Source organism: Lolium perenne, chromosome 5, assembly GCF_019359855.2.
Source record: "Lolium perenne isolate Kyuss_39 chromosome 5, Kyuss_2.0, whole genome shotgun sequence".
Lineage (NCBI taxonomy): Eukaryota > Viridiplantae > Streptophyta > Magnoliopsida > Poales > Poaceae > Lolium > Lolium perenne.
In genome coordinates this window covers 203,022,863-203,094,244 of record NC_067248.2, presented here as the reverse complement: position 1 = coordinate 203,094,244, position 71,382 = coordinate 203,022,863, and the positions used below count along the sequence as shown (strand labels likewise).

Sequence of the window (71,382 nt, the reverse complement as noted above, 5' to 3'; positions counted from 1 at the left end):
ATATCATTTTCCAATTCCAACCATATAATAATTTAACGAAGAAGAAACTTCGCCATGAATACTATGAGTAGAGCCTAAGGACATACTTGTCCATATGCTACAGCGGAGCGTGTCTCTCTCCCATAAAGTGAATGCTAGGATCCATTTTATTCAAACAAAACAAAAAACAAAAACAAACCGACGCTCCAAGAAAAGCACATAAGATGTGATGGAATAAAAATATAGTTTCAGGGGAGGAACCTGATAATGTTGTTGATGAAGAAGGGGATGCCTTGGGCATCCCCAAGCTTAGACGCTTGAGTCTTCTTAGAATATGCAGGGGTGAACCACCGGGGCATCCCCAAGCTTAGAGCTTTCACTCTCCTTGATCATGTTGCATCATACTCCTCTCTTGATCCTTGAAAACTTCCTCCACACCAAACTTAGAACAACTCATTAGAGGGTTAGTGGACAATAAAAATTAACATGTTCAGAGGTGACATAATCATTCTTAACACTTCTGGACATTGCATAAAGCTACTGGACATTCATGGATCAAAGAAATTCATCCAAAATAGCAAAAGAGGCAATGCGAAATAAAAGGCAGAATCTGTCAAAACAGAACAGTTCGTATTGAAGAATTTTATCGAGGCACCAGACTTGCTCAAATGAAAATGCTCAAATTGAATGAAAGTTGCGTACATATCTGAGGATCACTCACGTAAATTTGCATAATTTTCTGAGTTACCTACAGAGAAAACATCCCAGATTCGTGACAGCAAAGAAATCTGTTTCTGCACAGTAATCCAAATCTAGTATGAACTTTTCTATCAACGACTTTACTTGGCACAACAAAACACTAAACTAAGATAAGGAGAGGTTGCTACAGTAGTAAACAACTTCCAAGACACAAAATAAAAACAAAGTACTGTAGGTAAAAACCATGGGTTGTCTCCCATAAGCGCTTTTCTTTAACGCCTTTCAGCTAGGCGCAGAAAGTGTGTATCAAGTGTTATCAAGGGACGAAGCATCAACATCATAATTTCCCCCATCTGTAGTGGTACTAAGGGCTTTGTCAATTTTAGACCTATAATAATTTTTCTTTGGTTTAGGCACTTTAGAGACATACATAAACTTTTGCTCCTTACCCACATAAGTTTTTTCTCCAAACTTTATAGATGAAAAGGTCGAACCCAAGGTTGCCATAGCTTTTTCAAGCTCACCAATCCTATTGATTTGATCATCATGGACAACACAAGTTCCTAGGACACTAATTATTTCATCAATTCCTCCTAAGGATTTATCAAGTTCATCAGTTTTATCAAGTAACATCTCCAATTTAGTTTCTACACTCGGAAATTTTTTCTCTATGGTTTCCAATTTTTTCATAACGTCCTCAAGAGAGATTTCAGTTTTAGTTTCATTAACAGGTGGTGTTCCAAATAAACTCTCAATAATGCAACTAGCTTCTAAAGCGGGAGCGCCTAGGAAGTTACCTCCCGCGAGACAATCAAGAACATATCTATTCCAGCTAGAGATACCAACATAAAAATTCCTGAGCAGGATAGTGGTGGAGTGTTTCTTAGTGCACCTACTATGAGCATCGCTAATTCTATACCAAGCATCTTTTAAACATTCTCCCCCTTGTTGCTTAAACGAACGAACTTCAACTTCAGGATTACTCATTTTAGCAGTAGTAAATAAAGCAAACTAGATAAAGTAAATGCAAGTAACTAATTTTTTGTGTTTTTGATATAGCAAACAAGATAGCAAATAAAGTAAAACTAGCAACTAATTTTTTTGTATTTTGATTTAGTGCAGCAAACAAAGTAGTAAATAAAATAAAGCAAGACAAAAACAAAGTAAAGAGATTGGGAAGTGGAGACTCCCCTTGCAGCGTGTCTTTATCTCCCCGGCAACGGCGCTAGAAAAAGAGCTGCTGGCGTGTAGTTGACGTGGGAGTTAGAGACCTTTGTGGTGTAACTTTTCTTCAGATCCCCGGCAACGGCGCCAGAAAAAGAGCTTGATACGCGTACAACACGCGTCCGTTGGGAACCCCAAGAGGAAGGTGTGATGCGTACATCGGCAAGTTTTCCCTCAGTATGAAACCAAGGTTTATCGAACCAGTAGGAGCCAAGAAGCACGTTGAAGGTTGATGGCGGCGGGATGTAGTGCGGCGCAACACCAGAGATTCCGGCGCCAACGTGGAACCTGCACAACACAACCAAAGTACTTTGCCCCAACGAAACAGTGAGGTTGTCAATCTCACCGGCTTGCTGTAACAAAGGATTAACCGTATTGTGTGGATGATGATTGTTTGCAGAAAACAGTAGAACAGTATTGCAGTAGATTGTATTTCAGTATAGAGAATTGGACCGGGGTCCACAGTTCACTAGAGGTGTCTCTCCCATAAGATAACAACATATTGGGTGAACAAATTACAGTTGGGCAATTGACAAATAAAGAGGGCATGACCATGCACATACATATTATGATGAGTATAGTGAGATTTAATTGGGCATTACGACAAAGTACATAGACCGCTATCCAGCATGCATCTATGCCTAAAAAGTTCACCTTCAGGTTATCATCCGAACCCCCTCCAGTATTAAGTTGCTAACAACAGACAATTGCATTAAGTATTGCGCGTAATGTAATCAGTGACTACATCCTTGAACATAGCACCAATGTTTTATCCCTAGTGGCAACAGCACATCCATAACCTTAGAGGTTCTTGTCACCCCTCCAGATTCACGGAGACATGAACCCACTATCGAGCATAAATACTCCCTCTTGGAGTTACTAGCATCAACTTGGCCAGAGCATCTACTAATAACGGAGAGCATGCAAGATCATAAACAACACATAGACATAACTTTGATAATCAACATAACAAGTATTCTCTATTCATCGGATCCCAACAAACGCAACATATAGAATTACAGATAGATGATCTTGATCATGTTAGGCAGCTCACAAGATCCGACAATTAAGCACAATGGGGAGAAGACAACCATCTAGCTACTGCTATGGACCCATAGTCCAGGGGTAGACTACTCACACATCACTCCGGAGGCGACCATGGCGGCGTAGAGTCCTCCGGGAGATGATTCCCCTCTCCGGCAGGGTGCCGGAGGCGATCTCCTGAATCCCCCGAGATGGGATTGGCGGCGGCGGCGTCTCAGTAAGGTTTTCCGTATCGTGGCTCTCGGTACTGGGGGTTTCGCGACGGAGGCTTTAAGTAGGCGGAAGGGCAGGTCAGGATGGGGCACGAGGGGCCCACACCCTAGGTCGGCGCGGCCAGGGCTTGGGCCGCGCCGCCCTATGGTGTCGCCACCTCGTGGCCCCACTTCATCTCCTCTTCGGTCTTCTGGAAGCTTCGTGGCAAAATAGGACCCTGGGCGTTGATTTCGTCCAATTCCGAGAATATTTCATTACTAGGATTTCTGAAACCAAAAACAGCAGAAAACAAAGAATCGGCACTTCGGCATCTTGTTAATAGGTTAGTTCCAGAAAATGCACGAATATGACATAAAGTGTGCATAAAACATGTAGATAACATCAATAATGTGGCATGGAACACAAGAAATTATCGATACGTCGGAGACGTATCATGCACCTATTAGGTGTGTTGGGGACACAAGAGACTTCTTGCTTTGTGGTTGCAGGGTTGCATGAGAGGGATATCTTTGACCTCTTCCTCCCTGAGTTCGATAAACCTTGGGTGATCCACTTAAGGGAAACTTGCTGCTGTTCTACAAACCTCTGCTCTTGGAGGCCCAACACTGTCTACAAGAATAGAAGCACCCGTAGACATCAAGCACTTTTCTGGCGCCGTTGCCGGGGAGGAAAGGTAAACGGCACACACACACCGGATCCCGGCAACGAAGCACTTTTCTGGCGCCGTTGCCGGGGAGGAAAGGTAAAAGGCTCTCATACTCCGGTCCCAGGTACTAAGTACTTTTCTGTTGCCGTTGTGTGTGTGCTCGAAGCTATTTCCTTTAGATCCTGCAATTGCATCTTTTTGTTTCTTGTTTACACTAGTTAGGCATAATGGACAACAATGAGCTTCTTATTCTATTTCCTGATTTAAGACATGGATGGTTTGATGCGAAAATTAAAAAACCTATGGAACATATTAGTATGAACGCTTTGAACACCATTGTTGCTAATGATATGGAAAATTCTAAGCTTGGGGAAGCTGGCTTTGATGAGCATGATATTTTTAGTCTCCCAAGCATTGAGGAGTAAATTTACTTTGATGATACTTTGCCTCCTATTTATGATGATTATAATGATATTGGTCTTTTAGTACCGCCTGTTATGGAGGATAAATTTGATTATGATTACAATATGCCTCCTATATTTGATAATGAGAATAATAATGATAGCTACTTTGTTGAATTTGCTCCCACTACAACTAATAAAATTGATTATGCTTATGTGGAGAGTAGTAATACTTTTATGCATGTGAATAAGAATGCTTTATGTGATACTTATATTGTTGAGTTTGTTCATGATGCCTCTGAAAATTATTATGAGAGAGGAAAATATGGTTGTAGAAATTTTCATGTTACTAAAACACCTCTCTATATGCTGAAATTTTTGAAGTTACTCTGGTTTTATCTTCCTATGCTTGTTACTTTGCTCTTCATGAACTTGTTTATTTACAAGATTCCTATGCATAGGAAGCATGTTAGACTTAAATGTGCTTTGAATTTGCTTCTTGATGCTCTCTTTTGCTTCAACTCTTATTTCTTGGGAGTGCATTATTGAAATTACTGAGCCCATCTTAATGGCTATAAAGAAAGAACTTCTTGGGAGATAACCCATGTGTTTATTTTAGTACAGTAATTTTGTTTTATATTTGAGTCTTGGAAGTTGTTTACTACTGTAGCAACCTCTCCTTATCTTATTTTATTGCATCGTTGTGCCAAGTAAAGTCTTTGATAGTAGGGTTGATACTAGATTTGGATTACTGCGCAGAAACATATTTCTGTCTGTCACGAATCTGGGACTAATTCTCTGTAGGTAACTCAGAAAAATCTGCCAATTTACGTGCGTGATCCTCAGATATGTACGCAACTTTCATTAAATTTGGGCATTTTCATCTGAGCAAGTCTGGTGCCACTTTAAAATTCGTCTTTACGGACTGTTCTCTTTTGACAGATTCTGCCTTTTATTTCGCATTGCCTCTTTTGCTGTGTTGGATGGATTTCTTTGTTCCATTGACTTCCAGTAGCTTTGGGCAATGTCCAGAAGTGTTAGCAATGATTGTGTCACCTCTGAACATGTGAATTTTTGATTGTGCACTAACCCTCTAATGAGTTTGCTTAAAGTTTGGTGTGGAGGAAGTTTTCAAGGGTCAAGAGAGGAGGATGATATACTATGATCAAGAAGAGTGAAGAGTCTAAGCTTGGGGATGCCCCCGTGGTTCATCCCTGCATATTTCAAGAAGACTCAAGCATCTAAGCTTGGGGATGCCCAAGGCATCCCCTTCTTCATCAACAACATTATCAGGTTTCTTCTCTTGAAACTATATTTTTATTCGGTCACATCTTATGTACTTTACTTGGAGCGTCTGTTTGTTTTTGTTTTGTTTGAATAAGATCATCCTTGTGTGGGAGAGAGACACGCTCCGCTGGTTCATATGAACACATGTGTTCTTAGCTTTACTTTTAATGTTCATGGCGAAGGTTGAAAACTGCTTCGTTCATTGTTATATGGTTGGAAACGGGAAATGCTACATGTAGTAATTGATAAAATGTCTTGGATAATTTAATACTTGGCAATTGTTGTGCTCATGTTTAAGCTCTTGCATCATATACTTTGCACCTATTAATGAAGAAATACATAGATCTTGCTAAATTTTGGTTTGCATAATTGGTCTCTCTAAAGTCTAGATAATTTCTAGTATTGAGTTTTGAACAACAAGGAAGACAGTGTAGAGTCTTATAATGTTTACAATATGTCTTTTATGTGAGTTTTGCTGCACCGGTTCATCCTTGTGTTTGTTTCAAATAACTTTGCTAGCCTAAACCTTGTATCGAGAGGGAATACTTCTCATGCATCCAAAATCCTTGAGCCAACCACTATGCCATTTGTGTCCACCATATCTACCTACTACATGGTATTTCTCCGCCATTCCAAAGTAAATTGCTTGAGTGCTATCTTTAAACTATTCAAAAGTTATTACCTCTTATTTGTGTCAATGTTTTATAGCTCATGAGGAAGTATGTGGTGTTTATCTTTCAATCTTGTTGGGCAACTTTCACCAATGGACTAGTGGCTTCATCCGCTTATCCAATAATTTTGGAAAAAGAGCTGGCAATGGGATTCCCAGTCCCAAATTAATTAACCTAAATAGACACTCCTCCATGGTATGTGATTGTTGGACGGCACCCGAAGGATTCGGTTAGCCATGGCTTGAGAAAGCAAAGGTGGGGAGGAGTGTCATCATAATAAAACTAAAATAAAAAGGCACTCCTTCATGGTATGAGATTGTTGGCAGGCACCCGAGGATTCGGTTAGCCATGGTTTGTGAAAGAAAGGTTGGAAGGAGTGCCACCCAAAAATAAAAAAATAATTCATGGGAGCCGCTCTTTGAAAGTCTGTCTGGCAAGGGGGTTAGAGTGCCCACTACCATTCGTTGACAACAACAAACACCGCTCAAAACTTTAATTTTTATGCTCTCTTTATGTTTTCAAAATAAAAGCGCTAGCACAAATATAGCAATCAATGCTTCCCTCTGCGAAGGGCCCTTCTTTTACTTTTATGTTGAGTCAGTTCACCTATCTCTCTCCACCTCAAGAAGCAAACACTTGTGTGAACTGTGCATTGATTCCTACATACTTGCATATTGCACTTGTTATATTACTCTATGTTGACAATATCCATGAGATATACATGTTATAAGTTGAAAGCAACCGCTGAAACTTAATCTTCCTTTGTGTTGCTTCAATACCTTTACTTTGATTTATTGCTTTATGAGTTAACTCTTATGCAAGACTTATTGATGCTTGTCTTGAAGCACTATTCATGAAAAGTCTTTGCTTTATGATTCATTTGTTTACTCATGTCATTACCATTGTTTTGATCGCTGGATTCATTACATATGCTTACAATAGTATGATCAAGGTTATGATGGCATGTCACTCCAGAAATTATCTTTGTTATCGTTTACCTGCTCGGGACGAGCAGGAACTAAGCTTGGGGATGCTGATACGTCTCCGACGTATCGATAATTTCTTATGTTCCATGCCACATTATTGATGATATCTACATGTTTTATACACATTATATGTCATATTTATGCGTTTTCCGGAACTAACCTATTGACGAGATGCCGAAGAGCCAGTTGCTGTTTTCTGCTGTTTTTGGTTTCAGAAATCCTAGTAAGGAAATATTCTCGGAATTGGACGAAATCAACGCCCAGGGTCCTATTTTCACACGAAGCTTCCAGAAGACCGAAGAGGATAAGAAGTGGGGCCATGAGGCGGCCACACACTAAGGCGGCGTGGCCTGGGCCTTGGCCGCGCCGGCCTGTTGTGTGGGGCCCTCGTGTGGCCCCCTGACCTGCCCTTCCGCCTACTTAAAGTCTCCGTCGCGAAAACACTAGCACGTTCGACAAAACCAGAGAAAACCTTCCAGAGCCGCCGCCATCGCGAAGCCAAGATCTGGGGGGACAGGAGTCTCTGTTCCGGCACGCCGCCGGGACGGGGAAGTGCCCCCGGAAGGCTTCTCCATCGACACCACCGCCATCTTCATCAACGCTGCTGTCTCCCATGAGGAGAGAGTAGTTCTCCATCGAGGCTCGGGGCTGTACCGGTAGCTATGTGGTTCATCTCTCTCCTATGTACTTCAATACAATAATCTCATGAGCTGCCTTACATGATTGAGATTCATATGATGATGCTTGTAATCTAGATGTCATTATGCTAGTCAAGTGGATTTTACTTATGTGATCTCCGGAGACTCCTTGTCCCACGTGTGTAAAGGTGACAGTGTGTGCATCGTGTGGATCTCTTAGGCTATATTTCACAGAATACTTATTCACTGTTATGAATGGCATAGTGAAGTGCTTATTTATATCTCTTTATGATTGCAATGTGTTTTGTATCACAATATATCTGTGTGCTACTCTAGTGATGTTATTAAAGTAGTTTATTCCTCCTGCACGGTGTAATGGTGATAGTGTGTGCATCGTGTAGTACTTGGCGTAGGCTATGATTGTGATCTCTTGTAGATTATGAAGTTAACTATTGCTATGATAGTATTGATGTGATCTATTCCTCCTTTCGTAGTGTGAAGGTGACAGTGTGCATGCTATGTTAGTACTTGGTTTGGTTATGTTGATCTGTCATGCACTCTAAGGTTATTTAAATATGAACATTGAATATTGTGGAGCTTGTTAACTCCGGCATTGAGGGTTCGTGTAATCCTACACAGTTAGTGGTGTTCATCATCCAACAAGAGGGTGTAGAGTCTAGCATCTATTTATTTATTCTGTTATGTGATCAATGTTGAGAGTGTCCACTAGTGAAAGTATGATCCCTAGGCCTTGTTCCTAAATACTGCTATCGCTGCTTGTTTACTGTTTTACTGCATTTATACTGCCTGCAATATTACTACCACCAACTGCACGCCAGCAAGCACTTTTCTGGCGCCGTTACTACTGCTCATATTCATTCATACCACCTGTATTTCACTATCTCTTCGCCGAACTAGTGCACCTATTAGGTGTGTTGGGGACACAAGAGACTTCTTGCTTTGTGGTTGCAGGGTTGCATGAGAGGGATATCTTTGACCTCTTCCTCCCTGAGTTCGATAAACCTTGGGTGATCCACTTAAGGGAAACTTGCTGCTGTTCTACAAACCTCTGCTCTTGGAGGCCCAACACTGTCTACAAGAATAGAAGCACCCGTAGACATCAGCCCCCTCCCCTTGGCCCCTCATTATATAGGTGGAAGCCCCAAGTGTTGGACTACAAGTCTCCGAATAAGACCCGAACCCAAAACCTTCCATGTGATAGGGAAACCTACCCAAGGTGGGAATCCCACTTCGGGTGGGATTCCCCCCTTCCATGTGGGGGGGGGGGGTGGCTGGCCCCCATAGGGGAGTCCACTTGGGACTCCTCCCCCTTAGGGTTGGCCGGCCATGGGAGGTGGAGTCCCTCCGGGACTCCGCCTTCCTTAGTGGTTTCTTCCGGACTTTTCAAGAACCTTCTAGAACCTTCCATAGAACCTTCCGGATCATTTTAAATCACATAAAATGACTTCCTATATATGAATCTTATTCTCCGGACCATTCCGGAACTCCTCGTGATGTCCGGGATCTCATCCGGGACTCCGAACAAATATTCGAACTCCATTCCATATTCAAGTTCTACCATTTCAACATCCAACTTTAAGTGTGTCACCCTACGGTTCGTGAACTATGCGGACATGGTTGAGTACTCACTTCGACCAATAACCAATAGCGGGATCTGGAGATCCATAATGGCTCCCACATATTCAACGATGACTTAGTGATCGAATGAACCATTCACATACGATACCAATTCCCTTTGTCACGCGATATTTTACTTGTCCGAGGTTTGATCATCGGTATCACTCTATACCTTGTTCAACCTCGTCTCCTGACAAGTACTCTTTACTCGTACCGTGGTATGTGCTCTCTTATGAACTTATTCATATGCTTGCAAGACATTAGACGACATTCCACCGAGAGGGCCCAGAGTATATCTATCCGTCATCGGGATGGACAAATCCCACTATTGATCCATATGCCTCAACTCATACTTTCCGGATACTTAATCCCACCTTTATAACCACCCATTTACGCAGTGGCGTTTGATGTAATCAAAGTACCTTTCCGGTATAAGTGATTTACATGATCTCATGGTCATAAGGACTAGGTAACTATGTATCGAAAGCTTATAGCAAATAACTTAATGACGTGATCTTATGCTACGCTTAATTGGGTGTGTCCATTACATCATTCATACAATGATATAACCTTGTTATTAATAACATCCAATGTTCATGATTATGAAACTAATCATCTATTAATCAACAAGCTAGTTAAGAGGCTTACTAGGGACTCTTTGTTTGTTTACATAACACACATGTATCAATGTTTCGGTTAATATAATTATAACATGGTATATAAACATTTATCATAAATATAAAGATATATAATAACCACTTTTATTATTGCCTCTTGGGCATATCTCCAACAAACATTTCCATATCAGAAACAGATTATTGACAATCTTGCCAGCTGCAAGTCACCATAATGGAACTCGATTATGCATGTCTAGAAGCCTTCGAGCAGGTGACCAGTGTTCTATTCGCCGATATTTTGCAGTCTGTTTGCAACCAGAGGATTATCGAAATATTACGCAAATAGTATAAGCTGAAGTGGTTAAACTCTGAGATTTTCTCAATACCCCTGCCTGGCTCCTTCACATGGATTCTCGCTATGCTTCCGTAGAGAATAGCATTGCTTAGTAATTGAACAATATTTGTGGTACGAAATTTTAGCTATTATTTGCCCATGGATTTTAAGCTTTTTACATACTCTTATGTTGCCTAGAGGTTACATGCAGTAGTGATTGTTTAGGGAGTTAGGCCACTCCTTCAACTTTCTCCAACTTTCTCTTTGTTTCCCATTGGTATGTCTACTGATGTTCCAGTCTACCAGCTGCCCCCTATCTTAATTCTACTTTGGTAGTTTTATGCAAACAAAAAAAATCTTTTCAGATAATTTACCCAGATTGACTATTAAAGGGCAATGAAATTCCCTTGAGAACACAAATGTTGGACTTGAATAGATATAGTCAACGTGGTCATACAACATGATATGTGTAATTACATTGTTTACTACACTGAACAAACAAAGTCCTGTTTCTACTTTATGCTTAGCTGTTGGCTCATTGAAACTAATGGTTCAATTGATAAGCATTAATTTTTAGAAAAATGTTTGAATCATCGACATTCCACGAGGAGATTTACCAAGGAAACACGGACCACCTCGGCCATGCGAACTATAAAACCAAGAACAATTTAGTCCCATCAATATATGATGTAATTCTAAATAAGGGCTAGAAAATGTGAACCTACTTAACATTTCCTTTTGAAAGAAAAGAAATAATAAGTACTTACGCAAAATCATTGAAGTGTTGCAAACACTTCAACGCAATGAAACCTCGAAGTAAAGGGTTTCTTTCTTGTCATAGAAATTAACATATAGCAATTTTTCTAGAGGATCTGCATCCGTGGAACAACCGGCGACAAACTTCAATATGAACACCTGTGAATAATGATTTTCATGCATAACACAGTAATCTGAGTGATAACTATAGGTCTATGAATGCTGTCTAAAAAAGGCACCAAAAACAGAAAATCAGCAATAAATGATTTTGATGTAAACAACATAGTTAGTAGATTAGCCATATTTTGTTTTGCATAATGATTGGTTGTTTGAAAAACTTTTAAATCCTGCAAGACAAAAGAATAAGTTCTTCACAATAAAAATTACTTCTTCATGGGGTTAGCTTTCCTAGAGAAACATTCAAACTCCAAAGGGTTGCAAATACGGCTTAAAGCTACAACGTCTTTTGAATTGCACTAACATTGAAAATTCTAGTAGGCAGTTGCGAAGTTGATGAGACTTTAACTACACATATGTTGTCTAAAAATCCACATTTGCTACTGAGGCCTCGAGTCTCCACTTGGTAAGAATACAATTATCAACAAAAATGTGTAAGCTACCAATGTTTGATGTTCGTTGTCTAGGAGAACAATAACACCATAAAAGTAAGGAAATGAAAAAAAGAATGCAACAACCTTGAGATCACCAGCTAGCTCATCTTTGTGTGGCAATTTAACTAAACTTGCATATGTTACCACATAACCAATACTCATCATAATCTCAACAATTGTTCCAGAGGAAGAGAAAAGCTTCTTGTCTCTTGCGGGGAACATAAATCGAATTGGTTGTGCTATAGTATAGCTAATAGTAATGTAAATAATAACCCGCCACAATAAATCGAATTTTCCTGTGAATGGCTCTAGTCCAACCATATCGAGCTAAGTTCTAATGTTAACTCCTCCTTTTCCGAACTCGTATGCTTCAGCTCAGATCTTCTCCCAAACTCCTGTAAAATATGGAATCCATTCAAAAGCTAAATTATTCAAAATTAAGCAGCGACCATCACAAAATGCAAAGCACTACAGGATAAACTGAACTTGTTCCTTGATGTAGGTACACAATGTGAAGAGAATGAAATAACCTGGTGGTGGGTCAATCACCTCAGCTGCATCAGCTCCTGCATAACAAAAAGGTTGCCAACGGGCAGGTGCTGAAGTATGATTTGCAGTACAATGTCGCCGTGCGAAGCAGATCTCCCCAAGGTGGTGCTCGGTGACCTCCCGGACTCCTATATATTTCGTGACACCAAAGTCAGGTGATTGCGGTTGCCCGGAAATCTTGAGTCTGGACGTTTCCAGATGAATCGTAGGGAGACGTTCCGCACATTTTGCAAGTTTTTTTTTTTTTTTTTTTTTTTTGTAAATCTTCGTTGATATCAACCGGCATGCTTGAAGTATTCCATGGTGACAATCTGTATTATATATGATAATTAAATTTCGGGGCGATTTTACAACGGAAACATATCTAAATTTCATGGTAATTTTCAGAGCAGTTTCAGGAAGCGAATCGTAATCAATATGGCAGTTTTAGGATTATCAAATCAGGATCGTGCTCCGATCGGTTTTTTGCAAGGTAAACACTACCTATCGTGATCCGATGGGAAGGAAGCTGTCGGACCCATACGAAGCCGTCCATCTCATTTTCATCAGACGGCCATAGATTTATTTTGCTTCTCACGAGAGTTTATTTTGGCCCATTATTCCTCCTTCACATCCCAGAAATCACGCACCATGCACGCGCCTCCCCAAATTGAGCCCCTGCCCGGCACCATCTGCCATCCCAACCGTGATTCTTCTCTCCCCATGCGCCTCAGCTCTCTTGGCCGTGCAGCACCGCACCTAACGTCCGACGCCGGGAGCGCCTCCACCTGTATCAACCTGTGCGGCGGCTCGCATTGCGTTACAGCCTAGGAGGAGTCATCTTTGGGATCCCTTACCGCCGCCAGCCGGCGCACACTGGTTGGTGGCGGCTTGCCGCCTTGCCGGGTCGAAGCAGCAGGGCTGGAAGCTCCTTCCGGTGGATACCGTCTCGATCCCTTCATCAGCTCATCGACTACACGGTTGCGGTAGGCCTCCAAACCAAGTGTTGAACGGGATTGTTGCTGTACGATTTTCATACATTTCTTGGATGTTGGATCATTGTGCTGATGCGTTCGCTTGTTTCACATTAGGTGGAAGTGATCAAATAGGAGCAGGACTATGCTCCCCCCTTACCATAACTCCATAAGCAAAGGAATCCGTGGCCGCTTCATGTCTTTCAAGGGCTAAGTCCTTTTGGATTAATGTCTGGATGACGCCGGAGGGAACGAATTGTATGTTGGTAAAATATAGGATGCATCCAGGAAATTTATCGTCTTAGAAGGAAGCAAATTTGTAACGTGTAGAAAACATGTGATATGAAAGTACAAGGCTCTTTTCGCGAAGAAATTGAAAGTACAAGGCTGTCTATTTCTCTTGACTTGTAGTATTTGAGTAGGAAACAAATATGTATTTTGTCAGAATTATGCCAAGTGAGTGTATGAAGCGCTAATATTTTTATCCGCGTAAGAATGGAGCTCCTGTAGTAGCACAAAAACAAAAGATATAGTTGCATTATACCCGTACGCTTCCTACACAGCTGAACAAAGTTTTGTTATACACTACTGATGCTTCTAATATTAGTGCGCTATGCTTCATAGGCATAAGAATGAAGTTTCGACTATGTGCTTCCAAAATTATTGGATTATTAACTTTGTATATGCTACATACAAGAAAATCCATTCAGCATGGAAGCAATATCCTACAGAACCATAGTTAGATACAACTAAAATAAATATGTTTAGACTGAAGCAAAATTCAGTGGTAATGGAAGCTCAATGTGGTTGCAACGGAAGCAGAACTAAATAACGTTGGAAAAGAAAAATTGCTTCCAACGAAAGCAGAACTAAATAACGTTGGAAAAGAAAATTTGCTTGCAATATGGAAGCAGAACCAAGTTGGAAAATAAAATAAAATTTGCTTTGCAATATGGAAGCAGAACCAAGTACCGTTGGAAAAGAAAATTTGCTTGCATCGGAAGCAAATCTGCATGCTCTGAAATCTTGCAGAGGTTATTACTTTCCTTGAAAAAATGGTTTCCTAAAAGTCCTATGAAGAGTAGATTTGGGGAGCACTTAATTAGCAGTTTTGAGTTGACACTATTATGGGAGCAATTAGTATGGAAGCATGGAATCATGCCCCATTTTCACGGACAGAGTCATGCGGGCCTGCTAAAGATCCGACGCCCATCATGGTTCTAATCGCACGGCCGAACACTAGTCCGATGGCAAGCCATATATCGTACGCCGATTCCTAGCGCTTTTTGCAATGCAACGCTAGGGATCACAGCAATATAAGAACGGACTCTGCTACCCAAACAGGTCCTCAACTCACGCCGCCGCCGACCGCCTGTAGTATTAGTATGGCCATGGCCGGCAACCATGTTTTCGGTCCAGGATTTTTTAAGCCGCCACCGGCCAATCCCGGAGGACCCGGTGGACCAGCCCTACCTGGTGGGATCGGCGGCCGCGGAGGCCGCGGCGGCGCTGCCGGCCCCTACGGCGGACGCGTTGGGAAAGGAGGCGCCGGCGGATGGGGGCCCTGCCGTGGCGGCGACGGCGGCGCTGGGGGCGACGGCGGCGCTGGGGCGACGGCGGCGCTGGGGGCGACGGCGGCGCTGGGAAAGGAGGTAGGAGCGGCGGCATCGGTGGTCGCGGTGGCCGCGGCGGCGCCGCCGGTCCCTATGGACGCGCTGGGAAAGGAGGCGCCGGTGGATGGGGGCCTGCCGTGGCGGCGATGGCGGCGCTGGGGGAGACGGCGGTGGGAAAGGCGGAAAAGGAGGTAGGAGTGGCGGCATCGGTGGTCGCGGTGGCCGCGGCGGCGCCGCCGGTCCCTATGGACGCGCTGGGAAAGGAGGCACCGGTGGCTACGGGTCCCGCCATGGCGGCGCTGGCGGCGCTGGGGGCAACGGCGGTGGAGAAGGCGGGAAAGGAGGTAACAGCTGCGGTATCGGTGGCACAGGAGGCGCTGGTGGGAGAGGCGGCATCGGCGCGGCCGGCGGGAAGGGCGGTGAAGGCGGAGACGGCTTCGTCGGCGGATATGGTGGCCGTGGCGGGGATGGCGGCGGCTTCGGCGCGCCTGGCGGTGCTGGCGGATCAGGTGGCGCCGGAGCCGGTGGACTCGGCGGGCAGGGCGAAGGCGGTGGTCTGGGAGGGCAGGGTGGGGCGGGCGGAGCCGGCGGACCGAGTGATCCCATTCATCTGGACTAGGGCTTACACATGCCCTAGTTTTTCTCTCCATGGCGTGCGTGCAAGGTGAGGTAATGGGAAGAAGTAGTCAATTTGGACGTAGTTTTTCTTACCTTGTCAACGCACGTTCTAGTACGGTTTTGTGAACTTGATTGCTCAATACGTATGTGGCGGTACGTATATGTGTACACAGATGGTTCAGTTTTCTTATTGACATGCATAGATGGTTCAGTTTGCCCCGTTCAAAACAACATCATCTATTTCCTCCTGTGCATGACGGGGAAGGCTGCTCCTGTTCAGTTAGTATAGGCGGAGGTGAGTCAATTCATTAGCTACAAGTTTGAATATAGCCCGATTTGTTTGACTGGATTATACGCAAAATTCAGCTCAATGTGGGCGACACTCTTTGTAGTTCGAGGTCTGAACATCTAAGAGCATTTCCAGCCGCGTCCCCAAAGCGTTCCCCAAAGCAATTTAGGACGCGCCGGGCCAAAAAATCGTTCCAGCCGCGTCCCCCAAAGCCCATTTTTGTCCGGCGCGCCCCGATACGGTGTCCGGCGCCCCGAGCCCGTCCCCGTTCCACAGGGGGACGCTCCGGGGACGCCGGACACAACGATAAGCGAGGCGGGGAGTGGCGGGGCCGACTCGTCAGCGGCACAATAAATTTTAATCTAACCGTCGCCTACCCCGCGACGGAAGTTATTGGCGCGCAGCGACGGTGTAGTTCCGGCAGCGACGGTGCAGTTCCCGCAGAGGCGCAGTGATGGGTCCCGTCGCGCCTAGCTCTGCGTGCCGGCGTTAATGAGCGCCACCGCTCCTCCGCCTCCCTCCGGCCTATAAAAGGGGCGCCTCTCATCGTCCCTCTCACACACAAATCATAGCGCCTCTCTCCCAAACCGTAGCCGCCACCATCTCAACAAGACTCAACGCTATGTCTGGTAGAGGCGGAGGCCGACCTTGCGGCCGCGGCCGCGGCCGTGGTCGTGGTCGTGGCCGCGGCATAGCTGAACGCTCGCCGCCGTCGTCTTCATCGTCGGAGATGGACGTGGAGCCGGACGTGCTGTTCGAGTTCGTCCTCGTCCTCAAGGGCGACCCGCGCGGCATCCAGAGGCTGCCGGACTCCTTCGCCGAGTACGTCGGCGCCGTACGCCCGCGCGATGCATCTGCGGGAGGCTTCGTGCGGCTACAACCGGTGGATCGTCGACGCGATCTACGACGCGCGCGGCAAGATGTACCTCAACATCGGCTGGGAGAAGTTCGCGCGCCACCACAGCCTCGAAGCCGGCTTCATCCTCCTGTTCTCCTACTTCGGCAACAGGGACATGAGCGTCAAGGTCTTCGACGAGAGGCGCTGCCGCCGGGACTACCACGGCGACAGCACCGACGAGGAGGACGACTGAGTGTTGTTTCGCAGCGAATACGTGCACGGAGGTTTCTGCCTGTTCGCCTCATCGGTAGAACCAACAAGAGCACCATCCTCCCGCTGGATTTTCCAGTTTGGGTGACTGGGTGTGCCCTCGAGTGTTCTTTCTTAGCAGCGAACACAGGAAACCTTCGATGCACGGCCTAGTTAGGTTTAGTTTATTTGCAATATTTTATATTTGTGTCCACCATGGTTCCAACTATGTATTAGTTTGTGGAAACCACGTACCCAATTATGTATTAGTTTGTGGAAATTGAAATAAAAATGCCAAAAAAATATTTTAAATGTTTGGGGAAGCCGTTTGGAGGATGCGGCTGGGGAGCGACGTCCCCAAACGCGGCACGAATAAACACGTCCTCCAAACGCTTAATCCGGCGCGGTTTAGAGGACGCTTTGGAGGACGCGGCTGGAGATGCTATAAGGGCCTTAAAAGCCCAACCGAACGGGGTCTTGCACATCTGGAAAAAAACGGGGACAGCGAGTTTCTGACAATATCGTGGACTGATCTTGGCTCTCGTGTTAAAGAGGATGTGTCGGCAGTGAAAATACCACTAGCAATGAGAGGCGCGGCGGCACGCCGCGCAATATGGTAGCTCGTTGATGGTACTTTTTGGCGCATTTATGTGTTTTAGTTGTTTTTTTTTTGTTTTTGTAGGGTGTTCCAGTTTTTTTTAATGTTCAGTTGTTGTGCCGTCTTATTTTTTTATGGCAGCTATATATAGATTGTTATTGGGTTGTGGATGGTGGTGGTGAGTGTCTTGGTAACGTTTGGTTCATAGAAAAATAAAATAATTAATTGACAACCCCCGCAAACCAATCACTCCGAAATTATGAGTCTAGAATTCACAGTTCTAGACCGTGAATGTATTCAGAGTGATGCAGTCTTATTTATCTTCTTCTTTATTTCAGAGGCCCGGGGTTCAACCTTCTTTTAGAAAAAAAAAATGTAATTTTCCTATTTCCCCCCATGCGATAGATGATAGTTCTTAATTAGTTAATTTATTGATGTATATGTCTAAAAATAACAAGTCAACGTACCCAATATGAGTTCCCTGCTCCACCACTGCATTGGCGGCGACAACCATGTGAGGAAAACACATCGACGGCTATGGAGAAGCCCGACAATGGAGGCAGATGACAACCTAACAACCTGGTTGCGACAACCTGGCGACAGTAGTGGCAACGACTCGAACGGTTGGTGCAGGTGCTTCAGTGCTTGGCAGACTTTTTCCCAAATTGCGCTTTCAGGATCTTTCAAAGTGTTCCCAGGTGGTAGCATTGAGAAAATTCAATATGTATTGAATAAATTTCAGTAAAATAGTACAATGCACACTCTTCTCAATGATATTCCCGTGAGAAGTCTAACTTGCACTTGCACATTGTGCATCATCAAGCGGGGATTCAGATGTGACAGTAAATATGGTTTCAAGAATTTTTGTTCTCTCCTAAGAATGGGTCCATCGATTTTGCTATGTATTATTATGGCAACAAATGATCAGACTGAGCATGTGTAAACTAAGTATGGAACGATCCTTTATCGAAAAAAAGTATGGAACGATCAGCCTGAGCATATGTAAAGTATGGAATGGAAATGTAAGCAGGCAAAGCATTGCTGATAATACATATAATTCGATTTGCAAGACACGCATTGTGTGTTTACATGGTAGATCAGCACAGCGATACAACCTTACTGTGATTTATTACATAGATAGAAAACGCGCAATAACATGGATTACTACGGTAGTGCTGAGGTATTTGTAGCATGAAATTTGGATTCATTACTAATATCATTCAAAATAAATATCAAGGAAAAATAAGAATAACATATAGATTTTAACCGATGGTGTGATTTCACATAAGAGTAACGTTACTACACATTAAAGCAAACTATGGAACTTCTCATTCAAAAAGACATGGATCGGCCATCTCTTAGAAGTGATAGGAAGGAAAATAAAATGTTCTCGCATGAAGTTACATCATCTTGATCCATTTCCGAGAAAGTATTCAATAATTAGCCATTTAAGCAATGATTGCGACAAAGCCTTTCAACCAGGGTGTCCTTAAATTGCTACATCGCCTGTTGGATTCACCTACAAAATATAATTATGTGTAACAACATTAGTTAGAAAACTAAACCTAATAATTCTTGATTAGTATATTACATTTTAGAATGAGATAGTTGGACATGCAACTTGAACCTCAAACACCAGCAAAAGAAAAGATGCTATTATCTGTATGTGTAGAAGCACATTAGAGTCATTGTGAATAACAAAAGCACACTTCGATGTCACACTTGTACCATCTAAAAAGCAACATATATAGTAGACATGCAAGTAAAAATGCGTCAATGAAGAAAACTTCAGATGTTAAGCAACATAGCTAAAAATATATCTACACCAAAATGTATGCACCGCCGAGAAAAACAATATTTATGTAGCTCGACATATTTGAGTTTTTTGTTTCCAATCACCAACTGACGGTTCGAACAGGGATACTTTTTCTGTTATATATAGAGAGAGAGGCCTCCACTCACCGATAAACCTTTTTAAATTGCTTAGCCAATACCCGTAACTTTTTGATTAACTATACCTGATGTAGCTAGCAATTAACATCCATAGATGCAATACAACAAATCTGTTGAGTATCTTTAACAAATTGATTTCTTTTGAAAGGTTAATTCTTAATTTAATAGTAAGGAAATCTATTCACTAATTGAACGCCTTAAGTTGATTATCTCGGACAAAAAAAAGGAAGACATCTTGATACATAAACAGGTTGCCTTAATTCCTCCAGCAATCAAATGAATTTGACTCTGTATACTTGGTTGAATTGTTGCAGTACATACCTTTAACAGGAAGCTGTGTGCATTTCGAAGTTTGCCATTTTGAAAGATACTTTATGTGCATGCTATCACTGTAGGACCCTGAAAAACCGAAACCACCACTCGTGCATCTTTCAGTAATACATCAAATGGTTTATGTGCCAGTGAAGTTGCGGGAATTATATCTGAAAGAAAAAAACATGAAGGACTGTATCACAAAAGGAACTAATAGATGAAGAATCAGAAAAAATGGCTACCTCAAGTCTAAATTTGGAGGAACTGCTTGTGAGTCATGCTAGTCATGATTCAGATCTGCAGATGCACGCGTTAACTCAATCAAGCAAGTATTCAGTTTAGGATGCATGTATTCACTCAAGCCAATAGGAAGTCCCGAGTTTTTGTTAGATGCGAAGAGATGTACCAGATTTGGCTACATGGTGTCATAGCAGTCCACACATTTAACCATCTATACACATGCTCTTGACTCCTGAGAGCTTTGGCAGAATAATCAAGAGCTCATCTGCAGGATATTGTAGTGGTAAAGCACTCATAGTATTTTTAGTTATATAGAATACTCTAAATCATGAAGAAGTTAGTTAATATTTACAGTAATACATCCCTGTTCTGTTGCAGTAAGGACATGTAATCAGGTTATTTAACATACTACCTCCGGTTCGGTTTAACAGGCATGCACGCAATTCAAGACAAACTTTGACCATTGATTTGGTCAACAAAATATAACTTTTATGTCTACAAAATATATATCGTTAGATTCGTATGCAAAAAAAGCTTTCCAATGATATAATTTTTGTGTCATATATTTCATATTTTATTGACTAAAATAATGGTCAAAGCAATTTCTTAAACTACGTGCGTGCCTGTTAATCTGAGACGAAGGGAGTAGCAATCTTTATATGATGTATAGTCGATTGATAATGAGCAGTAAATACCCATCGTTTTCTCACATTGCTATTTCTGTAGCTCTTCCTAGGAATTATTTCTTAGCATATATTTCTGCAGTATTGGTATGAAGAATTAGACTCAGAACAACTTGTGCCTTCATATAATATACTGACCAATCTGTTTGAGCAGATCCCAAGCTGCGTTTAGTAAGAAAAAAACTAATAACAATGATTTTGTTCATGTGACTAAGGCCGGACTGAGATGTAGATGAAAAATCTTCAAATGAAGTTTACCATTGAATTGTGAACGTGAATAAGACAAACCTGCAAGAGAAATATCTATAAGCCTCAAAACTTCAGTGGAAAGATGATAACGATTTAATGTTTAGAAAAATAGGTCAATGAGTTCTTAATGTGAAAATTTTATCAATCAATTTGGAATAAACCCTCCAGAAAGTAATTCTCTCGTGTTCAATGGGTACAAAGAGAAAATATATATGTTGGAAAATTGCACATTCCCATGTATTACAAAGATCTGATCACAATTGAGAAAGATAAAATAACCTTATTGTTGACAAAGGAAGCTAAAATAACCAAATCGGAGAGAATTTTGGTGTATGGCCATTAAGGAATAAGCTAACATTCAGGACAATGGATCGACTTCCGGCCATCACACGGATGGATTAGGAGAGTTCAAAAATGGCACTTAGTGCAGATATTTGTTTAAAAGGGACTCATATATGATTATAAACTCAAGCGAGTAGAATTAGCCAATATTCTTACAATCATTAATGATAAACTCCGTATGCGGGCTGGCAGGTCTTTACTCTAACACATATCAGAGATGGAGATGCATTGAATTAGTAATCAAAATAAGAACATCCCGGTAAAATATACATGCATACGGAATCAATCCATCTATGTCTCAAAAAGATGTTTTTTTTTTCTTCTAAAGATGGATAGCCCTCTATATTTTTGTCGCCTCTGAACATTTGTATAAGAACCACTGCACATAAAATGTATGTAGAGTCCATTGGCTGAACTCCAGCAGTTCACATGAACCAAAACTATATCTACGGAGAATACTATGAGAATGCTAAAACTACACCGTCTATTCATCTTAACTTCTGAATTCGAGGCACAGCTTACTCAATCACCTTCCTAATTAAATGCAGAGCCAACCATTTATCTAGCAAGGAAAAAGATACCTTAACCTTCCTCTTGAAATTGTGATTGCAATTTTGTAACTGCCTCCAATTGGATCTTCCCTGTCTATTGTTCTCTGAAAAATTGCAAATTAATATGCACATATTCAGACTAATTGCAAGATCAACTCTCCATCCATGATACTAAATTTGAAATGAACTTATTAGAATCCTAAAAAATGTCGTATATACATTATTAGTAAATAAAGGGAGATATCTTCCTATTACTAATTCTTTCTTGCTTTTTCTATTGCCATTTTCACAATAACTACAGCAGTACACATACCCAAAGCCATCACCCCTGAAACAGTTAAGATATTGCTAAGATTACAAAAAGAAAAACTGGTTTGCATGATTGAATGGCTCAAATGTAGCAATCATGTTGCACAATCTGTTGTATCTCGTTAAGATGAAACATGCCATTTAGCAAAGTACCTTCTATGAATAGCCTCCTACTATATCTTTTTGGCTGTCCTCATTGCTCAATCTTCTCTGGACAGTTCCGAGACCCTGCTTGTGGGACTCCAAGCCCCCGCTGAACTGCATCCACTTCTGACAAATTCTAACTGAGTTAGAGTTTAGGGGGCCACAACGTACATTGCAGCACGACGCGCATGGCTCCCGTGGTCGTCACCTACATGCCCTGCTCGCCACGACTTAAGCCGCAAAACCATTGCTCCTTTCTCCCTCCAAGTCAACCGCCTTCGGCAGCCCCTCAAGCCCGGCGGTATGTCTGCCCAACATACACCACTCCTGCAGACGGCACTCTTGCCGACTTGACCCCGAGGTACATCGCTCGGACCAAGTAACATCAACAAATTAGTATAGGAAAAAGAAACAAACATCAAGCAGGCGGAGAAATAACAGAGGAGGACTGAGTAACTTGTTGGAATGATCGCTCCGACTCTGGTCCGGGTGATCTTCGGGACATACCTTGAGTCGGATTTCCAGCAGAGTGCGGTGATATGCTCATGGAGGGCCTCGACGACAGTCCGAGGAATATCTACCCTTGCCGAGCTCATTCCTGTCGAGGACAGCCTTGATGGCGCCGCACCGGAGGATGGTGGAAGAGGACCTTCCAGGAGGCGGCCTTCCGCTTCGGCCTCCGCCTCCTCCTCTTCCCCACAGTGGATCCCATCTCAACCCTCCGGATATCCGCCACCGCCGCTCGACCTGCTGTTACAGCGTGCCCCAATCTTGAAGAATCCGATCTCCCGAGTTTCGCCCCGACGTTGACTGTGCCCCGCCACCGGGCCGTGGCGGCGGCAGCCCTACCCGGAGCGGCAGCAGCAGCCCTCCGGGTGCGCCGCCGTCTGGGGCTTGACGGTTCATGTGGTGGAGGAGGCGCAGGACAACGAAGTGAGGTGGAGGGGGGGAGGGGGCACAGTAGGCTCGCCGGAGAAGTTCGTCGGTGGGGACTTGGGAGGCTGCGCCTGACACCATGGAAGAAAATAGGAGAAGAAAGAGGCCAGGCTGGTTTCGGTCAAGTTCGGGAGAAGGACACGCGGAAAGGTTAACCAGTCAAAGCGGTGTGTGTGTGGACAGTACCGACAAGTTGTGCAAATCGTGCCTACCACTGTCCCAACCAAATTATGGCTATGGCCACACATTGAGGAAACACCAAGCCATCCCGCTGAAGCACCACACAAATCAAACTTTCCCCCAAAACGCTACAGAGTACCAAATGCTACACAGTAGAAAACCAGCAGCTAACAAACTATCTGAAACAACACGTGTCACCATGAGGTTAACTACCAAAGAGTCTCAAAATTCTGAGAAAAAAGAAGTTTGTTGCCAAATAAGTATAGTACTAGCAACAGCCGGCGCGGCGGCACGCCGCGCTAGGTTGTGGTAACCGGTTAGTTTATCTTTTATTTTACTTTGAATAGGGTTAATATTGTATACTAAATAATATTTCATTTTTTTTCTTCTCCTTTGTATGAAATTTATAGAAGAATTATTACTGGGTTAGCACAACATAGCCACCAAGTGAGGTGGTAATCCTGTAAGATATATCCACATGTTGAACCAGTACCGATCGAACAATTCATTACCCCTAATAACCTTATAGAACAACAAAACAGTCATGAACAAATGCCTCAACTGAAAGAAGAGGCCCATATAATTGCCTCTTGGAACAGACTAAACCATTCATTATCAAACCCGGAGCCTCATTATCAGCACCAACCAAACCCCGAACCTGACATGCTTCTTTAAAAGTACCATACAGAACACGATGTACAGCCGGAGATCTTCGAAACAGGTAGCACCAGCCACTACCAAAAGGCAGCATCCGAAGGAAAAAAAAAAACAATTCACCAGTACCAGGGCGAACATGTTATATTCTTCCAATCCTATTAGGAAGTTTCCTCATTTTCTTTCTCTTACTATAGAAAACCTCGTTAGAAGAATCCCAAACCCAGTGAGTAGGAAAGTCTAGGTAAGTCAAGGACCTAGCGTCTGTATGATCTCGATTGGCCACAAACCATTCTGCTAACATAGTCCTTAAAATGACGAATTATCGACCAAACAAGCAAGGCGATCATCCTCATGAAAAATAATTCTATTCATACCAGGCAGGTGGACAATAAGCCGTTCAACAGAAGGCTGACGCCCGTGCATATCGTAGGCAAACATGCGCCAACACGCCTCATTATGCCGAAAGGTACCTGTAAAGAAACAAAACACCAGTGCATATGAGTAAAACATCAGTTAACCCAGCCAACAGGAAAGCATGAAAAAATTCAAAGAAAGAAAAAAAAAACATACGGGAAAAAAAGAACCTGCACTTACTGTATTCCTCTATCTCATTTCTGCCAAGAGGCAATCCAGAAGCATCAACCAACCAGAATTAGAGGCAGCTTGAAAATGTATACGTGACATTTCATGACCTTTGGAAACATACTTGAACAAATTTTGTTTTGTTACACCACTCCACATTAATATGGGCCTGAAACCTTTTCAACAAACCCAAATTATGCGGGACAACCCACTTATTTGTGAGTTTAACAATAACCCTGCTCCTAAGAATGAAATGGCCATCATCACGCCGACGTTATACTGGAAACCCTTTATCATCAATTAAAGCTTCATCATTATAGGCCTTAGGAAACTGTTTGGAACAGACCACCTCTTTCATACAAGGACAGTTTTGATTCAAATCACCACAAGGACCATGCATCATGATTTCATCCACAAGAGCATAGCCTAATGGATCATTCTTAGGATCAGGAAGTTCTGCTGAAATGAAGCTATGAATCAACTCTGAATAAGGATCCCTAGTATTTCTCTTCAACGAAATAAGAGCATGTATATGTGGATCCCTAGTATTTCTCTTCAATGAAATAAGAGCATGTATATGCGGCAAACCCCTCTTCTGAAATTCGACAACATAAAGATCTGCAACAAATAATGCCAGAATAAACAGAGTACTAAGAGAGAAAAGAGGAAAGAAAGAGACAACAGACCAAAAAGCCCAATAAACCAGCAAAGCTCATACGGCAGATATTAGAAAATCAGATCCAAGAAACCTAGCACAAGGGGGGAAAATGCATGCACGCTTCGACAGGACCAAATAAAGCAGCCCTCTTTACATCAGTAAGAAATTCATCATATTTCATATGGAAAACCCTTGTAACAATATCAGGGTGATCTGACATGGACTGGACTGGCTCCAAAGCCAAAGCATCACTAATCTTTTGCCACTTGGGATTACATGTAAAAGTACCAAAAAGATCAGAAGCACCATGTACACGACAAATCCCCATACTGTCATGGTAATCCTGAACCACAAAAATATCAGGAGCACCATGTACACGACAAAATTACCGGCTAGCTGCGAGCTAAAGCATGAAAGATGAATCAATGTTGATGTCTTGTTTAGTGGGTAGACAGGGGATTTGCCCATTGACCTGCTGGCTTGTGATCACCGTGGCAACATCCAATTCTCTGTTGGACGTCTTGTTTGATGTTGAAGAAGCTGAAGCCCAAGCTTGCTGCCGTCAAACTTGCTACTTCCTGGTACATGAACCAATTATCATTAACGTGACTGATCTGCAATCATCTAGGCGGTGAACTCGGCAAGTGCAAAACTGGCCAGACACTGCACTATCTACAACTCTACTACCGAGGAAAGGAAAGCATTGCAGTTTTGTAGTTTCTAGAGTGAAGAGATATTATCATCGTCTTGCTCATGCGCTGGCTAGTTTAGTTAACAACACATAGTACTGTGCCCTGTGGATGCATCATGTACCGGATGCAATAGTTCATCTCGCTCTTTCAGACTGTGACTATTGCTCATCTGAATTAATACAACCTCTTTTCCACTTGAAAAAATTATAACATGATTTCTTTTACAGAAGAAAGGCTTTGTGAACAAAGAAACAATAATGAAAACAATGAGATGATTTCAAGGCAAAATACTCTAGTCAGGTGTATAAAGACTTAAATATTATAAGTTAAGATACACTAATCGCTACCGATGTTTCCAAATAGCTTATATGTTGACCAACTCCCAAGAATATTACAAAGATCACTTTAACATAGTTTCCGGGAAACAAACTGTTTGCCCTATCAGAAAATTCATTAGCCAGCTGGTATATGGAGGGCAAAATCAAGAGGCTTGACCTTTCCTAGGCAGCAGGATGCATCACCTTTGTAGAATCCATTTTTTCAGTGCCCCTTCCATCTTGCATGTCCCAAACAAAAGAGATGATAACCTTATCTAAAATGCAAGGAGAACTAATTAATCAAATTGTGCGGATACAATCGATCACGCTATACTCACTGCTCACCTTTTCTTGTGGTGACATATCTTGCATACACTTCTTTGGTAATCTAGATTTCAGCTGACACCAAGTGCGAACTCAAGCAACACATACTGTCAGTTTCAGATAGACACCATGTATAAGTGTGAACTCAAGCAGCACATAATGTCAGTTTTAGATAAATGTACAGATACTGCGCCTGCCCTACTGTCTACCTTTTGTCATCATGAAGAATCAACATGCCTAAAGATCGCAAACAAAGTCTTAATTATCTACTAAATTGCGACGGTGCAATGCAGATAAAGTACTTGAAACAGAGGGCATACCTATCCTTGTTGGTACCAAGCCAAACATAAGCCATGTGTAGTCTGCGATCAGTTCACCCCATCAATAATGGAATGGTGGAGATCTCTCAGGCAAAAGTCAGTGTATTATATTTTACATTTAGAGTTTCAATACCGTAGAATATAACAGGAAACCAATCTGATACAATTCAACAACAATAACTACATTATCTTTAAAATAGTTAAAATAACCTGTTTAGATGGAGAACTTGCATGGATTCAGTTATGCATAAGATGAACAAAGATAATTTTTTTGGTTAGAGACGATATAAGTGAGTAGAGGCAGTCCCACAGTCAATGAAGCGCAACTCTTTTAAAGAAAAAGGCCAGAGCAAACTGGCGTACGCCCCTTGCCCACACTGGAGCTCTTTGACCGATTTGGGCAGCCAGAGAAGCCGAAGGAGAACCAGATGGAGCATGACCATATGCAACCAAAACTGAAAAAAAGACTGAATACAGCAGTCAGCAGGAGGGAAAAAGGTACAAGAAGCAGTAGCGGTTGTGAAGGAACATGCCGCCGCTGAGGACGCATTGCAAGATCCATCATCACCACAAGATCGATCCACAGCAGAACACACGCCCTGATAATGATGGATGGCATCGCATAGCAGCAGCACCACGGCGGGCCTGTCCACCAGGAGCACCTCCACCACCACGAAGCCCGCCGCCGCCATGGCTCCTCCACCAGCACTCCAGCAGCATCTCTACCGCCACGGGCTCTCCATCACCAGCATCTCCACCACCAGAAGGGCGACCACGGCCATGGAGAGACCCACGCGGGGATCCCCACACCATCATAACCGAGAAGAGGCCGCACGGAGAGACAGAGAAGAGGCACAAACCAAGAAAAAAAGCTCGAACGCGCAGTGGAGGGAGGCTGCAGAGTCTCCGATTTGAGAGATCTAGCCTCACCACCCTCCCGAGATCACAGGAGATACCCGTCCAGGCGTAGCCCGACCCGCCGCCGTTAGCCCCCTACCAGAGTTAACCGGCGACTTCATGGTACAGACCGTTGGCGAAGGGCCGGAGGGACGCCAGGTCGTCGGCGTCTGGTTCAGGGCGTGGCCCATATCCCGCGAACGGCGGCGGCCCGCCATCTTCCGCGAGCAGTAGCGGCGGAACTGCCGGGGCGACGCTCAGAAACATGGCGGGAGCAGGCCGTGGATGGCCATCCTCGCCGGGGTGCCGGCCGCTCATGGCCCAGGTCGCGCCGAGCTGCCAAGTAGAGGTTCGGCCTCACCCCAACCTCCACAGCACCGCCGGAGCCTTGTTGTCCTCGATGTGTTGCCGGTAGTTGAGCCTCTGTAGCTTGGCAGGAGGTCCGGAAGAAAGCAAGGGAAGCGGCGCCCGAGAGGGAATCAAGCGGGTATCGGCTGCCGAGGGCTGCGACGGCGAGCGGCATCGACCGGCCATACATGCACGCTTGTGTCTACCTCAAGGAAGAAAGAGCAGATGAATTTCTCTGAAACGATGGTCAAAGCGGTGGTACAATAATCGAGGACATGGACCCAACGTCTTAACTCTAGAGCCACACGGGAGAAACCCCAACCCTAAAAAAACAGCGCCCCTCGATCTCGCCCGTCTGGCCGCTGCCGCCGCCGGCACCGGCGGTGGCGGCCGCGCCCGGCCGTCGAAGACGGCGGGTGGGGGTGGGCGCGCTCCGACGGGTTCCTTCGCGCGGAGGGAGACGTCATCCGGCGGCGCGGTGGGTGATGTGCGGCGGCGGCGGGGGCGTTTCGAGCTCCGTCGTCGCGGCCCAGGCTGCGGCGTCATGCTGAGGGCTGGCGCCATGGCCGGCGGTCTTGGGCAGGGGCCTGGGCTGCGCGTGTCCGCCCGGGACGGCGGAAGGCGCCTCCTTTCCCCGCTCCGGCGAGGCTTGGGTGTGTGTACTCCGTTTCCGCAGTGGCCGAGACTCCGGCCGTCCCGCCGCCTCGGCCTCTGGTGGGTGTCGCGGTCCGGCGATGTCTCGGCCGTGGCCATGGGATGGCGGCGGCGGGCCCAGATCCGGCCGGCGGGCCTAGGTGCAGGCCGCCGTGGTGATCTTGGCGGGGGCCGGGTCATCCGGTCTCTCTCGGGTTTGCTCCGGCTCGTGAGTGCTTGGGATCTTTGGCTGGTGGGGTGGTGAGGCAATGGTACGGCGACGGCTCGCCGCCGCGGTATTTTGATCCTCTCGGCCAGTCGACAACCGCCGGGACGGTGTGTCTCGAGTCGCTTGTCCGGTTTGGTCTCGTGGAGTTGGGCCTTGGGACGCCGCGTGCGCGATCGTGTGTCCGCGAAAGCACCGCAAGGCTTCGGCCAATCTTTGGCGACGACGACGTTTCCGGACGCCGTTTACCTCCTTGGAGGCGTGGCCATGACACACTCACCCGCCGCCGGTTGCCGTCCCCGGGTTTTATCACCGCACATCGACCGGCGATTTCGCCGAGGTCCTCCGCGGAATCCCTCTCGTCGATGCCCTGCGTCAGGCTATGATCTGCTTCTTCTAAACGGTGTGCCTTCGGATAGCGCGGCCTCTCTCGAGCCTAGGGTGGTTGTCGGAGTTTGTGCCGTGGCACGTGGGACACCGGTACTCCTCATTAGCTGGTGGTTGTCCTGATGGCCGGCGCAAAGACTTAGGTCTTCCTTGGTGTGGGTGTTGAAGCAGCCGCGAAAGCGTTGCACGTCCCTGTGCCGACAACGGCGACGCTCGAGAGCGCCGCTCCCCTTCCTGGAGGCGTTGTCGTAGAGCTTCCCCCCTTTGATCTCTGGTGGCTCGTCTGCTCTCTAGCGCAGTCTGCTAGTCCCATGGTGGCAGTGGTCTTCTGCTAGCTGCCGTGTGTACCTCTTCAGTCGGGAGCAGTTCCGCGGAGTTGCGTCTCGGCGCTTGAAGTTTCGGCCTGAGACGCCGGTGTTTAGCTAAAGTCTTGGGCGCCTGTGTAGTTTGTGGAGTTCCGAGCCTGGCTCTGCTCCGCCTAGTCTTTTGTTGGGTAGGCTTTAGCTTTCACCACCAATGCTTGTATTTCGAACTGGTATCCCCAGTTTTCTTTTTCCTTTGTTGTGTTGTTGTCCTCGTTGTAACCTTGTGTGGCTTTATATATAAAGCTGGGCCGATGGGCCTTCTATTTAAAAAAAACTCTAGAGCCACACAAAATAGAGGAAGCCACACGAATAAAACCACGGCAGCCTACCGATTCCCACTCTTTGGGAAAAATATTACCGAACACCTAAAGTGTACACGTACAAATAGCGAGGAAATGCAAATCACCAAAGAGATGCGTGTCACCAGGACGTTAATTCACAGCACTTCCAAAAATTATGAGAAAAATCAAGTCTGTTCACGTTTAATATAGTAGTTATATATGCTAGGCCATAGCTGTTGGCCGGTTTGCTTTTTTTTGTTTTCTCTTTCTTTCAGTTCTGCTGCTCTCTTAGGGCATCTCTATCGGGTCGCGTATTTCGAACGTCCGAAATGTCCGTTTGCGTCGGTCCGTGGACGCGATGTGGTCCAGGGCGACCGTTTGCGTCTGGGGTACCTCCAGCGATGCGGACACATTTTTTAACCGGGGACAGCGTCAAGCTCGCCAATGTCGTTTTACGTCCCGTCGAGGACTGCCGCCAGCGATTAACTGTTCCCGCGCGACGACGATCGTTCCCGCGCGTGCCCAATACATTGGCAAGTTCCGCCGGTGTTTCGCGCGCGGGAAACGCCCTGCGCGCCAACACCGTTTCCCGCCCCGCCGTGGTTATATATGGTGGACACCGGCGGGGGCGACGGGCACACCTCAAGCTAACCATCCATCCATGGCTGACCACATTAGTTGGGAGCACGTTGTTCACATGTGCCGCCAGCTCCACCCGGAGGAGGAGGAGGAGGAGGTAGCCGCCGCCGGTGTTGAGGCCCAGCAGCTGGACCTGGAGGCGGCGGAGGCGGAGGTTGCGGAGGCGGCAGAGCGCGCGGAAGGGCGCCTCGCGGCGACCAGGGCGGAGATCGCCAACGCCAGGGCCGAGCTCGCGGAGGCGCGGGCGGCCGTCGCGGCCCCTCCGGCGGACGCCGTCATCCACGACACCGCGGACGACGACCCCCCCCCCGTGCCCGGGCGCTTCGAGTGCGCCGGCGACCAGCGGGTTCTGCTCGCGTCCTTCGAGTCCCCTGGCCGGGGACGCCCAGCCGCCGTCGAGCTTGGGTGGCGGAGGAGGAAGCCCACAGCTATGCGATGGCCATGGCTCGGGGTTAATGTGGTCCAACCTGGACTCGCTCCAGCGTAGGGGCCTTTCTCCCGCGCGGGTCGAGCAGGAACCGGGAGCCGGAGGTCGCCTTCGCCGCCGGGGACGAAGCGGTGGTGGCGGCTAGGGATGTGGCCCGCCTCATCGCCGACGTGGCGGCGATCCGGGCGGCCCAGGCGAACGAGGACGCGGCGGCGGTCCAGGCGGCGGCGGAGGCGGAGGAGGCCCGGGCGGCGGCGGAGGCGGCGGCTACCCAGGTGGCGTTTGCCCAGGCGGAGGCCCTGTGGGATAGCTCCCTGGCCGAGGCCCTCGAACGCCGCAGGCGGCAGGACGAGATGTCCGTTCGCCGGCGTGCGCGGCGCGCGGAGTGCGCGAAGCGCTCCCGCTTCGACGACGGCGCCGGCCCTTCGGGTGGCCAGTAGTAGGGAACGCGACTGCGAGTAACCGAGGCCGGTGTAGGCCGCGCGACGGCGAGTAGGTACGGACGTTGTAGTTTTAGGTTAACTCGACTAACCATCTCCGTAAAGATGGTCCTTTTGGCCAATCAATAGTAATGAAAAAATCTTTTGCTTACCTACTCACTGCCGACCGGGCCCGGATGCACCCAAGGCGGACAGATTCCGCGACCGCGGAGCGTCCGCGGAGACGCAAACCTGACGCATATTTGGGCCAGGTTTGCGTCTCCGCGGACGGTCCGATCACTTTGCGTCGCCCCGCTGAAGGTGGTGCCAGACGCATTTCCGGTCACGGCGGACGTCGCGTCGCTGGAGATGCTCTTAGCCTGTTTTAGGCTTGCAGTTTTCCGTCGTTTATAAATGAAACTAGGAAGTATGGCGCGGCGCACGCCGCGCCCGTGGTTTCAATGTTGCAGGTAGATATATATGAAGGAATATATATGGTAGCACTACTAAGTGAAGATATGTTTCTAAAAAACTGAGTGCCAAGAGTAAATAAATGGGAGCCGGTAAATGGGAGCTGTTTCTGTAGATGTTCATGCCGTATCTTGCAAAGAGGACGCTGTGGATTTCTTTCAAAATTTGCTGGATAAAGAGCTAGTACCTATGGCTGGAACACATCTGCCTGGATAGTGGATACCCTTTTTTTACAGTCATGCAAAGGATGTTGTAGGTATGTGTGGACTGGCCTGCTCTACAGATATGGTTTTGGATTATATGTCTAGATGCACCTACTATTATAAAAAATGTATTTTAAGTTTATTTCAAAATATTTGAAAATTCTGAAATAAAATTTTGAGTGCGCATCCTCACATTCTATGTTAGCTCACAAAAGTTTGGCAGGAAAAAAACATTTTATATGCACTATGTAAAAAAGATATAAAAAAATGTCTCCTTAGAAGCTATTTTGGAGCCCCGAATTTTTTTTTTGACACTGATCATAAGAAATACTACCTCTGTCCATCTTTTGATGTTAAAAATTTATCTAAATTTAAATGTATCTAGACACATTTTAGTGCACAGATACATTCAAGTTTAGAAGAATCATCAGACATCTATTAATGGGCGGTATTTGTCCGTCAAACTGTGCGAACATAGAATATCTGGGTCTTTTTTTTCCAGAATTTTTAGAAATTTTAAACTATAATTTTGAATAGTGGGTGCATTTACAGTTATAAGCCAAAGTAGATTTCCCCCTTCTACGGCCTATTTGGAACCTAAGGATGTCGCTGTCACCAATAAGGAAAGTAATAGAGAGAATTCGCGTGGCTCAGTTGACCGGTAGGAAGTCGCTGTCACTCACTCTTCTTCGCCATAGGATGCTTCGGCGGCGCTCTCCTCGCTGTGAAGTGTGAACTCTCGCCATAGGATCTGTAGGAGCGGCTGGCGGAGGTTTGGTCGCGGCCACCGAGGATAGCGAAAGATGGGGAAGCAGAAAATGCGCCGGAAGCCGGGATCTGGGGCGGTCGCTGCTGCTTGATGCAGCCGCATCAGCTCGTACGTTGGTGAAAGAGAGCGCAAGCGGAGGGCTGGAAGCCATCGGATGGGTCTGGGAATCAGGGCAGTAGAAGAAAGCTGCCGGAGGCGCGGTTTCCGCGGTGCTCGGGAAGCTTTGTTCTTGCTCCGGCGGCCACGGGCCAAAGCGAAGTTCATGGGGATGAATGGATGGGCTGGTAGCCTGGTACGGTAAGCTTCTTTTGTCTGAATATCTTTCTGTTCCTGTTAGCTCGTATACATCGGGCGTTTTTTTCTGGAGTCATCTAGGAGAAATAGTCTGAAAAGAAGGAAATACTGCATGTTTGCCCTCTGTATGCAAAATCAACTGAGCTTTTGCTTTGGTTGCGTATATGTAAAAATTACGCCTCTGTATTCGATTGCAAGAACGTACTTCATAACTGAATTCAGTGGCGTGTTTGTTGTGACATTAGGCTGCTTTACAGTCATAGATTTGCACATGTATCTTTCTAGGTGTTTTGCAAACTAAAATGTGCTAAAGGAAAATACCTCTAAAGAAAACCCAAACAATTAGAGGGAAGAAATGGCCGTTGTATATGCAGATGTTGTTGCCGAATCTTGTATCATTTGATGGCACATCTAGTAGACCACTGGTGCAATTTCACAGCTAGGACTGATATTACTCTTTCAGGAACTTAAACTGAATCCTCCACACCGAATATAAGCTACCTGTGTTTTTTGTCCAATCGAGTGTCGACTATAGGGCCTGTTGTCGTGCATTGGCAAGGTGGTGTTTCATGATCTCTCCCTGTTGCTCTCTATACCTGCAGTTTAGTAAAGTTTGTTCTAATCTAACTTAATTGTAAATATGGCACCATAGAAAACAGATGGTGAGAGATTAGCATGCGCACTCTCTCCTGATGAAACAACTTATAGTATTGGACATGCTGGAGAATACATCAAACGTAGCAAGATAAAATCTCTGGTCAAATGGCTGCAGTACATAAACGTATAAGGAACCAAGCTAAAATAGCATTCAGCTATAAGCATTACAATCTACATTGCGCCATGTTCAGTAGAGGTGCCACAAAATTACTCTCTTAATGATATGAGAGATAGGAAAAGTTATCCGAGATGGCTGACAGCAGGAGAAGTACAGAAATTCTCTCAGTGTGTGTGGCTGCAAATATCTCAAAGTGACTTGACATTAGAAACGAAGCATAATGTGGACCAAGCATAAGGTACATACATTTGTATGTTTCTGAAACAGTTCATGCGGTAAGCCATTTTAACCTTTTGTCTAATGATATGAGAGATGGCGTATAAGTTAATCTTAGGCCTAAATCCAGGGGCGCGGCTGGCTGTTGCATTAGGATGCAGTGCCCTACTGCAGTTTTTTTTAGACTTGAATGACCAGGAGAAAAAATGCTGAAAAGTTTGTAGCAAGTCATGCGTCACGTGATGGCACATCCAGGAGGTTACTGATGCAGTAGTCGGTAGGCCGGACAACAACACATGAAGCTGTTGCAGTATATGCAAGCCAGCCTAAAGAAATAATAGTAATAACGAATAAAACGACAGGAGCTGCTGTTTCATTAAATCTTAAGCTGGATAATTCTGTGGATGAAGTTCTAGATACCGGATAATTCTGTGGATGAAGTTCTAGATACCGGATAATTATACATAGATAGTCATGCACAGAGCTGTAGGCACCAGCCACTCAGACACACAGTTCTAGGTATGCAATCTCAGAAAACTGCTAAGATATTCATCTTGGATACTGTTACATAAGATAGGCTTAATAGCATAAGCTGGCAAGCTGATGAGAAGCCTCATCTCCCAGTGGTTGATTTATTTGCTTGATTTTCCCTAGTAGTGAGCTTATTCTGGCCTCGTCCTGCAATGTATGTCTGCAATGCAAATAGGATGTAGAATCAGTGCTTCGGTATGATGAAATGTGAGGAGCTACACAACAACCTGGCAAGGCTGATGTTTGTGCTTTCCCTTCAAGAGCGTCTTGGCCGGGCCTTTCTTGTTGTTGGTACTCTTTCTGTTCTTGTCTTTGGTTGCCTCACCCATGTCCTGGTAGAAAGAACATTAGAGAATGTCGGGTCACTTGTCTACAGAGAGTCACCTAGGCTACTATTTACCTCTTCCGTGTGTTGTTTGTGGGCTGCTGTTTTTTGGGAGCTGGTTTAGTGTGCTGAGCTCATCGGCCGGCACAGCCAGCTTATAAGTTATTGTAAGGCTGGAGTGGCTAGAAGATGGCAGTGCTGGCACTGAGTCATGTATCAGTTGGGCCTCTGGGATGGTAAAAACACCACTCCAGGATCAGCATTGTAGGTCTCCTTGTCTACTTGAGCGATGATAGTGCACTTCTTGCCAATTGTCGTCAAAATGGCAGCAGGAACAAAATTAGGACAGCCTCGAGTAAGTGCAGCAAGAAGATCTGCATCTCTGCCCATGAGAGCAGTGCTGCTCTCGGCCTCTCGCCGAAGAACGTGGAATGGCCAGTGACGGGAATGCTCTCAGCATTTGGCTCCACGTCTGTTGCGCTTACCTTCAGCCTGTACCTGCATATATCAACTGCTCTTTAGCAGTTATATACACATGGCACAGCTATTTGTCTCATGCTTCTTGTTTGTCTACGCATAATTTATACCTGCGGTGTTAGCCCGTGGTGAGACAACTGGGGCACCTACGGCCTACGGGAAACTCCAGCTTGAACCATTTTTCTCCAGCACCGCTTGCAAGCATAGAACCACCAGTCGTTTGGATCGTCCACAATGGTGAGCACCCATAATATCCCTCTCTTCTTTGCATAGGTCATAAAGGCTGACCTCAGCTGCTTCAATTCTTGCATTGTCGAAGTTCTCCCAGTCTACTATGTAGCACTTATCTCCAAGGCTACAGAAAGTGTTGTATGGAAATCATGCTTGATTATTGTTTAAAGAATATACAGAATATAAGGCGTAGCGCAGGTTAGCTTTCGCAGAGAGCATCTATCTCAGGAATGGGTATGTTAACGTGCCAGCAAACCCAAAATCCATATGTAAGCACATGGTGAACTTGTTAATGCTGTAAACGATGGCCTTAAACGGGAGTGAAGGCATTAGATAACTGATGCTGCCTTAGGGGGTTCGTGGAACTCGCGTACCTAAAAATAAAGTAACATTCATACCTACGAACAACACAAACACGTTTTCCTCTAGAGAAGCCTGTCGGATATCTTCTGCATCAAACTTCTCGGCCTATTCTCCCCACAGGGTGACTATTGAAAAGACAAACAAAACAAATAAATGAATAGGAGAACAACATAAATACACCAGAAGGTAAGATATGAGATACAAACTAAAATCTAAAGGAATAGCAAACAAACCAGGATTAGAAGAACTCGTGCCAGAAAACGACGCCAATAAAGGGTTAATGAACCTCCCAACCGAAGAATTAACAAAAGGATCAGAGTCCAATGAAGGACCATCCGGATGCATTCGAATATTACCTACAAAAACAAAATTTATCAAACCTGTTAGTAGCAGGAAGACCCCTTTAATTCATGCAAAGTGCATCTTTCAACTTTTACCAATGTCTTACTGTTTTGAGGTAATGGTTGCAACTGCATACCATTGTAGTCATGCTGGACATGCCAACATAAAAAAGCAAACAATAATTGGTTGTAAGAAGATCTCTTTAGTTAATGATGCATAGAACAAACTATCTACTTGCACATGTTAAATCAATGCAAATGATGATTCTCTCCCTTCCCGCGGCTAACTTCTTTTGATTTTTTCCATACTAAATTGGTTAGCATTAATGTAATACTCGCTCGGCTTGCCTATTTATGTGTTTCTCTCAGACTTCTTACTCGGTACTAACATTGCCTATTTATGTGTTTCTCTCAGACTTCTTACTCGGTACTAACATTGCCTATTTATGTGTTTCTCTCAGACTTCTTACTCGGTACTAACCTGTAGCATTGTCATTGCCTCTCAACTGGCATGTGCATGAATTGAAATGCCCACAAAATTAATATGTTGCTGATGATCTTTTTACATTTCAGGTGCAAAATAGTATGCAGGAACTCAGTATGCAAAACAATGTGGCAAACTATGCGGTCTTGCACCAAAATGATTTTCGGTAAGCAGCCATGGGCAACTAAGGTAACATGTGGCATAGTCAGTTATTATGTACTAATTCTAATTATAGTCCAGTCGGTAATTTAAGTTGTAGATGAACCTTAATTTATGTCAGACTAATTCCATGGTGAAAGTGAAGAAAAAAAAGAATGCAAGGAATGCGTGTGAGCATATGCTCTCAGCTGATGGCAAAACGCCGCGTAAAAGATCAAGGTCGGCATATAAGATCTCTAGCATGCCTAGGAAATCAAGTTTGTTATATAAAACTTCTAGCACACATCGCTTTACACCAACAGTTTTTTTTTTCCTTAGTGAAAAAATTATTTAATAAACCTGAAACCTTTAATGGTTACAGAAAGAACCTTTAGTTTTTTCAATAAGATCGATGATGAAAAGGTGGGCCTAATAGCATCACGGTTATCGTGCCTCAGATGTCAATAGCAACGGAAACATCTGTACTGGTCCTTATATGATCTAGTCCTTATATGGTTTAGACAAACGAAAACTGTGATGCTAGTCACACTACATTTAAAATGAAACATTGAAGGATGCAATTGTCTACCACCTAACGAAATCACAGGTTACCTACATTATTAAAGGATGCATTTAAAAGGCCCTTACAAATTTAGGAAATAACTCTAGTAGCCCGTACAACTATCTAGGATTATAGAGGCACAACACAACTATAAGAATCACTGCAACCTGGCTTAGCTACCAACATTAACATTCCATTTGTTTCATTGCGCCACCTATGTGGGCTACTGTTTCAGTACTTCCTTCTCAGCATCACTAATGTAAGCATTTCAAATTTGCAGAGGCAGGATAAAGCACAGGCAAGACAGAAGAGTAAATTACCGCCAACAGCGGTGTCAGGAAGCTCTTCAACAGGTCCCTTGCCTAACCATATCTCCCGCCTCCGAGCCTCTACATCAGACATTATAGGCAGGACAACAGTATAGTATGAAGGAACTTTCCTGGAAGAATTGTTAGTAGACGAAGCCCCGAAGGCAACAGAAGAGGCAATCGTAGGCCTACCCCGCCATAGAGAACGGGCCAAAGGGCAGTACTTCGTGCGCGCATAGGCGACAAAGAGCGCAGAGCCACTCACAGCAGGAGCAACATCTTGCGAACCATGGCTGCCGGCGTGGAGGTGGAGAAACCGACGCGGAAGGTGGGTTTTCAGGCCGACAACGCCCAGATCCCCGATGTATGTCCGTAGCAGATTGCGCAGCAGATGGAGAACCACCAGCAATCACGGTGGGAACCCCAGCCGGCAAATAAGCAGAGAGATCAGAGGTAGCAGCAACCAGAGGAAAAGCAGAAGACCAGCAGCCGCGGAGAAACCTTGGCCACGCCCACAGGAACTTGGTGAGCGGCAGCGAGATGACACAGAAGAGACATCCTCCAAACCACGGCAATGGTGCGGAACCGGCAGCGGAGGCAACAGCGCCGACGGCATAGACAGCGGCACGGACGTCAACAAATCAGAAATAGGAGGCAACTCATCGACGCCACGCCGGCGCGTGACCAAAGGTGGAGGCGCCGACGCGGCAGGTGAACGGCCTCGCCTACAGGCCAACCACATGCCGCCCACTCGTATAAAAGCCTGCAAAAAAGAAGACCAGATTAGACAGGACAACGAAGAAGAAGATGGAGAAGAGAGCAGAACAAAACAGATGAACCAAAACCTAGCAGAAGCGCAAGGAAGAGAATTGAAATCAAGAATAAAAAGGACATCAAGAAGGAGGAAACACAGGAACGCCGGACCCTTCGAGATGGAGCCGTGACCGAGGAAGAGGGAAAGGAAAAATTACCCGAGGAAAGGAGAAAAGAGGGCGAGATAAGCGGCAAGTAAACAGCAAACTGTTCCAGAATATCAGCAGCACAACACGTATCACACATGAAAAGAAGACGTGTCGCAGATGGGAAACCCACTATCTAAGGAAACCGGAGCCACCGGAGATCAGAGGTCCACGGAAGGAAAGAAATAATAGGAAAAATAAAGAACCGGTTTGGAAAGAAGGGAACAACCGGATAGCTTCCGGTAATCACGTATTGTACGAAGGAAAATAAAGTGAGAGGAGAAACCGAACCAGCGGGAACCATGGCCATCTACAGGGAAAAATGCTTAGGTGGCGATGCGTGATTAGAGGAAACGATGGAGAGAACAGTGCCCAAATCTCTCTCCTGACGGTAAAAGGGTTCAACTTTGATATAGTTTATAATACAGCAGAGCTCCTGCTGGTTCGGGTCAAAAGAAAAAATCCAACTGAACATAGTAATTCATCAACCTAAAAGCATTCACTATGTATGAAAAAAAAAGAGAACCATACCTCTATTTGAACTAGTTTAACATATAGTAGAGCATGGGCTCATATCGTTCTGACAAGAAAAGCAACTTATTTTGTTGATTCGACTCATGCCAATAGAAAATGATTTTGTTGCATGCATGGTGAGTGTGCATGAAGGGATAGGGAGGAGAGAGGAGAGTCTTTTTCTTTTTTCTCTAGCTAGGCCCCATGGTTGCAGGTGCGGTTCGAGAGGAAACATTCCGTAACTAGTTATGGGTGCACCTTATTTTTATTGGGACACTTTTAGATTTTCAGAAAGTGTAAACTAAATTCTGGACATTGGTTATGCTATATGTTGTGAACTTGCAAAATTTTGTGTCAAAATTAATATGGCATTACTTGACCTTTGTAAAAAGTGAAGACATACATGAATAGTATCATGTACTATTTACAAATCATTTGTTCTTTTTGTTTAGATAATTTTTGGATGAATCTTCATATATGCACAAGATACAACACAATATAGGTCCATAATTTTAGTTTTCATTTCTTGGAAATTTGAAAGTGTTTCCAAAAAATAGGGTGCACCCGTAACTAGTTGCAGATTGTAGTTTTCCTAGGGTTCAACACATAGTAGAGTTTTGGCTACCGAATCATATCTGGCACACTTTTGCATTGAACCGAACCTACTTAGTGCATGCTCCCAATTCGTGCCCTAGAGCATGTCCTGATAATGGCCCGGCCCAGAATTATTTAGGGTACCCGAAACTTGTACTATGAACTGAACCGCATCAAGTGCAACCATGAGGCCTAGCTAAAGAACCCATAGTAGAGGGCCTAGCTAGAATAACGGGTAGTAGAGCAACTCTAGCCGATCCCGGATATATGCATAAATCTAGAAAAGTTAGTCTGTTTTCGGTCTTTTTGCTCGACTCGTGTCCCGAAAAGATCCCCGATAATGGCCTGGCCTGGATAAAATTATCTAATGCCCCCGATAATAACCCATCCGACCTCTAAACACCTGGGTTGGAGGGTAGTATCGGGGTCAACATCTCCATTCTCCTTACCTCGCGTTGCCCCCTCCACCGCCCAACTATGCCGCCAAATCGACCCCCTCCTGCATCCGGCCATCGATTCCAGCTCGCACCCCACCGGGTCTGGAATATTTGGATGGTTAACAGCTCAAGTCACCGACCGTGGGGGATTCTTGGCATCTCCGCGAGGCCAGAGCGTGACTGCAACCCCTCTCCGCCGCCGAGGACCACGTGCAACAAGAACGTCATCGCCACACGACGTAGTGCGTGCAACACTCAGACGCGGCTCAACGCGTACATTGTGCATTACCGCGTGCCGGGAACGGAGGTGGGGAGCTCCCGGGAGGCGGCATGTTGTGCACCCACAATAACACCGCCAGAGTAGACAATGTAGGAGTCATCATCCTCTTTCGAGGAGGAGGCGGTGGAGGTCGATGACGACTCCGAGGAGGTGGAGGTCGAGCCCGAAACAAAGGCGCAAGTCCTTTGTTGAGTGCTCGCCTACTCGGTGCGCACGGATGTGTTGCACCACCACAACATCGGCGACAATAATGAAACCTGTTGGAGGGGGTATCTGTAACGACCCAGAAAAACCCTAACCTTAGATTTTTCTTCGCTTCTTGTTTTTTCACGTCGTTCTAACGTCATCATCATGCATGCATCACATATCATATTTTTGACAAATAAAATTATTTTATAAAACTAATTATCTTGTTTCTCTATCTCGCCTCTCCCAGGAATTCAAAATTGAGTTAAAATTCAAACTATGTTTCAAACTAGTTCTCAAAATCAAAAGAGAACATTTTATAAAACCCTAACTCTTCCTAACCCGACCCTCTTCTTTTCTGTGGTTCACACGCCTAGCCGCCGTTGCAAACTTATGGGTCCGTATAAGAGTACGGTCGAACTTCGTCACGGGTAGCTTAGTTGGATGACTCCCGGTAAACTTTCTTGTAGCATTGGGAACGGTCTTATTGTGAAACTACGCCCTAATTAAGCGGGTTTGAGCATGCGTATGGTTACATTTAGGCAACCCCTGGAGGGTGTACATCTTATCGATAAGCCGTGTCCGCAGTTATGGATAACTTGGAGCTGTTTAACACATTTATGTTGCTTTTAATAATTTTCTAGCAACGTGCATAGTAATATAGCATTACTACAATCAATATCTAATAAAACTTGTCCACCGTTGAGTACCTTTTACATTTCTTCTTCGCTATGTGTGAAGGGGATATGTCTAATCAGATGAGTTATGTTTGTGTAGTCTTTACTATTAAATTGGAATAGGACGTGATGGTTTGTGATGGTACGTCTAAACAAAAGTGATTGGCCACGTATCCATGGACTTAGTTTGAATCCAACTCGAGTACATGCACGAGTCCTGCTTTCTCCTGGCGTCAAATCCACTATTTATCCAAGACGTGCTTGCTCCTGGCGTCTATATGCGTCTGAGGCATGTTTGCTCCTGGCTAATCGACTTTGAGTCCAAATACGCGGGATTCGGTAGCGGGCCCTATCTCTAGCCGCTGCCGCCACCGCTTCATCTCTGGTGGCGATGGCGTCCGCCAACTCGCGGTTCTCATGGTCAAAATACGTGGGCTTCGGTCCCCTCCGCGCGACCGAATCCAGGTCGGAGCACAGGTACACCGGACTTGGCGAGCGCATGGCTGCAAGCTTCCTCCTCCGCTGCCCGAGCCTAACGGCGATCGGCGTCCCCAAGTAGGCTCTCGAACGATGCGAGCGGAGCCCGCTGCTCGCCGCTGAACTGGATGTGGTCGTCATCGTCGTCGGCGGTGATGTCGTGGATGAAGGTGTCCTTGAGTGGGGCCGCCGACAACGGAGGAGCTGCCGCAAGGGCGGCACTAGCCGCCCCCATCTCCGCCCGCACCTCCGCGAGCTCCGCCCCGGCCTCGGCGAGCTCGGCCTGGAGTTCCGCCCTAGCGCTGGCGATTTCCGCCATGGCTGCTGCGCGCCCTGCCGCCGTCGCCTCCCAGTCCAGTTGCTCGTCCTGAAGGGCGTCAGTGGCGAGCTGCTCCTCGTCGAACACCTCCATCGCGCGGAGCTCGGCGAGGTCCGGACCATCCGGGTGGACTTCGGGGCACATCTGAACAACGCGATCCTAGCTAAGGTTGTGCTCTGCCATGGATGGATGCTAGGGTTTAGGTTGAGGTGTGCCCGTCACCCCTGCCGGCGTCCTCCATATATAGCCACGGTGGTGCGGGGAACGGCGTTCGCGCACAGATCATTTCCCCCGCCCGCGAAACACCAGCCAAACGCGCCAATCTGTTGGGCACGCGCGAGAACCATCGTCGTTACGCGGGAATTAGTAATCGTCGGTGGCAGGCCTCGACGGGACGTTAACTGCCATTACTGACCGCACCGCTGGGTTACCCCCGACATAAACGGTCATCTCGGGCCGTATGGCGTCCACGGGTCGACGCAAACGGATGTAGGCGGTCAATTTGGGCGTCCGAAATGCGTCGGACCGTTGGAGATGTCCTTAGTAACTATGTTGATATGTTATTTTATATTCTCAAATCATTATCTTTCGCTCTTCCGTGGCACCGCGCGGGCATACAACTAGTATTTACATGTTATCTTACGCGCTCTCTTATATTCTCTAAGTAGACAGATTTTGTAGCGTGTCTCTATTGGTTTTAGTTGTGTTGCCGCTAAACCCACCATATAGCCGGGCAATATACAGCACACCGGCGAGCACAACTGTTTCTAGTCACACTTGGTGCGTGCCTTTGGTACTTACGCTCTTTTCTTCCTTTTTTTGTCTTCTCCCCCCTTTTTTCGGAAACCCTTGGCCCGACTTTTGACAGGTACGAGATGACGATATTAGAAAGGTTACCCTTCCGGCATGTCCTGAGCAGGGTTATGGACGCCACTGTTTATCTTCAGGACTCTTAGTCCAATTTGTATCTTGTCCATACTTGGACGGTTTATTTCCTTTATTTGTGACTTTGTGACTTCGATCTTTGTATTGTATATTTGTATTCTTGACTCGTCAGAGTCGTTGTTTTAATATATGTATCTTATGGGCTCTATTGTAAACCTGTTGTAATGTAACCGCTCGTGGCAATTCCTGTTGTATCACGTGTGTAATTCATCGTGCACGTCGTGTAGGAGGGCGTCTCAGAATCGATACGTGCGGATTTAGGCAGAATCACTGGAATCCTCATGATACCGGTTTTGGGGCTTCAAAGTATCTTCGCCTCCGAGTAACATGAGGCGAACCAGCAGGCGTGGCATGTTGAGACCATCATCTAGGCATACATGGTGGACTCGCCCTTTGACAAGGAGAAGTGAGGCGCCGCTGCCTCTACATCCCGATGTATAGTGAAGCTTCGTTGCGTTTTGGTCCTCAGCTAGTTGTCGTCGCCGCGTCCCGACCCATTGTGAAGCCGCTGACAGCGCGTCCCCAGGTTTACTACAACACTGCCGCCTTTTGGTCCCGAGTGAAGTGTTGTTGTCGCCACCTCTGCGTCCCTATGTTTAGGGTTAGATCTATGTCGTAAATCTAGGTCTAGTTAGTACTAACCTATGTTGATGATGAACTTTTATCTATTTCTTATGCTTATTTTGAATAAAGGGAATATTTTAGTGTCGTGAAGATACCAAGTACACCCAGCCTCTGCACCAACTAGATGGTCACAATCATGAGGGCAGCTCATGCAAATATAGAACATTGATAGAACAAGAGATAAAGAGAGATCAAGCTACTGCCATAAACCCATAACCCGAGGGTGGACTAATCCCCTTTCATCATGGAGATGGAGGAGATGTTGTTGGAGAGGTTGAAGATCGATGCGAACCGATAGTGTTCGGTCGGTGTTTCCTCCTAGAATCTTTGCTGGTGCAACATCTGTTTCGGTGTTTCTGTTTTTTTGTTTGTCGTGCTTCGAGATCGGGATTGGGAACCTTTTATAGAAGGTTTTAGGTCAAAACTAAGTTATCGACGTGAAGATGGCTGGCAACGGAACCACAAGGGCTAATTGTGCATAGGTGGTGCGACAGTGGTATGAAGCCACACCACCTACCCAATCTCGACTATCTAGCAAACCCAGGTAAGGTCGAAGTGCTCCATTACTTCATTCTTCATAAAATAATAGCGTAGAATAAAATCCTAGATCTATTTGAGTTCACGAAGGTCTCTGAGAGTTAAAAATACAGAAACAAGGTTTTTCTGCTCTGGAGGGGTTATAACACAAATAAAAGGGATCTTATAGAAAAATCCCTAAAATCGTTCTAAATCATGATTATAACACCTTAGATGATTGAATAATAATGTAATATAACACAATAAACTACATAGAACATAGATGCATTTTAGATGTGGGCCCTAGGCCCCTTGATCACCCTTTTGCCTTAGTTTAAACGTCATCCGATGAGTTTGGACCTAAAACTTCAAGTATAAACTCGTGATATGTAAAGTCGCAAAGAGGCATCCATCAACAGAAAATATACACAAAACAAAGATGTTTCTGCGAAGATAGGAGGGAGAAACACGACAGGAGTTGCTCCCGGTGCCTCCTTTGTCTCCATCAACATCATCACCATCGCCGCCATGATGAAGATGCCATGATGAAGATGTAGTAGTTCACCTCTAGACTATGACTTTGTGAAAATAGCTTGTAGCTTGTATCAATCTCTCCTTATGTACTTCAATAATTAGATCCATATAAGTTGCCTACATGATTATGGCCATATTTATATCGCTTTGATGGTGGATCTTTTGTTATGACATGAGTAATGAGATGACGTTGTTATTTTGTTTGTGATGTATTGTAGATGAATATGTTACCCTGTTTATGTACGTTATGTTATAATCAAACTTATAGGCAAGAACCCATGAGGAGGGTGTTAATTAGTTGGACTAATTTGGTAGTATGCATGGAACTGTGACAACAATTCCCCGTTTACTAATATGTTTTTTACCCTTTCATTGGCTATCTAGAGATAAATGATTACTTATGATATTGTTTATCTAGTGACATTTTATGTGGCCTTGTTTGCTTAAGATGGTATTATGTTAACACACTTCATGTCAAAGTTCTTATGATTATCTTAAACTTGGTTTGAGAAGTTTTCTTTTCCAAGGAAGTATTACTGAGATGTGATGCATCATCTCTATGCTACGCTACGTGATCCCGTATGAATGCTTATCAGCAACATAATAAAGTTTGTTATCACCTATTACTTATTATTTAGTGCTTTATCCATGCTAATATGTTATGAGAGAGATCAAGTGAAATCATGAAACATGAACTGTTTTAAACCATAAGAAACTCATTGATCAGATACAATCAGAAGCAAAGCGGTGGTCGATAGCAAGTAAAGGTCATTTCACTATGTAGGTGTCAGGCCGCTAGGGCTGCTGTGCGTGTTTTCCCTTTTCCTCTTTTTGGTCAGGTCAAGTTTCACAAGACTATATTCTGCTTTGTACTCTTTACATGCTGCATGGTTCGAAAAAAAGAAACACACTTCAGTTCACTTTGATTGCACTTTTACTCTCAGCTCTTATTAAATTCGAATATAAAAAATATATTTTGCACTTCATATTTGCTTTATTTTATATTGTTTTGTATTAGTTACACCCTGTTGTGTCTGACAAACACCTTAACAGAGTTGAGGACACAAAACTATTCTTTTGCAAGGTTGTTTGAACAGGATAGTGGATAGAACCACTTTATTTTCCTAGAGAGTTTGATATAAACCCTCGAGTCGTCCATGCATGAAAAATAAACACTTGTTGCATCACTTTGCGCTTGAAGTCCAAACGAATTGGTAACATATGTAGTTTTATTGCCATCAAGAAGTAGATTTTGACGCCGTTGGTAGGGAAGGAAGTGCCCACTACACAACACAACTAATACAAAATATACCGATGGCGTGGCATATTGGGACATGCCACCAATTTTTGGGAGTGGGTCGAGCCACTAGGGCCTACTAATTTCGTGGTGACCCACTTTCCAGATACGCCGTCAGTAAGTAAATATTAGGGTGACTTCTACTGTACCCCCGAATTAACAGAGGCCGTCCAATCTGGCCGATCTAGCGGCCCGTCAGCCCTCGTACTCCCCGACCAGGCAAAGGAGTACTAAGCTAAAATCGCTGGGAATAATGGTGGAGTACCTCCACCGGAGGGGCAGAAAGTAATTTCTTATATTATGTGCACCCGACGAGGGGTATTTCCGTGATTTGTTCTTTGTGTGGGCGTGGTTTCGCAAAGATACCCCTGGCGATTTGGAAAAGCTAACGCGTTCACTTGGTGGACGAACCCTAGAAGGCTAGAACTCTAGAAGAGAGCGGCATCGGGGGAAATGGAGGAGCCGACCGTGGAATGAGGCGTGGCGCAGCTCGGCCGTGGCGCGTCCAGGCCCATCATAGATGCGCGTATCAGGAGCCGACCGGGCGATGAGGCGTGGCGCGGCTGTGGCGTCCAGGGCGGGGAGGGGGACGAGGCATGGCCGTGGCGTCCAGCCGCTGCGCAGGAGAAGCCGTCCAGGAATTGTGACGACGCGCTGCGAGGCCGTGGCGTCCAGGCCCCCTACGGATGCGTGCGGACGGATGGGTACCACTGGTGGTCGGCTCCCCCGGAGGCGAGGTGGGAGCGGCCATGGCGGCCAGGTCGGTGGCAGTAGCGGTTGCTCGCTGCGTCGGCGAGGTGGGTGAAACTGAGAAGCGGCCATGGCAGCTAGGTGGTTGGCTCCCTCCACAGATTCACACTCCATGTGAGGAACATCCCAATCCCAATCCCTCTAATTTTTCCATGCATGATTTAGAATTGCTTTTAGGGCTACTCTCTGTTTTGCTGTGGCTGGTTTCAGTTTAAGAATTGCTGTTGTAGATTTAGTATTGCTATTATGCGAGTTAGGTTACATAAGCTTTGAATTTTTTGAGTAAAGATAAAGCTTGGAACATGTATTATGTTTGTATATTCATAGTTGAGATCAGGACTATTAGATTGGTGTTGCAAGGAACAACATACATGCAATCTACAAATACTGGTTGTATAGGGCATGGAAAGAATTTTTGGAAATACAAAACCTGACATGTATTCATGATTACTTTAATCTGTATTTTAGACAATATGGATACATACGTCACACAGAATTGCTGAATCTGTGCTTCCGATTATTTAAACATGGGCACAATCATGAGTTTTGATGTTATCAACTACCTTCAGAACAATGGAAGCGATCCGTTTTGATAAAAAAAACGCCGACTATTTGTACTTCGTCCTGTGTACAGAATTGCGGCACCTTCTTTGCTGAAGGGAACATTGGTTCATATATTAATTGGACTCCTCAAGATTCAGCTGAACAGTTTATGTTTGAAACTATGTCTACTCAATTGGCATCACTTGCCATTTTCTGCAAATATAATCTGCGGAATATATGAAATATGGCTGATACAAAAACAATGCCAGTCTGGAGATAGTTGGGCTTATAAAATAACTTGGTTTATTTACTTTTCTATAGCTGTATTGCTATTTTTTTTGTTTGTAAAATGACTTCTATAGCATTTGCATTTCAAACTTTTACTTGCATAGTTATATCTCCACCCATCTAACTTTTAGAATGCAAACAGCTAACAAAATGGAAGAGGCAGTTGTAATGCATAGCATAGATGTTAATTTGACCTGTGACTTGTATGCAACTTGGATCCTTATTTGGCTAAAAAAAAAAATATTTTTTGCCTTGCTGTTCTTTTTGTGTTGCTGCAGCTTGTATTATATGCCTGTTTTCCATCCAAATATGTACACTTCCACTGCTAACATTTTGGGGAACGTGTACTTGATCACCATATTGCTAAGTTGTAACTGTTTATACATGTTTTATTTAGTTTGGAGAAACTTGCAGAACCTATTAACAAGGAGGATGCAGAGACAAGTACATGAGGATGGGGACTCCGCTGGTGAGGGAGCGCTCGGGAACGCGGACTATAAACCCTTGACTATGTAGTTGTGGCATTTCTAGCCATGTTGGCTGTTGTCCTCATATATACCTGCTACTCGAAGATGCCAGTCCCACATGACAATGTGATCGTGTAGTATCATGTGTTCTGTTCTTGTTTCTCTTTTTGGATTGATCTTTGGTGTTTTATCACTCCAGTGTCGTGGAATAAGCGGTTTTGGGTGTTGTTTGTATTATCTAGCTGAATTTGGTGATGAATGTTGTGGAGAAACAGAATGGAAAATCAGTGGAAATGATTATGTGGTTTATTTTGCTGCTTGTTGTTATGATCCATTGCCACTCATTTGTCTGGGCAAAGTTGGGCACTTGCATCGGTAGGGTACCTACCAGTTGGGATGGATTTGGACACAGAGGACCGTCGGGAGGCGCGCCCACTAGTGCATGCAATGCCGATACCGAAAGGAATGTATGCACCAAATTTAGCGGGACATGTTAAAATCTGGCTGAATGAATACATGCACCAAGGCCAGCGAATGCATGCATATAACAAATATTAAGGTTACAGAATTTCTCCATAAACTCAACTCAATTAAAACACTATCAAATATCTGACTAATAACTATCATGAAATATTCTTCTCTCGCCTCTGTTCATCGTTGGTACCATCCATCATCCAAACCTGCCATTATCAAACCATCAATCTTAGGTACATTTGTATGTCATATCTGCCCAAATTATAACCGAACTAATAAATTAAAACATCATGAAACATCAACTGTCCCTATTGGCTCCAAATAGAATGAGAAACCTCATACAGTTTTATAACATCAGTTTGCCTTTTTCAGCATGCAGATATAAAGTTTCAGAATTTGAAACTAGCATGTACTTGCAAGAGGTAGCAGCCAAAGATACTAAACAATATTCAGTGACCATCGTTCAGTACGAAGCATGTTAAAATTATACTGTTGGTACTATTACTGATATGCATGGTCAAATTTCAGCAAATCTCTAGATGACAATTATCAGAGAATTACACAGATCAATTAGAGACAATATTAACCAGAACTTGCTATCATCAATTAAAATCTGGGCAGTGAAACTGTACTGTATGGCCACTACTGCCAGTAATGAGTGCGAGTACTAACCAGCTCACAGCCAAACAGATCAGGGAGGCCACATGCGTTCGACTAGGATGCCGGAGGCGGCTGCGCGAGGCTGCCAACAAAGAAGCGGGCGGCGCCGATCGATCGGGGTGGCCGCGCGCATAGGGAAGAAGGGACCTTCGACCACGACACTTGAGGCGGCGGCGCCAGGCAGTCAACAAGCGAAGAAGCGGCGGCGACGCAATGGAGTGCTAGATCACGGGATGTAGCGACGCGGAACCGAGCGCAGATGGGTGAGGTGCCGCAAATCAATCTCAATCGGGGTGCTCCTGCCCTCTTTGGGGAATTAGGAAGGAGGGTTAAAGTGTATATTAGTGTAAATTGCACTTTTGGAATTGTAGAAATATAATATTAATGCTAGTCCTCCGTTACGGACGGCCAGATAAGTCTGGTACTCCGTTCCATAGTTTTGGAGTACAGGGTACCGTAAAAATCCTCAAATATTAGTGGCGTACAACTTTTGGCATGCCGCCGGTACTTCGGCCAAATATTGGTGGCTTGGAACTTTAGAGGTGCGCTACTAGTGTATTTTCTATCAACTATTTGCTACTAGTGTCTCTCTGCCCCCACCCCTCACTTGCTCAGCCTCCAGCAAGCCTCTTGGAGGTGCAGCGGATCACAGCCATGGCTGACGGGTGGTTTCCTTTACATTTTGTAGTCTCGTGTGTTATTCGGGATGGTGAGGGTGCCACGACATCATGATGTTAGAATAATGCCCTCATGTCATATCCTCAGTCCAGTGGTGTCTAGCGCGCGATGAAGGGCGCGTGAAGTTGTGTGTCCAGAGAATCTCATGGGATTTGGCTGTTTTTTCGTGTTCGTTGGTGGGGTCTCAGATCTGACTCTTGCAATGAATGGTTCTCATCTTTAGCAATGATCGTTGCTCAAGTGCGTTGGCCCTTTAGGTCTTAGCACGACCGTCTGTGTACTACAAGAAGCTCCACTATGACAAGGTCTGCCCAATTCCGGTATTGGAACGGCAAGAGCGGCAGCGCTCCTTCGGCGTGCTCCGGCGTTTGTAGTTATCCTTTGGTTATCCAAAGACATATCTATAACTTTTATTACTTTTACCATTCTTTGAACTTTGTTGATTATTGATAAATCGGTGGAACTTTTCCAAAAAAGACACTCAAATTGCCTAAAGCGGATAGGAAAAATGGGATTTATGTGCTGAACACATCATATTTCAAGCCAGTTGCTTAGAAGTTCATCCAACATCCACACCACCGTTCAGTACATTTACATTGCACTTCATTTCCAGCCAGTTGCCTATTTCAAGCATATTGCGCAAAGAATATATTTTCTAAGTGTAAAATAGCGTGAGAGTACATACCAAGCGCAAGCCTGGTAAGCTATCCCGACCAACAATCAACAAAAATTTTTTAGCTATGTACATGAATCTGCTAAATTCTAGGTAATCAGCATCCTAAATCTGAAAGCCTTGTCTTCTTCTCTCTCGACCTCAAGTCAAGCTTTATTGAGCACTTCTGTGAGACGTGAGGCAGTGCAGATAGTTGGAGAGCCTGCAAACATATCACACGTCTGAGTTCTGAGTTCTGAATTTCTGATAGAAAGCTTGCACAGGTTAAGTAACAACCGCAAACTAGAAACTGTCCGTCAATATATACCTTGCTTGTAGTTAAAGACTCGAACCCCTCCCGCTGCACTATATCGGTGTAGTTCGTTGCTATCGTGCAATCGAGCGTAAACTGCAACACAAATACAGCACCAAATTTAGACAAACTTAACTGAACTTGAGAAGAATTGAACTTCTGAAGATGAAACATATCTTCCAGAAAACTTCTGAAGACGGAACAAGTATGGACTATGGTGGAGCCTGAACCTGCACTTTCGGCAGAGGAAAGTTCATGATGTGCGTCGTGGCGTCGATTCTCCCGGCGATCCTGATCTCGACAAGCTTCCTCTGCGAGGACAGCTCGCTGATGACGAGCCGGCTGACGTTGGACTTCTCGAACAGGGCGTGCATGAGCACCGTCACGTTGCTGCTCCGCGGCGGCTGGTAGAACATCGGCACGTCCATGGCGCCCACCGGCTCGTTCGCATAGGCCACGCCGAGGTCCGCCGCACTGTACCTTATCCCGATCCCGTTGGGATTCTGCGCCGCGAACAGCAGCGACGCAACCGAGCATGACGACGATGACAAGGACGATGTCGCGTTGTTGTCGCCGTTGCTGCGGTTCGACGGCGATGGCCGGAGGCTGAACGACTTGTCCATCTGTATGGACTGCAGGATGAAGGTCGGCTTCTTCAGCCTAGTGACCAAGACCACGAGCAGCACGGCTGCGACAAGGACCAAGAAGGTCAGCGACAGTACAAGGTAGAGGCAGAGGCATTTCGCAGAGTGGGGAGGTAGGCAGTGCTGATGGCAGCTCTCCTTGCAGCTGTAGCCTCCTCTCCTGCTGCCACCGCTAATCATGATAGAAACCTGACTGGATATGTGCGTGCGTTGATCGAAACGGTTTGGTAGCGAGAGGAGGCATGGATCAGAGTGAGATGACTGAGTATATATGTTATGTATTGTACCAAGAGAGAGGAAAAGACCGGAGGGCTTCTCCATAGTCGCAAGGCTCGTGCAATACTTGGGTTGCCTTTATTCCTTTCTTGGAAAGTTTGTCTGAGCTTCTTCATGGAGAAGATGGAGATCACTTGCAGAGGTCGCTAGGATCTGGTCTCTGCGGCTGGTGGGATACTACTCTTGACCGATAAGACTGCTCATAATGGGAGTAACTTAGGTAGTAACATCACACACTTCAAGATGTTTTGGTGACATGACATAACAATAAATGAAAAAAAAGAGGGAGGCGGTAACTAGCTATGTTACCATAACATCACACACCCTAAGATAAAATGAGTCTACAAACTAATAAATAAGACTTTGCATGATACCATCTCTAAGTTACTTTCCACTATGAAGGTGGTAACATGGACTAATAACTTATGCATGACACCACCTTATGTTACTCCCCACTATGAGCAGCCTAAGCAACTATATGCACAAGTACAAGTGTACAACGTGGATGGTAATCGGGACTTGAAACCGTTGCCTGGTAAATAATCGAGAAATAAATAATTGCAACATCATAGTAGCAAAACCGAGTTTCTTTTAAAGAATTCGGCACTTCTTTGATTAACCAATAACATTACAAAGTTCAGACCAGATATAATCCGGGACAGAATTGCGGAGAAAAGAACTACCAAAGTGTTTAACTCGACGAGCTAAAATATGTGCTGAATTATTAAGAAAACGACTAATACGACGAAATGTCACTGAATTATTAAGACATAGTTGCACTTATCGCTTTAATGTCCTCCACAAAAACTCTAACTAGAGAGCCATCTAAAATGCGAACCACAGAGAGACTATCCGAGGCCAGGATGACTTTGTTCAAACCTTCGTATCGAGAAAGGGTCAATGCACTCGTTGCAAGCAACCAAACAATTGCTGATTTGGTCCCTGATCATGATGCCTACCCCTATCTGATTCGATGAAAAGAACAATGCTGCATCGAAACTAATGAAAACCGTACCTTCCAGCGGCGAAGACCAACAAGGCCTTGTTGAGGTATCACGACTTTGGATAGCAGTTGTTTGAATAGATGCAGCAAAATCATGTGTATATAAGCCTTGATCTGCCTGGCTAAACTCAGAGGGTGTTAATCTTCTCATCATTGTGAGATGTATTTCGATGTTCCCAAAGATGCTAGCATGTCACAATGTGATAGCGTGTTGGTCATTCGATCGACCCAAGAACTCAAAGAGCCATATCTTCGGCATGGTGAAGTCATTTCGTCCCCGCTTGACCGTGAATCGTGCCACACTTCCATGTCATATTGAAAGAAGAGCACCGCGTGTGCTCGGCTCTCTCCTCCTGGCCGTAGAACACACAAGCATCTGAAGCAAGTATACGTCGATTACATAGTTGGTGACTACTGGGGAGACAATCATGTGCCAGCCACCACAAGGTGATCTTCACTTTCCCTGGCGCCTTCACATTCCAAAGCTTCTTCCATAACCTCTCTTCATCAACAACCGCAGAGCTAAGACCCCGACCAAAGTTGCTTAGGGATGTAAAGAAAGATTCAGATCGTGCCAAATTATATGCAGAGCGGAGGATGTATATACCAAATTTGGCATGAGGCCAGGAAGCAAAATTGTCACCACCATGGCGGCTGAGACAAACTTGCAAGATCTTCGAAGCCATTTCCTCATCAAATATGCCGCTAACAAGATCAGCATCCCACAACACTATGTTCTCATCAATAAAAAGTTAACAGCAACAACATGTGTAGGCAAGGGAACAAGAGTTGACAATGTGCAAGGAATCACTCCCTGGACCCAATTCTCAGTAAAGATTTTAGTGTGTCTTCCCTCACCAATGCCCCATCTAATGGGCCGAACCAGCTCTTTCCCAAAATAAGATGCCACATCCGGTGAAAGAGGAAGATTGAGGCCGAGGTGCGCCCCAAAACTTGTAGTTCAGGGGATAGCATGGGCATAATTATACGAAAGAAACAACAATTAGATCAAAGTCACAAGTGAAAACAGATATATATATATATATCAACAACTTAGAGGCACAACGGGTTTCAAGGTCATCCATGAACACTATGACAAACTTCTTATCCTCGCACCTATCTTAGACACAGTTTTCTCAAGGATTCATTTTCCGTATGGTCGGTTATATTAACAATTAGATCAAAGTCATATTTTTAATTCAAAGAAAGGTAAAGTAGCCATAGTTGTAAAGCCTTACATAAAGACACATAGGGATAAAAGAGTGCCGCGCAAGCAATGTGCCTGGACATATGACAAGATCTTTGTTGAGCGCGGAGTTGATGAAGGAGTATTTATGCGCAACGTTGAGTGGAAACCCAAGAGGAAGGTATGATGAGCACATCAGGATGTTTTCCCTCAGTAAGAAACCAAGGTTTATCTACCAGTAGGAGAAAAATGTTCTCTCCCGAGGTGTTGCGAACCAACTCGTGGCAGGGCACACTGCCGGCGTCAGCAACAACGTGGAGACCTGCACACAAACAACCAAGTAATTTGTCCCCAACTTTCAGCGAGGTTGTCAAGCTCACTGGTTTTGCTGTAAATGGTTTTGCTGAAAATAAAGGATTAAACGAACCGTGTGGAAAAAGAATTGTTTGCAGAGAATAGAACAGAAAAATGTTGTAGAAGATTGCAATTAAAAGAAGAAGGACCGGGGTCCACAGTTCACTAGAGGCGCCTCCCCAATAAATAAATATGATGGGTAAACAAATTACATATGGGCAATTGACAAACAGAGATTCTACGCTAATGGCTGGTGCAGAATACATGCTATGAAAGTATGCGGGCATTACAACAATATACATAAACCGTAATTCAACTGCATCTATGACTAATAATCCACCTTCAGGATTGCATCCGCGACACCCTCCAGTATTAAGTTGCAAGCAACGGACTATCGCTTTAAGCAATGTGTGTAAAGTAAACGATGAAACTACCCTTGAATAGAACACCGTTGTTTTCTCCCTAGTAGCAACATCACATTTACAACCATAGAGAACAAGGTCACTACCCATGATTAAATAGAGGCATGAACCCACTATCGAGCATAAATACTCCCTTTTATAGTCGCTAGCATCTACTTGGCCAGAGCATCTACTAGAAACGGAGAGCATGCAAGATCATAATAACATAATACATAATCTCAACCAAAGTAATCTCTCTATAAATCAGATCCACATCAAACCAACATGTAGCAATTACAAATAGATGATCTTGATCATGTTAGGTAGCTCACATGAAGCACAACAAGGAGAGGACAACCATCTAGCTACTGCTATGGACCCATGGTCCCGTGGAGAACTACTCACGCATCACCTCAGATGAAGACATGGCGATGTAGAGGCCTCCGACGGTGATTTCCCTCTCCGGCAGGGTGTGATGACCCACAAGTATAGGGGGTGTATCGTAGTATTTTCGATAAGTAAGAATGTCGATCCCAACGAGGAGCAGAAGGTGTTGACAAGCAGTTTCGATGAAGGATTCACTGTAAATGCTCACAGACAAGTATTCAGGGGGTTTTGATGTAACAGTTGAATAAAGTACGAGTAAGTAAAGTGTGAGAGTAACAATTGCAGCGAGTGGCCCAATCCTTTTTAGCACAAAGGACAAGCCGGTTTGTTTACTTATAATGACCAAACATTCTTGAGGACACACGGGATTTTAGTCTAGTGCTTTCGCTACATACGGCTAAATAATCTTCATTGTTATGATAAGTGTTGTGTGGGTGAACCTATGCTAATGTACCGCCCTTCCTAGGACTAATACATACTTGTGATTATACCCCTTGCAAGCATCCGCAACTACAAGAAAGTAATTAAGAATAAATCTAACCACAGCCTTAAACTTTGAGATCCTGCTATCCCTCCTGCATCGATATACCAACGGGGGTTTAGGTTTCTGTCACTCCGGCAACCCCGCAATTGGCAAACGAGTACAAGATGCATTCTCCTAGGCCCATAAATGGTGAAGTGTCATGTAGTCGACGTTCACATGACACCACTAGAAGAATAACACCACAACTTAAATATCATACCATTGAATATTACTCAACCATAGTTCACTACTAACATTTAGACTTCACCCATGTCCTCAAGAACTAAACGAACTACTCACGAGACATCATATGGAACATGATCAGAGGTGATATGATGATGAATAACAATCTGAACATAAACTTGGTTCAATGGTTTCACTCAATAGCATCAACAACAAGTAGAGATCGATACCGGGAGAGTTTCCCCTATCAAACAATCAAGATCAAACCCAAATTGCAACGGCGGTGACGATGTCCAGCGGTGGAGACGGCGGTGATGATGGTGGAGATGATGATGATGGTGATGGAGATGATGTCCAGCTCGATGACGGTGACGATGGCGTCGATTTCCCCCTCCGGGAGGGAATTTCCCCGGCGGATTCCTGCCCGCCGGAGAGTTCTTTTCTCTCTGGTGTTCTCCGCCCCGCAGAGGCGGCTGTAACTCTTCGCGAGGTACCCTCTGTGGCTTAGGTTTTCGGGACAAAGGGTTTCGCGAAGAAAAGGAGGCGAAAGGGGCTGTGGGGCCCCCACACCACATGGTGGCGCAGCCAGGCCATGGGCCGCGCCGCCCTATGGTGTGGGCCCACCCTGGGTCCAGCTGGCTCCTCCTTCTGGCTTTCTTCGTCATCTTGAAAAATAGGATTTTTGGTATAATTTCCTTCCACAGTTGATCTTCCGAAATATTGCGTTCTGACGGTGCTTTTTCCAGCAGAATCCTGGCTCCGGTGCTTGATCCTCCAATAATGATGAAACATGCAAAATAGATGAAATAACATAAGTATTGTGTCCCAATATGAAATATATCAATGAATAACAGCAAATTATGATATAAAATAGTGATGCAAATTGGACGTATCAGGGTGCCGGGATGGACTGCAGAACCCTCCCGAACTAGGGTTTTGGTTGACGGCGGCGTCGGAACTTTTCGTGGATGGAGGCTCTCGTCTCAGGGGTTTACCCGATACGAAGAATAAATAGGCGGAAGAGCGGAGCAAACGAGGCGACGAGGCGCCAGTACATGGGCCAGGCGTGGCCAAGGGTGGGGTCGCGCCTGCCCTATGTACTGCCACGTGGCAACTCTCATGCACGTGTCCTTCTGGCTCCTTCTTCGTCCCGGAAAAATAAGTCTCTGGCTTTTGTTTCGTCCAATTCTGAGAAACTTTCATGTACAACTTTTCTGAAACACAAAAATAACAGAAAACAGGAACTGGCAATGCGGCACTGCGTTAATAGGTTAGTCCCAGAAAATGCTAAAAATTGTGGAAAAGTGCACATAAAACATTTAAGAATTGTAACAAAATAAGCATGGAGCATCAAAAATTATAGATACGTTTGGGACATAACAATCTTATGGACACCTTTTCTCATTATATGGTACCAAAGAATAATCATCGGCCGTTGCAACCAAGTAGAACCAAAAAGAACATATAACCAATCACAAGAAGGAACCATGAGGATCAATTTGTTCCAAGTCATATTATGACACATAAGAAGTTCTGAACACTCTGAACTCATAGAAGGATACACTACTAGATTGTGCACATTGTACTAACTATTTTACACTACTATACAATACACCGCTAACAATTTTAATCTTCTGCACACTATTGTATGTACCATTAGCAATTTTATACTACATTACACTTTTAATCATCTACAGACTAACATTATACACTAAAAATTTAGACTAACAATTTTATAATTTAGACTAACAGTTTTACAATTTATACTAACAATTCAATCTAACAAGAAGAGAATAAGGAGGCCCAAAACTCACTAGCGGTGGAACGGACAGAGGCGAGCAGGCCACACGGACGGAGGTGGGGAAGTATGGATGGAGGTGTGGACGGGGACGGGGATAGGATGGTCGACCGACGGCTAGCGGCTCACGCCCCTGAGTGAGAGAAATGGAGTGGGGGAGGGGGTGTGAGTGAGGAATGGGGGTGGTACGGGCCAGGGTAGGGTTTATTTGGGTCTCGCTGGCGGCGTGCCCCATAAGACTACGCTGCAGGTACACCCCGTATCGGCTGCTTGGCATTGTGGTCCACGTCGCTTTTTTTGCGGGTCGGGCTATTGGGGCCCAACATAGCGGCAGCCATCAAATCTACTTCCATGCTTTCGGTACAAAAATATCCACGACATTCTAAAATATTTAACGTCTCTGGTATTTGGTCCAGATACTAGCGGAATTTGTCTTTTCAAAGTGCACCCCACTACATTTCTTCTATAAGTTATTTCCGACTAGTGGGATAATATATGCATATAGAAATAAATCAAGCACATACCGAAAATTGCATCGCATAACTCATCTCATAAACAAAAGATCCACCATAGGGTTTAATAGGTTAATAGAAATATGACAACAATCATGTAAGTCGGCTATGTGGTTCCATATCATGCACTAGTAGGGAAAACGATGTAGAGGCAGGCTCGCATCCTATTTACGGCACGCAACTGCTCTTATTTGTAGCAAGCTGAAACTGTGCACGTGTATGTTCCTACTGGCAGCACACCCGTGGTAAGCGCATGCGGGACTAGAAATTACCCGCAGTGGGCTCTTTTGTCCACGCGTGGTCAGTACGGATCTATCAGTCGTGTGCACCCAGGACTGCCCGCTTCCAATATATTTGGACCGAGTGGACACCAAGCGAGACGAACAAACTAGTAGCGTACCAGGCCAGAGTCCGCTAGCACTATTTGGACTTAACCAAATTTCAATTGACACGCCGAGATAGTTTCCCCCAGTTACATCCAAGCTCGGCGGTCGAGCTCAACCTCAACGCCGCCGACCACGCCTCATCGTTCGTCCACCACCGCTAACCACGCCGCACCTCGTTGTTGTCATCAAAAGGATCGACGCTTCAAGCTCTTCATACCGTCCGGGTCAAGCTCTCCATCCCGACCATCCCCGCTTCAAGAATGATATCATGTACAGTACCATGTTACTTAGTATTGTTACTAAGATTCAATATTCCTTCCAATAATAATAGTTTGGATTTCCAGCTAATTAATCTAAATCGTAATCGATATTCCGGTAATTTTCAATCAGCACTTGTATGCCTCAGATAATGAATCGGAATACCCAAGTACCTACTACGAAACTAGCCTTGTCCGCAGCCAAATAATTTAGCCAAAAGATTAAAACATTTGTCTTGTCCTCTTGCATTGCCGAGGATTGGGATATCTACGAGGTTCCTCACAAACATTACTTTATTGCCTTAAAATTGAAAAGAAAGAATCACTATTTGCATGTTCAAATTATTTAGTGCATAGATAACTAAAATTGTGACACTCTAGTTTGAGAGAATAAATTGTTTTACCGTTTGCTTTTGCGGTTCGATGCCCAGTGGTTCAACATGTAGAAGTGCTACATCGATCCCTTGCATTTAGGGTCGAGGTTATTGATGGTGGTGATGACATCAGACAATCTTATTGGCAGTTGTTGTGAAAGCGGTTGGGAAACCCCAAGAGGGAAGGTGTAATGAGCACAGTAGCAAGTTTTTCCTCAGTACGAAACCAAGGTTTAATCGATCAGTAGGAGAAAGACGTGGTTCTGAAGGTGTTGCTAGCTGACTAGTGGCAGGGCACACTACCGGCGTCAGCAACAACATGGAACCTGCTGTCAACACCCGGATTTTTAAGTCCAGATGCCTATTATGCCATACATCGCAATCCCAGGAATATTGTTTTTGCGAGACATAATAGATTGATATCATAGAACATCATTCATTATAACTCATAATTGTCTTACAATAAAAGGATCACATGATCCAGTCTCATTACAATAATAATTGATCTATTGATCAATTACAAAACACATAGCGGAAGCGAAGTAGCGATTGTGGTCCATCTGTTCCACAGGCAACTGTTGACGTCAGGAGTGGTCCTAGTTATCGTAGACGTCCTGCTGTCCTTCGTCCTGGTACTGGGGCTCTTCTTCATAGTATGGCCATTTGAATAGCCGGTGACACAGCCATGAGTAATTTAAAGTACTCGCAAACTAATACTAGTGTAAGCACTATCAACTATAGTAAGGTGGTTCTCGCTCTAGGTTCATTTGCATAAAGCCAGTTTTATTTCATAAGCATTTAGTAAACAAAGACTCCTCATTTGCCTAACTTAACTCAAGTGGGAACATTAGTATCATTCCCACAACTCAGTTGTGATTAAAAGTCAAAGTCGCCTTTCAATTCAAGTCACAAGTCACCATTCATATTTTTGGAAAAGTTCTGATGACGGAACAGTATGGCCTTTCCAACTGTCCGTGATCGCGGACGCGGCTATTCGAATAGGTTTACACTCTGCAGAGGTTGTACACTTGTGCCACAATAATTGCAATAGTCCGTCAGGGGTAATTGGCCCTGATTTATCGTACGCAGTACGCGAAATACCAATCATAACCTTTCATTTACATACCCTAGTATAGGCACCTCTTCCCATGAGCTTGGCCTCCCGGTGAGAGCAAACTGCCAACCCGGGAACTGCACAGGGCTTGGGTAGGACATTCACCTCATTTTACGTCATTTCACTTTCAACGGAGGCAGCCTCGGCATAACCCCTATGACGCTTGTTCAGAGGGAACCCATACTAAAATACATAAGTTTCCAGCTACGCCTTACCCAGATTCAGGTATTGTGGGGGTACTTGTAAAATTGGAATGGTATCGCATTCGAACCCAACCATCAGTTTTTGTCAAAGTCACCAAGTCATTCACAAGTCATATTCACCTTCAAAATCTTTCAATAGAATGACTCATCCTTCCAAGGTTTTTAAAGTCATTGGTTTTCACAAGTTCCCAACTAGATTAGTTACTTTTAATGTTTAGCACTAGCAACTAGTTATGAGGGGTGCTAAATAGCTTATAGCTTTCTAGGCTAAGTGTGATGCTCTTGTACCACTCCATTGCTAGACCAGTGAATCATGAATCAAAAATAATCTTTGATAAACCAAAGTCAAAACTTGTAAGGTAAAAACTTGGGATAGGATCATTAAGCATAAAGTAAAATGTAATGGTGCCTTGCTCTTGTAGAGCCTTGCACTTGGGTAACTTGCAAGAATATTAGCTTGCAACAATATAACTTGCATTAGTCTAGCTTGCCTTGATTGGTGAGGTGATCAAAGTTCTCTTCTTCTTCCTCTTGGTAGAATACCTCCTCTTCTTGATAGTCTCCGGTACTAGCGTCTATAAACGAATACGAGGATACAATCACCAAACAACACTTAAGTAGATTTAAGTAGCCTTAATGGCTCACACAAATGATCTAGCATCATCACTTAACATTGCTACCCAAAATTATACTAGGGTTTTCTTACTTAGTGTTAGAGAAATAATTTCCTCTCATTGAAATGTGGATTAGGGTTTCTCTTTAGTTTGGAGAAATAATTTCCTCTCATTGAATCTTGTTAAGATTTAATCTCCTCAAATAACAATGTAGGATCACATGTTGACCAAGGTCAACACCTCCCACTTATCATTTGAGAAACATGATTTAAATGAGGCTCTATACCTCATGCAATTTAAATCCTATTTGATTTAATATCCTCAAGTGAGCAAATGTGAGACCATGCAATAGAGGTCATCATATTACTTCATAACACTTGGGAAAATGTTGTAAAGGAGGCACTACACCTCATAGATTTGAAAACTTAAATTTGAACAAGTTTAAATGGACTAGTATTGACTACATAGCCAATTTTTGATTCTAGCCCATGATCATATACAGTACCCATATCATATTTTTTCATAAACTAGGGTTTTTAAATGTGAATTATGAGAGGTGGAATCACCTCAAAATTCATTATGGTTGAATTTCTAAAATTATTTGAATTCTGAAAACTCTCTAACTTGTTATTTTTACTATTCAAAATCTATAATAGATTTTTGATTTGAATCCAGTGTGGTTGGATGGAGCCTTTCATGAGCTTTCTAAATATATAAAATTTTTCAAATTTGATTTAGTAGATTTGAAGTTGTTTGATTTTTAACAAAGCATCTGTAAAGAATTTGACTGAAACAGTTTAATTTGAATTCAAACTGTGGGCTTAGGCGGGAAACATAGATGGGCCAGAGAGGGGTTCAACGGGCCAGCCCAGCAGTGTTTCTCACGCGGCAGGCCGCCTGACAGGTGGGGCACAGGTGTCAATCTCTATTTAAACCCGAAACGATATGCTCTGTTCCCGACCGTAGGATCATATCGCGATCTAACGACGCTCGGCCGTCGTCTACGTCGACGAGAGAGGCTTACTGGCGCGGCGAGGCTAGGGGGTGGGAGAGCTCACCGGAGGTCGGCAGACGGCGGTGTTGATGCGAGGTGATGTTGCGGACGATGGCGAGGTGGCTGGTAACGACGATGACTCCAACGGTAGCGGGAATCGATGGCGCCCTCTGCAGCACCGCCGCAGACTTCAGCTGTCGATTGGAGGTCTACCGACGATGATGTGGAGTGGAGAGGGGTTGAGAATGATCAGAGAGAGGAGGTGAGTCGAGTGGTGTGAGCAATTGAGGAGGAGGAGCTCTCCTTTTATAGAGTTGAGAGGTGGCCGTGGGGTGCGGGCAAGGTCGACGGTGGCGCGGCATCTCTGAGGCGCGAAGAGGCAAGGCGAGGTGCGCGTGGGATGGCCAGCATCATGGCCATGCTCAAGGACTTGCTGGCGCAGCGAAAGGAGGAGGGGCCAGCTCGGGCATCGTCATCGTCCTGGTAGTATGGGCGCGGCAGAGGTTGACGAGGGCATCGAATACAGGGCACCGGCGAGCCAATGGGGTTGTCTGGGAGTGAGCAGGTGGGGTGGTGATCACGCGTGCGGAGGGGAAAGGCGAGAGGAGGACGACAGCGATCGGGCGAGCGTGCGCTCTTGTGCGCTCTGCGTCGTGACCATGCACGTCATGGCATGTACTGGGCGTCCTGGGCGCACGTCGTTTGGCCAGTGTCGTGCGTGTCTCTGGCCAGGGAAGGTACCAGCGTGCGTGAGGGAGTGTGAGGAGTCTCGTTGACATGGAGAAAGGGACCAGAGAGAGGTGGTGAGGTAGGGTGGCATGGTGAGGTCAATCATGGTTGGCATGGTGATGTTCTTCATCATGTCTGCATTTTTATCAGTGCTAAAGGGCATGGTCTGATGCAGAGGAGGTATAAGGACCACAATGATCTCATTGCATCTCTGGTTTAGGCTTAGAACCATTGGGTAAAGGCATGTATGCTCAATGTCAAGTAGTGCACACGAAGTGTTTGTGTTAATGGCCGCATGAAGAAAATATTCAAATTTCTCAATTCTTTTGGTGGAGTTGATTTGAATACTATATGGAGTAGAGTGGTGGTGGTGGTGTGCAAATTGGTGCTGGTTTGCAAAGTTTCAAAAAGTGGATGATCTATACTTTGTTTCAAGGTTGCAACTTGTCTCATTTATATTGGTCAAACTAGGCAGAGTCAACCATAGTGGTCAACACAAGAAATGTTCATCTTGATATGGTCTTGGATGAGGTGGAAAGAAGTGAGGGGTTTTAGTTTAAGAATCTGCCAAACTAGGGGCTCAAAGTGGGCAAGATGTTATAAAAGTGCAAATTGACCATTATCATATGTGAGTGAATTTTGATATTTCCTTTGATTTGATTTGTGTTTCTTTGATGCAAATGTATTTGTTATTGTTATATTAGTGTTTCACAAGCAATGGAACAAGCAATGGTGGCCTTGGTTGATGATTTGCAAAAATGGCCATTTGTGTATGTGAGTGAGATTTGCATTTTTCTCATTTATTTTATTTCTCTCTATTTGATTTGGTTTTTCTTGATTCAAAAGTGATTCTTATTTGTTTAGGAACATTTCAAAACCATTGAAACAATTTCAAAAGGCCTAGTTCAAAGATTTGCAAAAATGGCCATAAACACATAAGAAGTGAAATTCCAATTTTTATTAATCTTCTATTTTGTTCCCCTTGCTTTACTTGGGCATGGTTAAGGGTCCATTTAGAGTTAGATGGGGTTTAGTGTTGGTTTCAAACCATTTGGGCAAAGTAGAGGTGCATAGGTCAAGATTTGGGAATATGGCTAAGTGCCACATATGCTTCTATGCATATGTTTATTTTATTTTTGTATCTCACTTGAATTTGTTGGTAAGTACTAGGTTAGGTTTGTTGATGTTTTCAAAACACCTAAACAAGGTAGAAAAGCCTAGGTAAAAGTTTTACCAAAAATAGCCATAGGCACATAGGCCCTTTTCTTATTTAAATTTTTTTATTTTGTTTTAACTTGGATGGTGAAAAGGATAGGGTTTAGGATTTAAGATCATTTCAAAATACTTCAACAAACAATCATGGCAATATCACAACATATAAGCATGATCACTATGTATCAAACTTAATTTAATAAAAGTTTTTGTTGGTTCCAAAATTTGGAAAATAGGGAAATTCATTTTCTTCTTTGTTTGAAAATTTGGGATGTTACACCTGCACACAACACAACCAAAGTACTTTGCCCCAACTTGCAGTGAGGTTGTCAATCTCACCGGTTTACTGAACACAAAGGATTAGACGTATCGAGTGGAAACAAATGTTTGCAGAAAGTAAACAGAACAAGATTGCAGTAGGTGAATTTATCAGGGTAAAGGAAACAGGACCGGGGTCCACAGTTCACTAGAGGTGTCTCTCCATAAAGATAAATAGCATGTTGGGTGAATAAATTACAGCCATACATGACAAGATAATTACTATGAGATTTGATTGAGCATTACAACATAATACATAGACCGTAATCTAACTGCGCCTATGACTAATAATCCACCTTCCGGTTATCGTTCGAACCCCTTTCAGTATTAAGTTGATACCGCACTAAGCAATTTGTGTAAAGTAAATAATAGAATTACCCTCGGATAAAACATTGTTATTTTCTCCCTAGTAGCAACAACACATCTAAAATCTTAGAAGTTATTGTCACTTTCCCAGAAAACTAGAGGCATGCACCTACTATCGAGCATAAATACCCCCTCTTGGAGTCACAAGTATCCACTTGGCCAGAGCTTCCACTAGCAACGGAGAGCAGGCAAGATCACAAATAACATATGACATGGATATATATTCGATCTCAACATAGTATACAATATTCATCGGATCCCAACAAACACAACATATAGGATTACATAGAGATGATCTTGATCATGTAGGACAGCTCACAAGGTCTATACATGAAGCACAAAGTGGATAAGACAACCATCTAGCTACTGCTATGGACCCATAGTCTAGGGATGAACTACTCACACATCACTTCGGAGGTGGGCATGGCGATGTAGATGCCTCCGGTGATGATTTCCCCCTCCGGCAGGGTGCCGGGAAGAGCTTCAGAACCCCCCGAGATGGGTTCTGCGATGGCGGCCGCTACAAAACTTTTCGTGGATGGAGGCTCGGGTATCTAGGGTTTTCCCGAGAAGATAAATAAATAAGCGGAGAAATTAGGTCGGTGGGGTGCCTGGGGGGCCCACACCCCCCATGGCGCGGGCCAAGGCCAGGCCGCGCGAAGGGCAGGTCTGGCCGCCCGGTGGCACCACTTCGACCCCCCTTTGGACTTCGTCTTCGTTTCGGTAAATATTGACTTCGGCTATTGTTTCGTCCAATTCCGAGAATATTTCATGTACAACTTTTCTGAAATACAAAAAAAAAATAGAAAACATGGAACTGACACTATGGCATCTTGTTAATAGGTTAGTGCCGGAAATCATATAGAAGTGCATCGAAGTGTAAGCAAAATATATATGAATTGGTGTAAAACAAGCATGGGGCATCAAAAATTATAGATACGTTTGAGACGTATCAAGCATCTCCAAGCTTAACTGTTGCTCGTCCTTGAGTAGGTAAGTGATAACAAAGATAATTTTTGAGGTGACATGAAGCCAACACAATCTTGATCAAGCATGTAAAACATTGTGAGCTGGGATGAAAGTACTCTAAACATAGACATGATAGATATAATTCAATAGAACTTAGCAACTATGTTATAACATGAGAAGTAGCTCAAACAAATGATCATTAATAATAGTGCATTGAAAGCAACTGTTTGTTTATGAGCATAGAGTAAACATAACAAAGTGGTACTCAACATATCCTTTATGGAATAGCAAAACATAAATGCTAGGACACCTTCAAAGTTCAGAGGGTGACTAGATACAAGTAATTTAAGAACAAGAAATGGTCAAAATCATGAATCAATCAATAATAACTTTGGGACTATGCACATTGCACTAAGAATGACAACTATACTCTCTTAATTCGTGCATAAAGTAGAAAATGAAGACTCAACATAATAGTAAAAAAGAGAGACTCTTTGCACAGTAAGCAAGATAAACAAGTTCTATAAACCTTCCAAAAAGTATGGTACTTATTAGCTTTGAGCTCTCATTGCTCATATCATAAGCATCTTGAATGGTTAAAATTAATGTGATTAAAAAAATGAGCTATATGCTTGCAAATCACAAGTTGAAAATCTCATGCCCCTTGAATGCGAGTACCTAAATCTCATGCTACTCAACTTAGGTTCCAAATAAGTTCTTGTCATTGTAAGTATACATGTATCATTGAGAACCGCCAACGGGGTACCTCTTGCCCGATGATATGGAGGTACTCTTGTAAGAGCAATCCCATGCCAAAATGACAAGACAAACATACACTGAGCATCTCAGCAATTTTTTATTTACTATGGGTATAGCTTTTTATTGCAAATGCTTCATAGAATGCTCACTATGGCTTAGCTGTAAATTTCCACCATGAATGATGCATGGCTTAGATTAGCAGCCCAGGCGTTTCCCTAACTCATATACGAACTCCATGGACTTATAGGTTTTCATTTTAGTTCGCACCGCTGGGCATCCATAAACAAAAGAACATGACATCAACTAAATATGAGTGCAATGTTGAAAGTGTTCCCCATGACAACATGGTTCTACTAAATCCCAACTCGCAATTTGCAAACATATAAACTTCATAAGATAGGCACAATGATCAAATTTATTTAGTACAAGAAAGTAAATGTGCCATCAAGTTCGTGAGAGTTTTACTGACTAATTTTCTCATGCAAAAATTTAATTTGGAAGATAAATAAAACATGATGAATTACTTGGAATAGCAATAATGCTACTAGGTAGATATGGTGGACACAATTATCAAACTTTATTTCATTGTGGTTGGATGCACGAGTAGAGATCATACTCAGCACAGGCGAAGGCTAGCAAAGACTGGGAACGACCAACTAAGAGAGCAATAATGGCCATAATCATGCATAGCGACAAAACATTATCAATCAAAGCGTGATATTACAAGTCAAAAACTAAATGATCATAGAGGCTTTAGTTGACTGGTTATAGTCATAACATGGTATAAGCATGCGCCAAGTCAACCCAATAAAGCATCAAAGGAGAATACCACAATATTATGCTTTTATGATGGAAACAACACATGATTCTTTCAATGACACATTATGCACTCTCGGTCATTTGAAACAAATCATGCTACAACAATAAATAACAAGCATATGACAATAATAACATCCAACATTACATGCCAAAGTCTATGCCATAGTCTAGAGAAGGTCCCTTTTGCATCACTATAGTCATGAAATATTTTATTCGTATCCAACACCAATCAACTTATTTGAAATAACTCTCAGAGATGAAATACATTATGAATCAGAGAGATAATCATACACAAATAAAAAATACTAACGAGATCTGAACAAAATTCAAGTGAAAGAATAAGAGCTAAACGCAGTACTATAAAACTAGAACACTCACAGAACAATAAGAGCGAAAACTAGAACGTTCTATGCAATTAAAAAGGAGCGGATCTTTCTCCAAAACAAATGTGCCGGGATCCAACATATGCTACAGCAAAGAAAACAAAACAAAACAAAGCAATAAAAACAAAAATAAAGACGCTCCAAGAACAATACATAGCGTATGAAGTAATAAAAATATAGCGCATAGAGAGATGACCTGTTGCTTTGTTGATGAAGAGGGGATGCCTTGGGCGTCCCCAAGCTTTTACGCTTGTACCTCTTGAATATTTCTTGGGGTGCAGGGGCATCCCCAAGCTTGAGCTTTTGTCCATTCTTCATCTCATCACATCATTCTTCTTTCCCTACACTTGAAAACTTCCTTCATACAAAACTTCACACAATTCTTCATTACTTGGGTTCAATACTAACATATATCAAACATCTATTAAAGCATTAGATACTGTAGCAACCTTTCAAAAAGCTCTTTGATCAAAAGAACTGAAAAAGAAAGAGATTTAAGAGGCAAATGAAAATAGTGCAGAAATCTGTCAAAACAGAACAACAGGTAAAGATCGATTTTTTGAAAATCCTCTATTGCTCATCTCGAAAAGTGGACAACTAACAAAAGTTATATAATAACCTGGGGCATACGCATAACAAATTACAGCTCAAAATTCCGCTCTGTCTATTTTTACGAATTTTTATGGTCACATCATAGAATCTGTTTTTAGGACAGCAACATCCCCAAATCTTACTTTCTTCCTATTAGAGGCTACTCTTGGCATAGAAACGAAATAAAAATGATAAGAATAGGTTATTACAGAGGTAATAACTTCCAAGACTCAACAAAAAGAAAAAATACTGAAAATAAACATGTGTTATCTCCCATAAGCGCTTTTCTTTAACGCCTTACAGCTTGGCGCAGAAAAATGTGAGCATCAAGTATTATCAAGTGAAGAAGCATCAAGATCATAAATGGTGGAGGCCTTGCATATACCTCTCCTACCTTTATGATTTTTCTTAGGGAAACAATGAGAACCACCTGGTGAGGAGGTAAAAATCATGATACCTTCCCCAACATCAATCCTTGCTCCTAGGAGTTTTAGTAGTGATCGCCCAAGCGTGATTTGTCCTTTTCCTACACATTCAATGACAAGATAATCAGTGGATACAATCCTCCCTAAATTTTTTGTATGCACTCCTTCAACAATTCCGATGAATAATATAACAACATTATTGGTAAGAGATATTTCTTCTCCTCCCTCAGAAAGTTCCTAAAAATGTAAACACTCGTAAATATCTCTAGGCATAAGGAAAAATTTAGACATAATATCGCAACGAGCATGATACGTCTCCGACGTATCGATAATTTCTTATGTTCCATGCCACATTATTGATGATATCTACATGTTATATGCACATTTTATGTTATATTCGTGCATTTTCTGGAACTAACCTATTAACAAGATGCCGAAGTGCCAGTTCCTGTTTTCTGCTGTTTTTGGTTTCAGAAATCCTAGTAACGAAATATTCTCGGAATTGGACGAAATCAACGCACAGGTTCCTATTTTGCCCGGAAGCATCCAGAACACACGAGAACCGCCAGAGAGGGGGCACAGGCCCACCAAACCCTAGGCCGGCGCGGCCAAGGGGGGGCCCACGCCCCCCTATAGTGTCGGCGCCCCTTCGACCTCCTGACGCCGCCTCTTCGCCTATATAAAGCCCCTGGACCTAAAACCTCGATACGGAAAAGCCACGGTTCGAGAAACCTTCCAGAGCCGCCGCCATCGCGAAGCCAAGATCTGGGGGACAGGAGTCTCTGTTCCGGCACGCCGCCGGGACGGGGAAGTGCCCCCGGAAGGCTTCTCCATCGACACCACCGCCATCTTCATCAACGCTGCTGTCTCCCATGAGGAGGGAGTAGTTCTCCATCGAGGCTCGGGGCTGTACCGGTAGCTATGTGGTTCATCTCTCTCCTATGTACTTCAATACAATAATCTCATGAGCTGCCTTACATGATTGAGATTCATATGATGATGCTTGTAATCTAGATGTCGTTATGCTAGTCAAGTGAATTTTAATTATGTGATCTCCGGAGACTCCTTGTCCCACGTGTGTAAAGGTGACAGTGTGTGCACCGTGTGGGTCTCTTAGGCTATATTTCACAGAATACTTATTCACTGTTATGAATGGCATAGTGAAGTGCTTATTTATATCTCTTTATGATTGCAATGTGTTTGTATCACAATTTATCTATGTGCTACTCTAGTGATGTTATTAAAGTAGTTTTATTCCTCCTGCACGGTGTAATGGTGACAGTGTGTGCATCCGTGTTAGTACTTGGCGTAGGCTATGATTGTGATCTCTTGTAGATTGCGAAGTTAACTATTGCTGTGATAGTATTGATGTGATCTATGCCTCCTTTCTTAGCATGAAGGTGACAGTGTGCATGCTACGTTAGTACTTGGTTTAGTTGTGTTGATCTATCTTACACTCTAAGGTTATTTAAATATGAACATTGAATTGTGGAGCTTGTTAACTGCGGCATTGAGGGTTCGTGTAATCCTACGCAATGTGTTCATCATCCAACAAGAGAGTGTAGAGTATGCATTTATCTATTCTGTTATGTGATCAATGTTGAGAGTGTCCACTAGTGAAAGTGTAATCCCTAGGCCTTGTTCCTAAATACTGCTATCGCTGCTTGTTTACTGTTTTACTGCGTTACTACTGCTTGTTTACTGTCCTGGGCAAAGCACTTTTCTGGTGCCGTTGCTACTGCTCATATATATTTATACCACCTGTATTTCACTATCTCTTCGCCGAACTAGTGCACCTATTAGGTGTGTTGGGGACACAAGAGACTTCTTGCTTTGTGGTTGCAGGGTTGCATGAGAGGGATATCTTTGACCTCTTCCTCCCTGAGTTCGATAAACCTTGGGTGATCCACTTAAGGGAAACTTGCTGCTGTCCTACAAACCTCTGCTCTTGGAGGCCCAACACTGTCTACAGGAAAAGGAGGGGGGCGTAGATATCAAGCTATTTTCTGGCGCCGTTGCCGGGGAGGAAAGGTAAAAGGCACTCATACTTCGGTTCCAGGTAAAGTACTTTTCTGGCGCCATTGTGTGTGTGCTCGAAGCTATTTCCTTTAGATCCTGCAATTGCATCTTTTTGTTTCTTGTTTACACTAGTAAGGCATAATGGACAACAATGAGCTTCTTATTCTATTTCCTGATTTAAGATATGGATGGTTTGATCCGAAAATTAAAAAACCCATGGAAAATATTAGTATGAACACTTTGAACACTATTGTTGCTAATGATATGGAAAGTTCTAAGCTTGGGGAAGCTGGTTTTGATGAGCATGATCTTTTTAGTCCCCCAAGCATTGAGGAGAAAATTTTCTTTGATGATACTTTGTCTCCTATTTATGATGATTATAATGATAGT

The 71,382-nt window shown here is 44.2% G+C and overlaps 2 protein-coding genes and 4 long non-coding RNA genes across 30 annotated transcripts; 2 read left to right on the top strand and 4 right to left on the bottom strand.

Annotated features, from left to right (window-relative positions):
• Positions 1–18,556: 18,556 nt before the first annotated feature.
• On the bottom strand, positions 18,557–28,446 carry LOC127301460 (uncharacterized). 15 transcript variants are annotated; one of them, XR_011745454.1, is made up of 12 exons: positions 26,901–28,446; positions 26,790–26,817; positions 26,602–26,687; positions 26,435–26,531; positions 24,602–25,825; positions 22,244–24,477; positions 21,812–21,885; positions 20,652–20,927; positions 20,123–20,221; positions 19,959–20,013; positions 19,726–19,886; positions 18,557–18,970 (listed from the first exon to the last, which is right to left on the bottom strand). It is a non-coding gene; the product is annotated as an uncharacterized lncRNA (long non-coding RNA). The 15 variants fall into 15 exon arrangements; XR_011745458.1 differs by having other exon boundaries at positions 22,244–22,360; positions 22,443–24,477; positions 26,602–28,446; XR_011745457.1 differs by having other exon boundaries at positions 22,244–22,360; positions 22,447–24,477; positions 26,602–28,446.
• Positions 28,447–32,842: 4,396 nt separating this feature from the next.
• On the top strand, positions 32,843–39,578 carry LOC127301461 (uncharacterized). 9 transcript variants are annotated; one of them, XM_051331712.1, is made up of 5 exons: positions 32,843–33,262; positions 35,706–35,820; positions 37,092–37,191; positions 37,983–38,055; positions 38,149–39,578. In XM_051331712.1, the coding sequence occupies exons 1-5, from the start codon at positions 33,238–33,240 to the stop codon at positions 38,247–38,249; spliced, it is 414 nt and encodes a 137-aa protein (XP_051187672.1). In that variant the 5' UTR covers positions 32,843–33,237; the 3' UTR covers positions 38,250–39,578. The 9 variants fall into 9 exon arrangements, 3 of the variants coding, with proteins under 3 accessions (XP_051187672.1, XP_051187668.1, XP_051187675.1); XM_051331708.1 differs by adding an exon at positions 37,283–37,380 and having other exon boundaries at positions 37,983–39,578; XR_011745448.1 differs by lacking the exon at positions 35,706–35,820 and having other exon boundaries at positions 32,843–33,257; positions 38,161–39,578.
• On the bottom strand, positions 34,692–37,097 carry LOC127301463 (uncharacterized). Of its 3 annotated transcripts, none has more exons than XR_007852093.2 (5): positions 36,411–36,691; positions 36,189–36,302; positions 35,694–35,938; positions 35,182–35,604; positions 34,692–35,113 (listed from the first exon to the last, which is right to left on the bottom strand). It is a non-coding gene; the product is annotated as an uncharacterized lncRNA (long non-coding RNA). The 3 variants fall into 3 exon arrangements; XR_007852092.2 differs by having other exon boundaries at positions 36,213–36,302; positions 36,411–36,690; XR_007852091.1 differs by having other exon boundaries at positions 35,694–36,302; positions 36,411–37,097.
• A 7,193-nt stretch (positions 39,579–46,771) lies between the features above and the next one.
• LOC127298138 (uncharacterized) lies at positions 46,772–48,729 on the top strand. Its single transcript, XR_007849630.1, has 2 exons — positions 46,772–47,232; positions 48,347–48,729. It is a non-coding gene; the product is annotated as an uncharacterized lncRNA (long non-coding RNA).
• A 196-nt stretch (positions 48,730–48,925) lies between these two features.
• LOC127298139 (uncharacterized) lies at positions 48,926–49,853 on the bottom strand. The gene is made up of 2 exons (XR_007849632.1): positions 49,563–49,853; positions 48,926–49,096 (listed from the first exon to the last, which is right to left on the bottom strand). It is a non-coding gene; the product is annotated as an uncharacterized lncRNA (long non-coding RNA).
• An 895-nt stretch (positions 49,854–50,748) lies between these two features.
• On the bottom strand, positions 50,749–52,102 carry LOC127298140 (uncharacterized). The gene is made up of 3 exons (XM_051328081.2): positions 51,424–52,102; positions 51,209–51,289; positions 50,749–51,103 (listed from the first exon to the last, which is right to left on the bottom strand). The coding sequence occupies exons 1-3, from the start codon at positions 52,015–52,017 to the stop codon at positions 50,999–51,001; spliced, it is 780 nt and encodes a 259-aa protein (XP_051184041.1). The 5' UTR covers positions 52,018–52,102; the 3' UTR covers positions 50,749–50,998.
• Positions 52,103–71,382: the final 19,280 nt, after the last annotated feature.

Coding starts and splice junctions, on each gene's coding strand:
- LOC127301461 (XM_051331708.1), top strand. CDS start 33,238: ATGGATGGGCTGGTAGCCTGGTACG. Junction 33,263..35,705: donor TGGGCTGGTAGCCTGGTACG/GTAAGCTTCTTT, acceptor CTGCGGTGTTAG/CCCGTGGTGAGACAACTGGG. Junction 37,192..37,282: donor AGCAGCCATGGGCAACTAAG/GTAACATGTGGC, acceptor AATTTATGTCAG/ACTAATTCCATGGTGAAAGT.
- LOC127298140 (XM_051328081.2), bottom strand. CDS start 52,017: ATGATTAGCGGTGGCAGCAGGAGAGGAGGCTACAGCTGCAAGGAGAGC. Junction 51,290..51,423: donor TTCCTCTGCCGAAAGTGCAG/GTTCAGGCTCCA, acceptor TTTGTGTTGCAG/TTTACGCTCGATTGCACGAT. Junction 51,104..51,208: donor AGTCTTTAACTACAAGCAAG/GTATATATTGAC, acceptor ATATGTTTGCAG/GCTCTCCAACTATCTGCACT.